This window comes from Pinus tabuliformis, chromosome Q (genome assembly GCF_031772625.1).
Source record: "Pinus tabuliformis cultivar Carrire ecotype Pingquan chromosome Q, CPIR1, whole genome shotgun sequence".
Classification (NCBI taxonomy): domain Eukaryota; kingdom Viridiplantae; phylum Streptophyta; class Pinopsida; order Pinales; family Pinaceae; genus Pinus; species Pinus tabuliformis.
The window spans coordinates 115976791-116048879 of record NC_142296.1 but is presented as its reverse complement, the minus strand read 5'-3'; the positions used below and the strand labels follow the sequence as shown (position 1 = coordinate 116048879).

Here is a 72089-nt window from a genome sequence, read left to right as displayed (position 1 = left end):
CAATATTATTGAAACTAAATGACACCAGACTGAATTGCTGACGACAACACTGAACACTGACAATGAACCTATGTAAATGATCTGACGAGATCCTCCTGGATCATGACTCCTCAAAGGGAATGGTTTTATAAGTGTGAAATATTTGATGGTGGGGATGTTTTTTTATGAATGACTCAATAACTAGAATCATGTGATAAGGAAAAGTTAAGTTGAATCTCATGGGTGGAAGGATTAAGACATGCCCTAGTGTTCTACACATCCCAGGATTAGTCAGAAATTTGATTTATATAAGAAATATGGGTCATCTAGGTGTAAAAATAGTGTTTGAAAAGGATACCTACAAGATGGTTGGAGGATCAATGTTATTGTTAAGGGGAGCTTGAATTATAACTTTGTATAAGTTGTTGGGAAGCATTGTTAATGATGCGTGCAATAGTTATGTTTTTCCTTATAGTAGAATAGAGGAGGGGAAAACTCCTACAACTTCTGGAGAAAATATTATGTTGTGGCATCAAATACTAGGTGTTATACAAAATCTACAACTGCAGACAGAAGTATCTTCCCTAGGCCTGGTGGACTGACCTAGAACAACATAAAGACAAAGGGACTAATGTTTTCCTTAAACTAAATAGATAATGAGAAGAATCCTACCTGGAATTTCTCGTATGCTTCACTCCTTTTGTTGTCACCTAATGCAAAGTATGTTTTCAGATGTCAAAAGAGTGCAAAAGAGAAGATAATTTTGTAGTCATTTTCCAAGCCTCAAAAGGAATCAAGTCTAAACCAGACCCTCCCCATTGGAAAGTTCTCTAAACAATATTTCCAACGATATGTGGAAGTCCAAAAATGGACTCCTGAATCAAAAGTTATTGCCTTTTGAAGTTCAAGGATTAAAGCCTCAAGGAAAGAAGGAATGTCAGACAACCAACATTAGAGATTGCATATCAGAGGCTTAGTAACATGGCATATCGGTGCATCACATATCAGAGCTTCGATATATCAGAGGATAAGCAACATCGGAGATCGGTGTTCACAATCAGAGCAATGCCGCATATTGGTGATTGAACATCAACGACGTCAAGCGAATCGATGATCACATATTGACAACCACACATCAAATATCCAAGGAATCATAGCATCAAGGGATCGATGCATCGCAATTGGAGATCAGAAATTTTGAACAGGTAATAATCCTTTTAAATTTGCAATACCGTAGAAAGTTTTGATATAGTGTAAAATTATCGAGGGACCCAAAAATAAGGATTTTCCCGCAAAACAAGGGCGGATGGGTCCTTTCCTCTCTCCTCCAATAAGACATTTGGAAATTTCTATTTGGTCCCGATAAGATACATGTGGCATCGCAGGATTGACTTTGATAATGATGTGTGGTGGCACAGGATTGGTTTTGATAAGGACACATGGCAACTGACGTTAGTTTGATGTGGCGATACAGAATGACACGTGGCAGTCTGTTTTGGAATTTTGAGAGGGCCTATGGGGGAAAATTTGGGTGGCACATGTCACCACTCAGGAAGTGCCACGTGGCAAGGATGACATCACAGTAGAGATCTCAAATCAAAGGTTGATGGATGCCGACACTTTAAAGAAGTGCACACTTAAAAAAATGCAGATAAGGGGGCTCTAATATAAGGGCTAACATGTAGCCACGAAAAGAGTCAAAGAACCAAGGGCGTGGGGCTGGGGCAAAGCAAAAAGGGCTATTGATGATAGGATAAATTGAAATATCATGACTCGAGAGTAAAAATCTAGATTGGAAACGACCCAATTGAGAGGCTTCGATATTTAGCCAACACACAGTCTCTAGAGGAAATTTAATGAAAGGGGTGCTAAGCTATTTACAAAGGAAAAAGGTCCCTGGATAAGAACAAAAGGCCTTAGCACCTTAAGGCCAAGCCTTTGGTCATGACCCTCGTCCTATGAAGGAAAATGCTGAAAGGGGATAAACAAAAGGGGGGGCAAGAAGCATTGAATCTCACTATTTTGTAACGTATTTTAGAGTAAAAGTCTCGATGAAGCCAAAGCTCCCAAATAACATTATGGTATTTTTACTGGGAATATCAAGCTTTGATAGTGTTATACAGGAAGTTTAGAGGGATGGATGAGTTGACAACTACGATTACTGAGCAACACAGAGGCCACCACTGTTAATCGTTCCCAATTCTAAAAAGTGGAAAGTTCATTCAGTTCAGGTGGAAAGCGACAGGGATACCGGTCGAGTAACGAAATAGGAACATTGTGGAAAATACGTGGCTCGGTCAAAGACCATCATAGGAAGTTGCATGGATATATTTAGCTATAATCATCATTCAATTTTTCCCATGGTTTGTTGTTATGTTGTTTTGTTCTTTTATTATGTTGTATTTTAAAGAAAGCAATCATTCTGTTGCAATGATTTGGGTGGCAGAGCCTTAACATGCCGAGACATCTAATTGATCAGACAACTAGAGCTTAAGATAAGATTTTTTGTAACCATTTTCAAAGCTTTCCCTCTCCTTATAAAAAGATGGAAGAAACAATTAATAAAGGTTCCCGAATTATGCAAGAAAGAGGCCTGAATTCAATGGTTCCACATTAGTTCTATTTTCCCATTCATGAGTGATTTGAGCGATAAATTTTGAATGTATATAGACTAGTGATTTGCACTCGATCTTTGACGATTAATGAAACTAGTCTGTTGATTCCTATGAGATAAATGAGAAGTATGTTTTCCTCTTTTTATTTCACTTCATGTATGTTTCTGTTCTACTGAAATTATGTAATGTAGCTACCGATTTCACTCTCTCATGGTTATATCTATGCTTCTGAGTAGTAATAGTCCTATGTTAATTAAATATTTAAATGTGTTATTTGATAGCTTATAGTACCTTTATCAGCACAAATTTACTTATGTTGATTAGTGACAAGTGTGTCCATGAGGTATAGAGTATGAAACCTTAATTCGTGCTCCACAATTCCTGCCATTCCACCTCCTCATTCTTTCATACTTGTGGTTGAGCTTGATGCTCAGGATTTTCTTTTTTATCTAGCCCTTTGCATCAAATTCCCTTCTTTCTTTCCTCTTCTTCATGTTACTACAATGCCAATATTAAGGTTGCCTATTGTTTTGTGTCGACCACCAGAATCAGACATTTCTCTTGAGATTTACTAGATCTACCCCCTATGTATTCAGATCCATGTATTTTCTCGAGCATACCTTGATAAATGACTATTGAACCAAGCCCCCTTTATTATCTTTTTCAAACTAAGTGACAATTGGAGTGTATCGAAAATCAATACTCATAATATTCAAAAGAACTCCTCTCTTAAGATGTCCTAGGCACTGGTCTTATTTCAACCTAGAGGTTGTCTCTAGGAGGCTTCTATATTTCTTGAAGCACTTGTGCTACAGGTGATAGAAAAAGATACAACACCTTCCTTAGCTTGTATGCTCCAATCCTAGCTCAAACCGGTATAATTAGAACCTGCACAATTAGACAACACAAGCCAATGATATGCGATATCTATGTAGCATCATTTAATCACTAATTCAATAGATCAACATGGTATTGAAATAAATGAAATCATAACATCATATATAGGAAAACAAAGAACTCTTTGCATTAATACAAATAGGGTGAGTTACAACCAAAAATAGCTGATCATCTTGTAGAAGAGATCCTCCAAGTTGACTTGTCCTTTCCTTACCACAAATTGCACCTCTAGTCACCCTAATGCATGGAATAATATCTCTCGCATCAGTAGCATAAGGATAGAATCACTCTCCAAAAGAGAACCCCTTTCTTATGGATGGTAGTAAATATATATGTGAAGGAGGTAGTTCATAAATCCTTATCCTTTTACCAATCTAAGCTTGAGATCCACTCTTGATGGGAGGATGAGCTCAAGGGATAAGGTATGAAAACTCCAAGATATGATAGGATAGGATTCGAGACTTTTATCTAAGGTAAATAGTTACAACACATCTTGGAAGCTTTTGGAAGAGGAATCTTCGATATTATTTTTTTTTTTTTATGAATTTATAGAATTAGTGCACCCCCAAAATTATGGAGGGTGCACTACATAGCACCCTGAGAGAAGGAGAGACTACATTGTAACGTAGTTGCTTAGTTATGCAGGGAGAATTGGGCATTAAAATCATTGAAATGAAGTAGTTTCAGGCATAAACTCAGGGATTAGAAAGATTCATAATTAGGGATTTGTGAAAGGATGATGAAAAGGGGTAAAAGGATGTTGATTGATCCAATTTGTAGGCCTATTGACCAGATGTGACAAAATGGCCTATAAAAGATTTTCCCCTAAGGTGCAAAGTCAGAAAAGACAACTGGTGACTGAAGGGCTTTACATTGTGACAAGTTAGGATCAAGAAAAAATGGTGAGAGCATCATCTATTACAATACATTTACATCATGACATCCTTTCTTAGGGGAGGCATACCCATACTCAACATATAAGCTAGAACTACATGTACAATGATGAAAAGACACGCCCACATATGACAAATGGTGGACTCATGAATGGATGTCTGCTTGTACGATCATAGCCATCATACATTGTGATCTTGTATTACTCCTGAAATCACAGCTTGGATGGATGAAACTAGATCTGGGGTCTTCTATCTCATTCACACGATAACCAATGTAAAAGTCTAACCATGTGAATCAATGAGCTGAGGTTGAACATGGTAGACATCATCTGATTACCGCCCAATGATGTAATTAATTAAAATATGCGATAGAAACCACCGATGATGTTAATGGATCTCAAGGTACTGTAGTACAATTCGTATGGTGTGAATAAATGATTTGATTTCGAACACCACATAGAATATTTCAGTCAAGGGGAAATGATGAAAACCTGTCGCCGAGAGAGAGGAAACTTGCCACTAATCTATGCAAGCACCAAGGCACCCAAGGAGTGTTTCTAAGTAAACTTCTTGGATAATGAGCAGATGTCGATAAGAATTTACCCATCGCAGGGGGGACTTGATGTATCCCCCATCAATGACATGAAACAGGTATTATGATTTGCGATTGAATGATCAAAATGATGTTGATACAAAATTCGATCAGGAAAGGTAGACATGAAATGAAGGCTTAAGAGTATTATATCAAATATTAACTGAATGACTTCTGTTGAACATAACGACGATACTAAATGGAGTTGGCAGCATTGACCCAAAACAAAAAATGCAGGCTTTGAAATAGTATGATTAACCAAAAGAAAATAAGATTTCCCAACCCAACAACCACAGAGATGAAGTGGAAGAGTATTGTGTTCAAGAGAGACTTGCTACCATTAACAAAATGGAGTACCCTATTTTCCCAATTTCCCCAACCATACTAGTCAGTACCTATTTATTTTTAACAAGATTGAGGAGGATAACATATGCTTGATTTGTAAGTTCATCCTTCAGATGAATCCCTTCGATAATATTTAACGAGCCCAGTGAAGGAGCAGTTAAGTCCCATCATGAACTATGATTCTATCATTGTTTGATGTTTTTACAAGTCTAGTGAAGGTGAAAACATGACATTCTTTTCATATTTAGAGAGTTTCAAAGAGAGGTGAAAAAAAACTTCAAATGTTCATTTTCATAAATAATCCCTTAACTCTGAAAAGGAAGAAAATAATACCCAAGACATCCTCTTAGCCATGTTCGACTAAGGTATTTCTTTTTCATAAGTAGTTTATCTCAATCCAAAAAAGGGTTAAATTTATACTGAGTAGAGATCTTTTTATTTACTTTAACAAGTTTGAAAAGGAAAGTGATTGACAATGTTTTCATATCTTGGGATTCTGAAAAGAGTTGAAAGAGGACTCCTCCTGGAGGAATGAGTGGTATAAAGGGTAGCAACTAGTTCTAGTAATAATGGAACTACTCAAAAAATGAAAAGGTCAAGAGGCTGGCTAATGAGACCACTCACTGCATCTGTTCCTCAGGAAAGGGTAAAACAACCAAGTGAAAACATATAATCGGCCAAGAAGATGGTGATTATGGAATGAGAAAACCAAGGCTCATCTGGCAAAAACAAGATGATAAAAATGGAAATCACAAGAATAGGTTAAGAATGGTTTCATTTTTACACAAGCTTGAAACATGGGAAACTATGCTTGAAAATACTTCAAGATAGTTTCATTTTTTCACAAGCTTGAAACATGAGAAAAACTATTCTTGAGAGTGGTTTCATTTTTACACGAGTTTGAAATATAGAAAAACTATGCTTGAAATAAGTTTTCATTCCCCCATAATAATGACTCAATTCGAGGTACATGACCCCAAGCTTCTTTTCATTCACCTAAGTAGACTACTGGTTTCTAGGTGGATGGAATGAAGGTTCATTTACGAGATCAAGTGAAAGACTTGACTTGGAATTTACGAGATGTAATCAAAGACTCGAATTGTAAGGGGATATGTTTCATTTTTTAATGACATTGACATAGAATAACAAATATGATCAAGACCTTGTTTCATTTTTTAATGAGCTTGACACAAGAAAAGGAACTTTGCTCAAGACCTTGTTTCATTTTTTAATGAGCTTGACACAGGAAAAGAAACTCTACTCCGGACCTTGTTTCATTTTTTAATGAGCTTGACACAAGAAAAGGAACTCTACTCTGGGATCATATCATGGCCTCCAAGAGACCATGGCTTCCAAGAGGTTGTCATCATATGGGAGAACAACGCTCTAGAAGGTATCAAAGGATCCAATGGAAATATCATACTCCAATTCTCCTAGTAAATGATGCACTACATCACCTACTAGATCATCAGTAGACATGAGCATGGAACAAGTTTCCACATAATTAATATGTGGCAGGGGAGATACCACTTTCATATAAGGACCATTTAGGGAAGTTGGTTGATTGGGAGTCATATTAGGACCAACAAATGAAATTTTATCGATAGTCACGATTCTTCCTTCATGCGGGAAACACATGACACAAAAGAGTGAAGAGACAAGAGCTCCCATGACATAAACATAGTCATGCCCAAGGAGTAAATTAAAATCCAAAGGGCCTTGGACTACCATCACATCAATATAGATAGTTTTTCCTCCCAAAGTAATAGGAAACTTAGGAAGGATCCCTAACGGTTGACTCATTCCTTTATTAAAAGCCAACGTATTCTGGGTAACAGACACAAGCTGCAGAGAACCTAAATCTTTCCAAGTAGTTGAGTACATAATACTAACATGTGTACCTTAATCTATGGTTTTTCTAGGTACAACCACATTATAAGCCTATACTGTGATCTGGAAGGGCATGGAAGGAGGAAGACAATATCCTGCCAGTCAACTCCAATCAAAGGAAGTGACCATACTACTTGGAAGGGGTGTTGAGTTAATAGGAGAACTTCCCCCTTGTTCTATGGGAACGGGAGGATTCCCCCCCTGTGTTGTGGGAATGGGAGGATTGTCCCCCTGTTCATTGGAACCTGAAGAAACGAGAAGAACCTGAGCAATATTAAGTTCAATCTCTACGGGAGAGGTACGATCAACTAAAGGTGTAATCAACTCAACCATTTTCTCAATTGATGGTTTTTCAGGAATGAAATTATGGATTCACATTCAAAAGAGTGGGATTGCCTGGAGATGGATTCTAATCAATCACTTCATCAACTAGTGGAGGATTCGGGGAAAGATTTTTATAACCAACTGGAAGAAGAGGCTGAGAAGCTGTAAGGTTTTCCAACACTTTTGAGGCTTCATCCATATAAGGATAAAGGTGAATAAGAGGATTCCCCTCACATAACCTACTGGGAAACTTGACTTTACCCTTTTTCCCATTTACCTTACTATCACTAGTGGATGGTTTATCACCAACATGATCTCCAAAGGCTGATGACAAAGCTCAATGTGAGCCTTTGGACGACACTTATACCTTGGGAATACCTGGACAATCTCTAAGAAGTTGATCACCCTTACAAAGTATGCAAGGGAATTTAACTTTGCAGTGTTGATTGGAAGGTCCCTCCATATTAGTTGCATTCACAGAAATGATTTCTTAGTTTCCCCCCTACTTATTTTGTTTCTTCTTCTTCTTCTTCCCTTTCTTCTTCTTATTAATTTCCTGGTTACTAGAATCAATCATTTCACCAAGCGAGGAGGAAGAAAGAGATGAAGAAACAACAGGTGAAGAAGGAAAAGGGTCAAATTTAGGATCAACTTGAGGTTGATATCATTCAGGTGGTGGATAACCTAGTTGAGAAGAAGTTTGGACATTCAGAACCATAGGGGTCAAAAAAACCAAACTGGAAAACTAATTGTAAATCCAAGAAGGGACAATGTTTCCATATAAGGAGCAACAATATTTCCAAAAGGAGGAAAAGGACTAGGATTCCGATCATAGGGGTTTCCTTGATTGGTAGACTCAGTAATTATTTCCATTAGTCTCAACCTAGGATCTACTAAGGATTTGTTCCATGGGGAGGATGTTATTTTGCGGCAATTAATTGATTTTATAAATTAACAACAAAAAATAAAACAAAGGGGTAACTAGGCAAACGAGTTTACCGAACAACCGTGAACTGCAATATACACCTTGGAAAATGAAGGACTTAAAGTACATGTAGGAAATATCCTTGAATGTTGTGTTTGGTGTATCACGGTATACAAGGTGACCGATACGGTTACCTATGGCGAGGATAGAAACCTATGGTGGACTTCCAAAATATACTCGATGGTACATGGAAGTGCAATCCGTAGTAGTGTTGTCTAATGCGTAACCATTCAATGAGAGTATTCCCATATAGTTATCATGCGTGGAGTTCCATTCGATATAATCGCATGTACATGGAGAAAGATCTGATACACTTACATACGTGGAACAGGATATCACCCCCAGATTGTAACGCTAACAAAAATGACAACTACTACATTTAAAGATGTCGGAACACATCTCTAGCCTAGACCTCTAAATGTTTGCGTTAATGTGAAATGTTCCTTAGGTTGATTCAAAATGCTTTAAAGTTTATATTTGATTAGGTTTTGATTTCAAGGCTCAAAACTTGATGTCACTTGAACACACCTATAATGCAACTAATATGACAAAAAGAACCTTTTTCATTTTCTTTTTAACAATGAAAGGCCTAACTAAGTAGGGGAATAAGAAATCAATCAACAATGCAAAAAACAAGTGATGCAACCATTGATCTCTATAACTTCACTTTTCCAATCAAAATCAAAGCCATATATGCAATGCACGATGCATAAGATTTTTATTTCCTTTTCTTTTAATGTTTCAAATGCAAAGAAACATATGGATGCAACTTGATTGCTGACAAAAAGAAACCACAAAAACTTTAACTGTAATGTAAAAGTGTATTTTCAAATTCAACAATCAATCTATGCATACAACCCGAATTTGACAAGAAGAAAGAAAGGACGAAACAAAATCTTATGAAAAAGTTGATGTCACCTAGAGGTGACTAACACTCATACACAACTTATCCCCCCTTGCAATTGAGGGGGAATTTTTTTTGCAAAAATGAAAGAAAAAACATGCAATTTCACACTAGGGTATTCCAATTTCACACACAATATTTGGACATGGTTTACCATGGTTAGTCATGTTTGACCATGGTTAACTATGGTTGGACATATTTGATCCTGTTTGACTATGATTAACAATATTTGGACATGGTTGACAATGGTTGGCAATGTTTGACAATGGTTAACTATGGTTGGACATAGTTGACCATGGTTAACCATAATTGTCAATTCATCATGGTTGACAATGGTTTCCAATGTTTAACCATGGTTTATTATGATTAACCATATTTGGCTATGGTTATAATGGTTCATTGTGGTTGACCATCTTTGTCCATGATTGATTATGTTCGATACTGTTCTACTATGGTGTTGTAGTGGCTACAACCACCCTCCAAAATTTTGGTCCGCATGCAAATTTCGGAGCCTACCTTGGATCCTGTGATCGATCATCCTTGGTCAATTGTTGGTAAGATGATGATTTCAAGCTACCCTCCTTGATCTTAATAGTTGTTTGTGTTATCATATTTATGCAACATGTGTCATCTTTGCGCATAAGAGTTGTTGTTTTTCATGCAAAGGGAATGGTGTTTTGCTTCAAGGGAAAGCATGTGCGTGTGAGTGGTTGTCATCACATAGACATGTTTCACACTTGCTTCACACACTCTTGTCACGAAGGTTGTTTCATCAAGAAAAGTATGTCTTACGTATTCTAGATGGTCTAAATTGTGTCACTAAGTGTCCTTGTGAGATCACAGTCAAGTCCGGTCACTGTTTACATCTGTGTCACTAATCTCACACTTAGCCATTTCCCAAGAAACCTAGCCTCATTCATCTTCCTGGAACTTTTCACTTTGCTTCTACAACCATCAAGCTTCCTCCCTTGACTGTTGAAACCCCGCAACCCGAAGATACCCCAGCCAACACTGCTCTCTAGAAATGCATAGAGCAGTCAGGCAGCCATCACTGCTCTCTAGAAATGTGCAGAGCAGCCCAGCTGCCCTCTATTCAGAAATTGCGCAGAGGTGTCCTCCTAGGACCCCCATCTTACAACAGTGTCCTGTGCTTCCAAACTGTGTAGGGTTGTCCAAGTGTCCTATCGTTCTTACATGAAGATACTACGCAAATGGGCCTCCCATGGCCTCATCCCTGCAGCAGTCACTTCCTGTTGAAACTACGTTGATCCGTTGCCCAGTGACTACAAGAAAATGTGACATGCTCAGATCACTCCCAAGGAGTTGAGGAGAAGGACCAAGAGACCGAGTAATGGAAAATATCAGGACCGCATGCAAACTTCGTCAGATGCATGATCATCTCGAGGGTTAGTATGGTAAGTAAATAACACCTTTCGAAGTACATCTATTAGTTGGGTTTGCATGGCTGCTTGTCATTGTCATATCATCCTATCCTTAGTAACATGCATGTACAAAAATGCAAAAAAGTCATTTAACGTCTTTCGTCTACATGTCTTGCTTTCTTTTGCTTGTTTTACCAACTATCGTCTTCGACATGTTGATTGCAATGTCATGATTGCAGTCATGTTTTGGATATGTTCACATATATCTTCGTGTGTACAAGTTGTATTCGCTATGTAAGCATTTGTCGCAATTACACAAGAAGTTGGATGCAATGTCACGCAAGTGTCATCGTGGTCGTTCAACGATCTATCACAAGTGTCGCGCTTGTCACCCGCACCCATTGGTCAGTCACACTGAGCATGTTGCCTTGTTGGTTCGAGGTGTCTTATCATTGAGTTGAGTTGAGTGTGTGTTCGCAAGGACATGCATGCGCAAGTTCACTTGCTCACGCACTTAGTCATTTTGCTAAAAATCTGTCAACCGGACCACCCTCCAATATCAGGCCTCCGCTGAGTTGCATTGTACAGTCTCAGCCCTCAGTGATCATGTACTACTGCAAATTGCATAGAGACTGAGGCTGCCTCCTAGTCAATATGCACTATGCAATCTTGGAATCAACCTGACTACCTGTCACCAAGAACAATGCAGAAGTTTCTCATCAATTCATCTCAATCTACGATGCCCACAAGAAAATCTATCAAGCCTACCATTGGTCAACCAAAGAGTTTGATCGGGCAGTGATCCTAGGCTTCACTCCTCCAAGAAATTGTGCAGAAGCTGCCAGTAATACCGCCTCTGCTGATTGAAAAAATTGCGTAGACATTAAGGACGGGAACCCAGTTCCTATCACTGCACTTTCCACGAAATTTGCATAGTTCTATCAGCAATTTCACTTGTCAGCTGGCTTGCTGCTTCTCCTGAAAACTTCACAGTTTTCTTGGGTTTTCCTCCAGTTGCCTAACAACCCTCTCAACCTAGAAATTACACAGAGATGTCCTACAAGCCAGCCTCCCAGTTTTGTGCAGTTTTGGCCAGCAAGCTCTCCCAACCTGTTGCCAACCTCTCTGGAGAATCTACAGAGTTTTCACTGCCAGTGGCCTCCTTGGAAAATTTGCATAGTTATGTCCTCCAACCGAGCAAGATCCAAAAAATGGTCACTACTTTCTGGACTACCCATCTCAGCCTCCTAGTGACCTCTGCACAATGTTCCTTGATAGTGCCCCAGAATCTGCATCCCGGCCTGAAATGTACTTTATGCAGTTTCAAAGCCTTGTCCTCTCTCCCGGCCACCCTCAGAATGAAAGATGATGCATCATGATAGACTAGGATATTTCTGGATTTGATGTCATCTCATCATGAGTGACTACAGATACTGGTAAATGGATGAGACATGGCATGATGATGAATGAGATGAACAAGGAGTGCATGCTAGAAGACTTGCTCGTGGTTGGACGAATATATGAAGCATACCAAGTAGCAAGCAAAGGAGACACATGTGCATGCATGCAACATCAAGCGAACACTAAGACCATCGAAGACTTCGCACACCTTCCTATGCGGAGGTGAAGATATGATACACCAAGAGCACACTCATTACTCAGTATCACTGCAGGTTGACATGGACACCACCATCAACATGAGCATACCAGCAGTGTTGTGTCAAGTCATGTCATGAGTCATCTTGGCCACATCACTATTGTGGGCCATATTGTTGTAATCAATGTAATGTAATGTGGAATTCCAAGAGACCCACATGTAAAGTTGAAGAGTCATGTAAGTCAAATAGTCATGAGGGAAGTCAAATAGTCATGAGGGAAGTCAAATAGTCACAAGGGTCAATTTCACCCTTGGCTATATATACCCCTCATTTGTACATGCAAAAGACTTTTCACCTTGGCTCCTCCCACAAAGCCTTGAGAGTCTGTAATATTTTCTTTGAGGAGCGAGAATTGGCTCCAACACCCCGCTATCGGGGTTAGTGATGTAATGGTATACGGGTGTGTCTTGGAATTTTCGCTTAATTCATAGCCTGTTAACAAGCCATCACATTTTCACACATGTATTGTATTCATTTGTAAAACTATTCTTTGGACGCTTGTAATGCATGTTGCTTTAACATGTATTAAGAAAATTGAACTATTTCGGTTGTCTTAGTACATATGCTATTGGAAATTTGTTGTATTAATTGTTAACGATGTCTTGCCCGTGTGGACTTTTCCACCGGACACTCGACAAATTCATTCTCGTAAACTTGTTATAACAACCGTCGCACTTGTGTGGACTATACCATTGGGTGTTGTACGTGCTATCTTCTCACCTTATGTTTGTGAATGTCGCATTCGTGTGGACTACTCCACCGGCAGCTGCTCATGTCTTGTTGTGTTGTGTGTCTCTAGCAGAGTTGGGACTATTCCCTTTCAACCTGAGACTCACTCTCACCCTCTCCCTATGCAGTGAAAGAACTTTGACACAAGTGACACTAAGCACTAACCAGGCACACAAACCTCACTGTTTGAAGACAAAGTAAACCGCTCTCACATGCTAACAAGCAAGAGCTAAGGAAAATCTTTAAGATAATGGAAACCGGGCCATCATATCAGATGGGACTCCTACACCAAACGGTGTGAGGTGTAATTGGGACTTCATACCCGGGATATCCCTTGAATGTTGGTGGGTCCAACACCGTCAACATTTATGGCTCTGGAAGGAGGGCCAAATGACAAACTGAGTCCTCACATCCTATTTTGAATCTTTGCACATCTATCATGGATATCTTTGTAGTTAACCTTTGTGATGTTTGTCCAATTATCATTCCTTTTAAGTCAAGAAGGAGTTTCTTAATGACTTATCCAAAAACACGTATGATGGTGAAGGCGAACTAGCCTGGTCTGAGAAATTACATGACTTCCTTGCATTCTTGGGGAACGAGGAATATTTTGATGATGTAGAGGACAACACACTACTTTCATACACACTTCACGAATCCCCAGAACGATGGTGCCGCAACCTTCCTCACACTTGTGTGCACTCATTTAAGAAGTTCAATGATCTAGTCAAATCTGTTTTCCATCATTTTGATCCTAAAGATCTTGAAAAAAAATGTTAAAACAATGGAAGGCCCCACATGAATTATCTATGGATTTTTGAAAGCACTTCCTTCTTCTCATGTTTGAAGCTCCAAAAATTCAGGTGAAATTCCAATATCTCATGGAAAGATTTGAATATTGGCTTCACAAATCACTCTGTCCCAAAGAGAAGAAAAAGCTTAAACCCCACTCGGCATACTTCGGTGATGGAGCTGCACAATCACAAGTGAACACAGTTACTGTCTTAAGTTACTATCTGCCTTCCCCTCATCAAACAGCTCCACCCCCATAGATTGATGCGAGAGAGTGTGCACACACAATTGTTCAACCAGTACATGCTCCCACCCTCACTACTCTTAATTTCTATGCAGATTTGGTTTGGAAGTCCATGGGTTTTCATATGCACTTGTTACCTCAACCTCCATCCCCACGTTCAGTTGATCCTTCGAATTTCACTATCTTGTGCTCTTTTGTTCTGGACTCTACACTTGTTGTGAACGGGGTTCAATCTATTGGAAAAGTTGATGCTACATAGCTAACCTACGCTTGTCATTAATGAAAAGTATGACCAAGCATCTAGGCATGAACCTGTAGTGAAGGATGACCTCATTTTGTCTACGCCTCCTTCGTTTTTTCTTGACATCTTTGATGATTATGGTATCTCTGATTTTCCTTCTGTAAATCCATCCACAAATAAATCTACTACCGATCATTCGTAGAACACACTTGATGTCAGTCCATCATTTGATAGCAGAGAGGACAAATATTTCATTGAGAATCCACATGAACTTTCATCCACTTTTTCCGAAAACACAGAGGGTGAACATTCTTGCTTCTCATCTACCCCTCTGTATGATTCATGAAATCATGAGGATGCCGAAAAACATCCTGAATTTTCTAATCATGGTTTTCGTGATCTTTGTACTTCTTCATTTGCTCACGATGTTGATTCCCTCACTGTTAATATTTCTAAGTCGTTGGTCTCTGATGTTATATCTATTGACGAAGTGGAAACACCGCAAGTTGTTGAGGCACTTCAACCCAAGTTAATGGTTATGTCAGGCTCTCGTTGTCCTGAGGTTAGTTCCACTTCCGATCAGAAAATTTGTGAAACACCCAAGGTTCCTCATCACTCATCTTTATGCACTGAAGATCAATCCAACACACAGATTTCACTTCCTCCACCGGAATCACATGATCCCATCACTTATGCACTCGACGAATCATGCATAGCAAGCACACTGGCAACGTGTATGTTGTCTCTTTTTCTCATGTTTGCTTGTTTGTCACAGTCGAGAGAGTGCATATGCTTATCATCTGTACGTAGTGTGTCACAACACCATGGTAAGTCCACATATTGTTTGTCTTGTGCTTTCACTCTTTTCTTTTATGTTGATGCATTTAAACTCGGAGTGTGTTGGTCTTCATTTTTATATAATCTTTCATGTTTGCTGATTCGCTTGGCTGTGTTTTTCGCGAACCATGCCTTCACCAACCTGGGCTAGCCAATGCGCCAGTGGCTACATTGGAAATATCACTTCACATGACTAGGCCCATGCATTGTTTAGCGTAGGAGTAGGAGTAGTTTTTGCTTCTTTGCTTTGCTTTTCTTTTTGGTTTGTATGTTTGTTTGCTTGCTTACTTGGTTTAGTTTTCTTGCTTGTTGGCTTTTCTTACTTTTTTTATTTCACTTTACTTATGCTTTTTTATTTTTGCTTTCTTTGCTTGCTTGTACCCGTAGGTTAGCCTCTCATGTAATCAATTTTGGCTCTTGATACAAGCTAGGAAAATCTAAGAGGACTTGTACAACTATCAACATCTGGTTATCTATTGTCCTCTTTCCTTATGAAGAACTTGTTGTCTTCAGTTGATGATGCCTTGATGGAAAATATGTTTTTTTCAGAGTGATTCTTGGTGAAAACACAAATCTTTCACTATTAACTAGTACCGCCTACTCTAATCAGTTCTTTTGGATTAACCCTTGTAAGCCCATTCAAGTAGAATAAGCTAAGGGGGAAAAACCTTAATAAGTATGTCAGTGTTATATATAACATACTTCTCTGAAGTAACAACCTCTCCTTCTCTCAATAAGTTGGGATCCCTCTTCTGCCTCTGAAATAAATAAGTGCCTATGCACAGTTCTATGAAAAAAAAATGAAAATTGAATGAGGCAAAAGAAGAGAAAGGCTTCTTGCGCAGAGAGGTGATACAAGTAACTCAACCGGGGAATTGACTAGGCTTGCTGGAAGTGGAGCGATGCTTGTGTTCCTACGTGACTCCGTCGGGGTACTGTCTAGGCCTATTGGCGTCGAAGCAACACCAGAGATGAAACTTAAACTCTGATAGTCATATTACTTGTGCACCAATATACCCCTCATCCCCTATCGAAACAACTGAGTTGAATTTTCTTGGAATGTGTGTTGACCGATCAAAATCATGGTAGGTGATACATCTTTCAATCAAACAAGTGTGGAAACAACGATGGCCAAAGAAACGAACAATACTCCTGGAAGGATTAGACTCGCTTTTAACGAAACAAGGTCCATTCAAAGAGCTTGATTTACACTAGTGTGTTGCCAAGTGTTGTAGCGGCTACAACCATCTCCAAAATTTTGGCTCACATGCAAATTTTGGAGCCTACCTTGGATCCTGCGATCAATCATCCTTGATCACTTGTTGGTAAGATGATGATTTCAAGCTCCCCTCCTTGATCTAAAGAGTTGTCTGTGTTCTCATATTTATGCATCATGTGTCATCTTTGGGCATAGGGTTTGTTGTTTGTCATGCAAAGGGAATGGTGTTTTTCTTCAAGGGAAAGCATGTGCACATGAGTGGTTGTCATCACATAGACATGTTTCACACTCACTTCATGCACTCTTATCAGGAAGGTTGTTGCATCAAGAAAAGTATGTCTTATACATTCCGGATGGTCTACGTTGTGTCACTAAGTGTTCGTGTGTGATCACAGTCGAGTCTGATCATTGATCTCACACTTGGCCATTTCCCAAGCATCCTAGCCTCATTCAACTTCCCAGAACTTTGCACTTTGCTTCTAAAACCATCATGCTTCCTCCCTTGCCTGCTAAAACCCTGCAACCCATAGAGACCCCAGCCAACACTACTCTCTAGAAATGCGTAGAGCAGTCAGGCAGCCAACACTTCTCTCCAAAAATGCATAGAACAATCCAACTACCCTCCATTCAGAAATTGCACAAATGGTCTCCTCCCGGGACCCCCATCCTATAGCAATGTCATGTGCCTCCAAACTACACAGATGGACCTCCCATGGCCTCATTCTAGTAGCAATCACTTCCCGCTGAAACCACATTGATCCATCGCCCAATGACTATAGCAAAAGGTGACATGCTCAGATCACTCCCAAGGAGTTAAGGAGAAAGACCAAGAGACCGAGTAATGGAAAATATCAAGACCGCATGGAAACTCCACAAGATGCATGATCATCTCGAGGGTAAGTATGGTAAGTAAAGAACACCTTTCGAAGTACACCTCTTAGTTGGGTTTGCAGGACTGCTTGTCATTGTCATATCATCCTATCCTCAATAACATGCATGTACACAAATGCAAAAAAGTCATTTCACGTGTTTTACTAGCTGTCATCTTTGGAATGTTGATTGCAATGTCATGTTTGCAGTCATGTTCTAGCTATGTTCACGTTCGTCTTCGTGTGTACAAGTTGTATTCGCTATGTAAGAATTTGTCGCACTCACACATGAAGTTGTATGCAATGTCGTGCAAGTGTCATCGCAGTCATTCAACGATCTATCACAAGTGTCGTGCTTGTTGCTCACACCCGTTGGTCAGTCACACTTAGCATGTTGTCTTGTTAGTTTGAGGTGTCTTGTCATCGCGTCGTGTTGAGTGTGTGTTCGCAAGGTCATGAATGCACAAGTTCACTTGCTCACACACTTAGTCATTTTGCTGAAACTCTTTCAACTAGACCACCCTCCAATAGCTAGGCCTCTACTGGGCTGCACTGCATAGTCTCAACCCTAAGTGATCATGTACTGCTGCCCAGAATTGCACATAGATTGAGGTTGCCTCCCAGGAAGTCTGCACTATGCAATCCTGGAATCGACCCAACTTCCTGTCATCCAGAACAACACAGAAGTTACTTAGCAAGTCATCTCAATCTGCAATGCCCGCAAGTAAAACTATCAAGCGTCCCACTAGCCAACTAGAGAGTTTGACCGGGCAGTGACCCCAGGCTTCACTTCTCTAAGAAACTGGGCAAAAGCTGCCAGCACGGACGCCTCCGCTGACTGAAGAAATTTACGCAGACATGAAGGATAGGAACCCAATTCCTGTCACTGTACTATCCTCGAAATTTGTGTAGTTCTTTTAGCCATTTCACCTATTAGTCGGCCTATTGCTCCTCCTGAAAACTTTACATTTTTTCTTGGGTTGTCCTCTAGCTTCCCGACACCCCGCTCAACCCAGAAACTACGCAGATATTTCCTGCAGGACAACCTCCTAGTTCTGTGTAGTTTTGGTCAGCAAGCTCCCGTAGCTTGCTGCCAACCTCCCTGGAGAATCTGTGCAGTTTTCACTTCCAGTGTCCTCCCTGTTTCCTGCACTGCCTCCCTAGAAAATTTGGGCAGTTCTATCCTTTAGCCGAAATAGATCCCACAGATGGTCACTGCTATCTGGACTGCCCATCTCAACCTCCCAGTGACCTCTACACAATTTTCCTTGATAGTGCCCTGGAGCCCGCATCCCGACCTGAAATGTGCTCTGCGCAGTTTCAAAGCCTTGTCCTCTCTCCTGGTCACCTGCACCTGAAACAAAATATGATGCATCATGATAGACTAGGAGATTTTTGGATTTGATGTTGTCTCGTCATGAGTGACTGCAGATACAGGTACATGGATGAGACATGGTGCGACGACGAATGGGATGAACAAGGAGTGCATGCTAGAAGACTTGATCGTGGTTGGATGAACAGACAAAGCATACCAAGTAGCAAGCTAAAGGGGACACACGCACATGCATGCGGCATCAAGCGAACACCAAGACCATTGTAGACTTCACACACCTTCCCATGCGGAGGTGAATCTATGATACACCAAGAGCACACTCATCACTCAGTAGCACTGCAGCTAGACATGGACACCACTATTAGCATGAACATACCAGCAATGTCGTGTTGATTCATGTCATGAGTCATCTCGGCCACATCACTATTGTGGGCCATATTGTTGTAATCAATGTCATGTAATGTGGAATTCCAAGAGACCCACATGTAAAGTTGAAGGGTCATGTAAGTCAAATAGTCATGAGGGAAGTCAAACAATCACAATGGTGAGTTTCACCCTTGGCTATATATGACCCTAATTTGTACATGCAAAATACTTTTCACCTTGGTCCTCCCAATAGCCTTGAGAGTTTGTAATATTTTCTTTGAGGAGCGAGTAGTGGCTCAAATTCCTTGCTATCAAGGTTAGTGATGTAATGGTGTACGGATGTGTCTTGGAACTTTCGCTTAATTCAGAAGCATGTTAACAGGCCATCACGTTTTCACACATGTATCGTATTCGTTTGTAAGACTATTCTTTGGATGCTTATAATGCATGTTGCTTTAACCTGTATTAAGACGGTTGAACTATTTCGGTTGTTTTAGTACATATGCTATTGGAAATGTGTTATATCAGTTATTAACACTGTCTCGCCCATGTGGACTATTTCGTCAGACACTAAATAGATTCATTCTCGTAAACTTGTTATAACGATGGTGGCACTCGTGTGGACTATTCCGCTGGGTGTTGTATGTTCTATCTTCTCACCTTGTGTTTGTGACTACAACATCCATGTGGACTACTCCGTCGGAAGTTGCGCATGTCCTGTTGTGTTGTGTTTCTCTAGCAGAGTTGGGACTATTCCCTTTCAACCTGAGACTCACTCTCACCCTTTCCCTCTGCAGTGAAATAACTTTAACACAAGTGGAACTAAGCACTCACCAGGCACAAGAACCTCGTTGTTTGAATACAAAGTAAACCACTCTCACATGCTGACAAGCAAGAGCTAAGGAAAATATTTAAGATAATGGAAACCGGGCCATCATACTAGATGGGACTCCTACACCAAACAGTGTGAGGTCTAGTTGGGACTTCATATCGGGGAGATCCCCTGAATGTTGGCGGATCCATCACCGTCGACATATGGTTAACCATGTTTGATGATGGTTTGACTATGACCATTTATGTTTTACCATTATTAACCACAATTGACCATGTTTGACTAATTTGACTATGATTAATCGTGTTTCACTAAGATTAATTATGGTTAATTATGGTTGAGCATCTATCACGATGGTTGATTATGCTTGACTATGATTGAATCCCTACATTCTTCAATGAATATGTTGCATCATAGCCTCCATCAATGGTTGCCCTTTTTAAACTATAGTTAATGATGGTTGACCATGTTCTACTATGATTAATAATGTTTGATCAGGGGTAATTATGGTAAATTGTGTATGATTATGTTCATTATAGACAAACATGGACAACCTTGGTTAAGTATGGTCATAAATGGTTGACTATGGTTCACAATGGTAAATATGGTTTGACCATGGATAACTATGGCTACTAGGATTTCGAACCCTTGATTTGTTGTGCCTATATTTTTTCCCCTTGGAACCGCGCCTTTCATCCATCCAGAACTCTATACTTTACTAAGAAATGGAACAACCAAAAAATGCAAAGTATGCTCTAATGGCCATATGGAAGGTGACTTTTGGGGCTAAATACTTGAGTGAGTGAATGAATAAATCTAAATTTCACATTGGATTTATGTAGGGTGTGGACTGCTAGCTAGACGCGACTTGGAAAGGTGATCTCTTAAAGCTAATGAAACCACATGACAAAGTGAAAACCCCCATCCTTAAGATGAGTCTCATGTGTGAACTACCAGCCTCAATTTCCAATGTATGGATGGTGGATGCATAGACTACCCAAGTGAACTCAAATTACAAAGGAAGTCTCTCAAACCTAATGGAAACATAAAGGAAAAAATGTATTTAGTCACTTGACATAATGCTTATTGCACCTAAAACACATATGACCGTGACATATCACATTAATTTAAACAATTCTTTCTCATGACATACTGCATCATGTCAAAAGTTTATGTCTATGCAACACACTCCATCATGTACTCACCTAAGATCTATTTATTCTCAAAATTTGAAAAATCTAATGATATCTTAGCTAAGTCCATTTATCAGAGATTCATAAGGATTTGACTCCAACATATATGTCTCACATTCTTAATATGTTTTAAAAAATATTATAGTATGTATATATATATATATATATATATATATATATATATATATATATATATATATATATATAGGGAAAGTGTAACATAAAACTTACTTAAAATAAGTGTTTTTTAACCAATGGTAAATTTTACTAAAGAATATGCAAGTCTTTGTTTCCGATAAAGATAAAATAACTTAATAAATAAAGTCCAAAAATGAAATGGCAAGTAAATTAATTAATTAATTAATTATATATATATATATATATATATATATATATATACTTTTCATCCAAGCTAAAAAAAAATTCATGGAAAGTGAAAATATGTAAATTTTAAAAGATGTTATATAAATAGAGCTCAAAGTAGTTCACATTTTAAAAATAAATAAGCTTACAAAATAATTATGAGTTAGGATTATTATTTTTTTTAATTTAAATTAAAAAATATTAATATAGATTTATCTTAATTCTAGATTTATCAAGTGGCTTTAAGAGCAATAAAAAATCTCAAAATACAAATTTATTTTTAGAGAAAAATTTGAAGAAATGTTTGTATTTTTAGAAATTTGATCCACTTGACATTTGGTAAATCTGAAATTAAAGTGGATCTATATTGGTTATTTATAATATTATTTATATTACATGTTTTTGAACATGTTTTATAAAAAAAGAAAAAATTGAATATTTTAATATGATATGCTTAACACACACATAAACTAAATTTAAAGATAAATTTCTAAATTATAGAATTTAGGCTTCTGTGATCCATATCAAGTTTACAAAATATTTTTCGGCGAAAATCACATGAAATATCATTTGCCGACGCGTTTCGAACCAACCAGTGTGGTTCATCGTCAAATGATATTTCATATGATTTTCGCCAAATGATATTTCATGTGATTTTTGCCGAAAAATCTTTTGTAAATTTCTAAATTATTATGATTATGAATATGAATTATTATTATTTTAATTTATAAGGTAAAATAATTTTATTTACATATATATATATATATATATATATATATATATATATATATATATATATAACTTAGAAAAAAAGTTTAGTATAAGTATTGAGTTTTTATATAATTGTTAATGAAATTTAAACATGAAGTTTTGATATATGATGAATTTATTTTAGTGTAAAATGTATGTTATATTTTTTTGAGAAAATAATGTTTATAATTTTACTATAACTAGTCTAGATTTATCTTAACTCTCGATCCTCTGGATCTACTATGGATCTACTATGCGATGAGAGGGATCAAATCTCTTTTCACTTCAAAATAGATTTCTCCTCAAGAGATTTGAGCCCTATCTTCCCTTGGTAGATCTATAGTTAAGATGGATAGATCTAAGCACGTTATATATATATATATATATATATATATATATATATATATATATATATATATATATATATATATATATATATATAATTGGCAAAACAATAGGTATATTAAACCATGGTTTTGAATTAATTATTTTATCACAATTTCATTTAATTATTTGATCAAATGAAAATGTTTATAGAACATTACAACATCTCATACATATTGAGCTCTAGCGTTTCTCGCCCAAAAATAAAATTACAATATAAAAAATTGAATTTAACCAACCTATTACTTTTATTACCTTTTAAGTGATATATATATATATATATATATATATATAAAGTGCCTTTCCCCACGCTAATATATTTTTAAGTTATTATATTTTTACAATTTTATAATTTACTAATTTTAAATATAATATTTATAATAAGGTTTTTATTATGTAATTCGTTAACAAAGAGGGTTGTAAACGAGAGACATTACGATGCTGCGGGGGAAATCACAGAATGAGGGTTTGGACCAACAGGGGATTGCTGGTAACCATGGAAGGACGAGGAGGGGCGAGTTCTACTCCCTCCTATGGCCATGTAGTGGTGAACAGGAACAAGGAAGCGGGTTCAAATCGCTTCAAAAAGCCAATGGAGGCAGGGATGGAGAGGATCAACACAGAAAAGCCAGAAAACAACAGTTCTCATGAGCAGGAAAAGAACCATGAGGAGGTTAGATGAGAGAAGAGAACAGAAGACAACAGTCAGAAAGATGAGAACAGGAGTGTGACAAAACTCTGCAAACCCAGGTCAGTCATTAAACCCCGGGTTGTTTTAAATAATCTGGCGCTACAAGAGCACAAGGATCACATGGCGACATACACAGTTATATGTAAATTCATGGGGATATGGTCAATGGAGAAGGCATTGCAGGTGTGGATAAGAAACCAATGGAAACCTAAGGGGGAAATAACCCTCCACCTTGGGTCCAAGGGTTTATTCACAGTGGTATTCATAAACCTAGAGGACAAAGACTGAGTCGAAGGAGGACCATACTTATATGCTGCGGTTGGCCTCTACATGCGACCATGGGTGATGAATTTTGTCCCGGAACAAGAAACATTCACATCAGTACCGGTATGGATACAAATCTACTCCCTACCTTTAGATTACTGGCTGCCTAAATCCTTAAAGGCCATAGGCAATAAATTAGGTCATTTTTTAAAAATATCAGAGGCGACTCTACGAGGAAAATACACCTCGTTTGCGCGCATATGTGTAGAAATGGACCTATCATGAGCACTTCCAGATGAAATCATTCTAGAAGTTTATGATGAAGAATGGGTGCAGGTGGTGGACTATGAACATGTCCCATTCAGATGCCGCAAATGTCATGAGCACGAGCACCTCATTAGAGATTTTCGTTTAAACAAACTGGAGGACAATATGAAAACCAACAAAGGCAAAGACCCCAAAGGTTTTACCAAGACGGGAGGCAAAGGGAAAGGAGGAAAAAAGTACTAAAGGAAAACTAGCGAGGATAAACACCCAATTCATCACAGTTTCAAGATTTTAGAAGAAGAAGATGGGAACAATGCGATGAACCAAGCATTGGAGGATAATCCTGCAGAGAAGGAAAAAGATGCTAGCATGGAGGATGTACCTGAGAACAGAAAACTAAAGGAAGATATGCTAAACATCATGGAACTTGGCAAGGACCATGAGATGACCCCAAGTGAAGTTGGAACAGAGGACCATAAACTACAGGAGATTCTTGAGAGGGAGAATCTCGATCTAGAAAAGTTCTTGGAGCAGGGAACCACCAAAGGGGTTGATTCTCTACCACAAGAGGAGTTTTACAGAGTACAATAGCTCTTCCTCTGGAGATCTCAAACAAAGGGTTCTGGAATCAAAAGAAACCATGACAGCCAGGAAAATACAGGGGTTAAAACGACGGAGGCACCATTAGGACACTCTTCCAAGAACCCAGGTAGGAAAAGAGGAAGGAAAAGACAAAATGAGTTGCTGACAGAGTGTGGGACACTCATGATTAACTCAGGTAAGATGAAAGATATTACTAGTTACTCATTTACAAATCTTTCATAATGAAGCTTACAACCTAGAACATTAGGGGTCTAGGAAGCAAAAGAAAACAAAGAAATCTTAGCAATAGAATAAAAGAAGAAAAACTAGACATGTTGCTTATCCAAGAGACAAAATATTCAATAGATAAAATTAGAGAGATACATAGCTAATGGCTCATTAAGTATGAGTATCTAGAAGTGAAAGCAGACAACACGGCAGATGGGATTCTCACTCTCCGAATTCCCCAAAAACTTGGAATCCTAGATGCTGAGGCATCCAGGAGCTACCTTTCAATGATGATCCAACCTTTGGGTGATAAGGAAATATATATGATCACAAATATCTATGGTCCTCAAAAACTAGAAGATAAACTCAGGCTTCTCACCTCACTGGAGGAGTTGAGAGGGAGAGATCATGTTATGCCCTGGATTCTGGGAGGGGATTTTAATATGATCATATCTCTTACAAAAAAAAAAGCGGGACCAGAATACTAGGTAGAGACTCCATTGCCTTCTAGAACTTCCTAATCGACATGAGGCTAGTGGACACAGAGACAATAAATGGTGCTTTCACATGGAACAATAAGAGAGGGGGGGGGGGTGGGGGTGGGCGGCTTCTCAAGTTGCCTCTAAACTAGATAGATTTATAATCTCAGAGGACCTCTTTCTCACTGGCCCTGATTTGACTGCATCAATCCTTCCTTTTGGAGGCTCAAATCACTAGCCTATCCAACTTGAAGCTTCTTTTATAAGTACTCCAAGGAACAGACCTTTCAGGTTTGAAAACATCTGGCTCACTCACCCTGACTTCATTAGTAATATTGGTAAATGGTGGATGGAATATTTTCCCGTTCAAGGAACTAATATGTTTCTCCTACAACAGAGACTGAAACACATGAAACTCAGGCTTAAAGAATGGAACAAAAAGGAGTTTGGAAATATTTTCAAAGATAAAAGAGAGGTTGAACAAAAACTTCAAGGAATCAATCAGATCCTTATCACAGATGGATTTATTGAGGAAAGAAAAATGCAAGTTGACACTTTTCAACAGGAATGGGATGACAGATGCCAGCAAGAGGAGATCTTCTGGAGGCAAAAATCGAGAGTGAAATGGCTTAAAGAAGGGGACCGAAACAAGTTTTTTCACAAGTCAACTATGGATAACAGAGCACATAACAGGATTTCAAAACTTAGAGACAGTCAAGGGAAAGAGCTCAACACCCACAGAGAAATGAAATGTGCTCTGGTACAACATTTCCAAAGCATAGCAGAGGAGCCTCTCAGAGATGGATCACAATTTATCAAGAAATTCACAAAGTATATTCCAAATCTTTTAAATAGGGAAGACAATTACAATATTAACAGGCTAGTGACTGAAGAGGAAGTTACTAAAGTTATTGAAGAAATGCAAAATGGGAAAGCTCCAGGATCGGATGGGTTCAATGTTGACTTCTTCAAAGCATGTTGGGAAATAGTCAAACAATATATCCTTGAAGTTGTGGAGGACTCGAGACAATCCAAAACCGTTTTGAGGGCGGTTAATACTTCTTTCATAGCTTTGATTCCAAAGGAGGAAAAAGCTATGACAACATACAGATTTAGACCCATAGCTTTATGCAATGTGGTGTACAAAATTATTTCCAAAGTAATTGCAAACAGACTCAAGCCCCTACTTCCAACGCTTGTGTCTGAGGAGCAAATTGGTTATGTGGAAGGAAGGCAGATTCTAAACAACATAATTCAAGCTCACGAGGTGGTTCATTCTCTTAAGAGAAATAAGCAAGCGAGGATGATCATACAGCTTGACCTAGCAAAAGCTTATGACAAGCTCAACTGGTCGTACATAAGGGAAGTACTAATAGCATACGGCTTCGACCACAACTGGATAAGATGGATAATGGCCCTGGTTACTATAGCTAATTTTTCAATCCTGCTTAATGGCTCTCCATCCAGAACCTTTAGGCCTTCGAGAGGCCTCTGACAAGGAGATCCGCTCTCCCCCTTCCTCTTTATTCTCATGATGGAAGGATTAGGCAGAGCCATTAAATCTGCCAACATAGAAGGAAGAATCCAGGGTCTCAAACTCACCCCGAATGGGGATGCCTGGACTCATCAACAATTTTTGGATGACACTATGCTGCAAGGTACACCCACGGTCAAGGAAGCTAAAGCATTCAAACAAATCCTGAACGACTTTGCTATGGCCGCTGGTACAGAGGTAAACCTCACCAATTCAAAAATTTTCTTTTTTAATACTGACATTGCTATTTAGAAAAACCTCTCTAGAATTCTCGGCTTTCAAAGAGATCAGTTACCATCCAAATATCTGGGAATACCTCTCACTGATAAACCTCTGAGCAAGGAAATTTGGGAGCCAATGACTAATATAATGCAGGATGGAATCAGGAAATGGACAAGCAGATCTTTGAATTTAGCTAGAAAACTAGTGCTTACAAAGGTTGTCCTGCAAACTATTCCCACCTTCATGTTTTCAGCTCTTCTTGCTCCTAAAGGAGTTTTGAAACTCATTAGAAACATTCAAAGAGATTTTCTTTGGGGCAAAGGGGAAGAGAAAAATAAATGGGCTTTGGTAGCTTGGGATAAGCTATGTAAACCTAAGAACCATGGGGGTCTAGGACTTCATGACCCTAAAACCCTTAGCAATGTCTTGGGGGAAAAACTTTGGTGGCAATGGCTAAAGGAGTCGGAAACCCCATGGGCCAAGCTCTGGAAACAGAAGTATGGAAACAATTGGCAAGAAAGGGATCATATTTGGATGTCTAGGCACATCAAAGGTTCCCACATTTGGAACAGTGCTTGGAAGAATAGAGCCATAGTTCAGAAGCACAGTTTCTCGGAGATCAAAGATGGAAACCTAGCATGGTTTTGGGAGGATAACTGGTAGCAGGAACCTAACCTGTGTAGAGAAGAATTAGCCAATCTTAAGGATGACACTGACAATAAAGGTTTACTCAGGGTAAGTGATTTCTGGGATCAAACAAGATACAAGGATAAATGGAGAACATGGAAGAACCTGGGATACAGTGAAGAAACCCCTTTGAAGGCCCAAGCAGAAGCTCTTGCAGTCATCTTGGAACAAAGAAAGATATTAACATCAACATTGTCTAACCAACTAAGATGGGGAAGAAACAATGAAGGCAACTTCAACCTCAAAGAAGCCAAAAGAATTGCCATTGGGCTTGACTTTCCAAACCCTGATAAGATATGGAAGGACCTATGGCAGAATGCATACTAGATGAAAATTAAACTGTTCATGTGGTTGGTGCATCATAAAAAGATTCTTACTTGGGAGAATCTTCGGAAAAGAGGTCTAGTTGGTCCATCTAGATGCCAGTTGTGTGGTCTACAAGAAGAAACGATGGATCACCTACTCAACCTCTGCTCATTCACCTCTACCTTGTGGAATTAGGTAGCCTCAATCTTCAGGCAAATTGACAAGGAACATCCAGCATTACTAGCACTTTAAAGAATTGGCGGAAAGATTTATCAGAAAATGAAATAGTCAACAAAGCATGGACTCTAATTCTAGGTTTTTTGATCTGGGATGTCTGGAAAGAACGCAATAACAGAATTTTCAAGAACAGAATTGGCTCGACATAGAGCATCATAGATCAGATTATAAGACAACTCAAAGAAATTGTAAGTACCTGTCTTAAGCAACCCCCCTAAAACCCTCCTCTAAACAAGGATGCACATATATTGGTACAATTGGGTCTCCAGTTGTTGATCCCCTAGGGCATAAGAAAGAACACAAGCTATACAACAACAGGTAAAGATTTCTGGCAACCTCCTCCACATGGTTTTATGAAATTCAATATAGATGGAGACTCTAAAGGAAACCCTAGAGTGCCTGGTTATGGTAGTGTCATAAGAGATGAGCAAGGATACATACAAATCATCTTTCACTGTCATTTGGGGAATGCCATTAACATTATGGCAGAACTCATGGCCTTAGAGCAATGCTTAGAAATATTGATTGAGTCAGATTTACACAATGTTATTGTAGAAGCAGACTCTGAAATGATAATTAACTTGGTCAAGAAGATATGCAATGGGACAACACCAGAAAAAGTGGCAAAACACTGGCGTTATTGCAGGTCTATCAATGCATTCAATCCCACCTAAGAGCCTTGAGAACACTCCAATTTGTTCACGTTCACAGAACAGCTAACACGTTAGTGGATCGTCTGGCGAATGAAGGAGTACTATGTTCAAACAACAACAGAAGATATGCCTGGATGAGGATGCCTTTAGGGCAATTGCGTGAGGACTGCCACAAGCAGGCTATCGAAGACAAGGAGCACTTTCAAAGAATGAGAAATGAACAGAGAGAAGACCAATGGAAACAACAGGTAGTGGACCAATCATAGGGTAGAAGCAAGTGATAAATTGTGGGCAGGTTGGTAGGCGACTTACCATAGATTGCCCTGAAATCCTTCATCCTATGCATTTCGGGCGGAAAAATGCACAAAGGTTAATCTTCCAAATGGAACTAAATTATTATAAAGTGGTGGCCTATCTAATTTTCGGGTCTGTAAGAAATGGTAAAGAGTGGCCAAGTTGACGAGATCTCGTAAGAAATCCCTCATCCCATGGATTTTGGGCAGAAAGCTGCATGAGAAATAATTCTCCAAACGGTCCTGAAAAATTATTGTATGGTGGGTTATAAACTCCTCGAGTCCATAAGACAGGTTAAAACGTGGGCTTGTTGGCGTGATCACTTTGGAACTCCCCCATCCTATGGATTTTGGGCGGAGAAATTGATCGATGGTTAATTCGTCATTCGGACCCGAAATAGTTTAGTGCAACGGCTTATATTCTCTTCGGGTCCGCAAGATAGGTTAAAGTGTGGGCAAGGTTTAGGCCCAAAATCAAATCAGGGACGTTAGATCTTCGAGGGCGGGATCACACAGTCTTTGGGTTTGATAGTTAAACAAAAGTTAGGGATGGTGCTTGGGTCATTTGTGGCATAGTTTTGGGCCTTCAGATCAGTGGTCCCGACATCAAGGGTTGATGAGGAGGTTTTTTAATTCGTTGGTCATACAGAGTGAACTAGTTGGGTTTATTTTGGATTCTTTGCACTCTTTGTAAGGCGAATTGTCTTGTCCTAGTTTCTTTGTAGTCTTGATTAGAATTCGGTTTGGGGTTTTGCCATCCTAGTTGTCTGTTGAAGTTTCACAGAGCTGGTGTTTGCCTTGCTCATCTCCATTAAAGAAGTGTACAATATGTTTTTGATTTAGATTAATGGAAGGTTCCACTCTTACTTGATAAAAAAAAGTAATTCGTTAATAAAGAAATTTAAAATCTTATTATTATTTTAATTTATTATATTAGTATAATATATTTTGTTTTTGTTAATAATATATTATTAAGTTATCATATTTTTAAAATTTTATTTCAAACTTTATAATTTACTAATTTTAAATATTATTTCTAATATTAAATTATAAAGATTTATTATGTAAATTTTTAACTAAAGATTTATTATGTAATTGGTAATTCTTTGCAGTATTTTTGGTGAGGTCTATAATATTTTTTTACTATATAGGGGTTGTAAGTGGGTAGAGGTGGGGAGCAAGATATTTTTTTTACCCAAAATGACAAATGGATTTTTGTTTTCCTTGGAGTTTGGAGCGCCCCTCCAAAAACCAAGCAGAAGTATATGGTCTCTTACAAGTCCTTTATTTGGATCGAGATAAAGGAATTACAAAGATAACAATTGTTAGTGATTCAAAAATTATTATAGGCCACCTTCAGAATGATACCAACCCTAGAGGTGTACACCTCAATTTAATTTTCCTTTGCATCAAATCTCTTCTTGGGCAGTTCAAAGAGTTTAATTTTTATTATACTCTCTGACACAATAATCACATAGGGATCACATGGAAAACAAGGAAATTAGTATGGAGGGGGGTCATTATTTATCAATGAGAAGAGAAGCTATCACCCTATCATAGAATAAGCCTCTCTCTAGAAAGGGGTGTTTCATAGGAAGATTAGCAAAAATCAATGATGAAGGAGGTCAGTTGTTTTGAGAGGTTGCCACCTGCACTGTCCACTTGCACTGTCCTACAATATCTAGTGAAAGTATGGGATTTTAAAATCAGGAAGGTGTATTGGGTTTGTATTGGTAAGGGGTTAAATAACGTAATTTTTAGAGTTATTTTCCAATATGTAGTAAAATTAAGGGTATTTTTTAGGATGTCACGAATGCATGTGCTATGTCAGAGGTTGATTGAGTGAAGCCCCCTGTGGCATAAGCTAGATGATTTAGAGCTATGGGAAGCCAACATTTGGGCACTTGAGGTGACATTTAATTATAATGAGATGGTGGGAATGAGCTCATTTAGGAGAGAATGGGAGAAATGGTTGGTCACATCCTCAGTGCCCCTCGTGGGAATTTACAAGTTTGATTATTCTCTGTCACTCCATTCTTGGCGTGATTACATTGATTAATGGCTATATTCTGGTTCTTGGTGATATGAAAATCAATATCAAATTTAATTTCCTCTGTTGGATGATGGAATTTATGCCTTGAGGTTGCAAGACTGGTCAACCTCGTCCTAGCTTAGGTAGCAAAGGCCTTGGGGTTTCTCCATCTTCTTTGTGTTCTTTCTATACCCCAATTATGGTTTTTTAATTTTGATTTGTTTATATGTAAGTACTTTTCTAAATTATGGGTCACTCCTCTCTGGTTATACATAGTTTCTACAGAAGCCACACTCTATGAATGTTTATTTAGGTCTCCTTTCCTCTATTAACAATGAAGGATATCTCCTATTAGATATCATTTTTTGGGATTCAGCTACGTTAAGTAATTCATTCATCTATGACAATTTCCATGAGAGGTAGTCGTAACTGACTAATTTCTCATGATTTTTGAATAGTCCACTTAACACTCATTGCATCGAGTGATTCTCACAGGGGTGAAGAAGTGGGATTGAAACTAGTGAAATAAATCACATCACATCAATCATCATCATGTGTTCTCCATCATATTTGAAGCACAAAATAACGCCCATCATGCACTTAGGTTTCTTGGCGAGCTCGTTTGCCTCCTCCCAAGGACAATTTGCTTAGGCCATGTTTTGCAGACTGACATCTCAAGTGAGTGCTATTAAAACTCCCTAAAGGTGAGATGCCATGTTCCCCAGCCAATGTGCTAGGTGGGGTAGTTGCATCCTGTCACCCCTCTAGCAACCCACACCGTTCTTCCAAAAACGTCACCTTGTTCGAGGCAAATGAAATTCTAACTTTAAATATAATTTTCAACTAAATTTAAAAATAAATAATTTGAATATTATTAATTTAAGCTTTAAATAATAATATCTTTTTCTTTATCTAAAAAATATTTACTCTCGTAACCTTATCACAACCTACCCATATTTCCCCCAAAAAAAAAAAAAATAACAAAACATCATCACACGCGATCCGTACATATTTTATATTTATTAAAAAAAATCAATCAATCCATGAATATTATAGTTTTCAAGAGTGTAAGATTCGAGAGTGTGGGAAAAAATAAAGCAAATGAGAATGCTGATTATTATAAAAATATTTATAATGGTTAAATTATTAATTTAATTTTTGTTAATATAATTTGAAAAATTTTAATTTCAATACCATTTTTTAATATTAATAATCGTTAGATTACTCAACCATTTTAATAAATTATTAAGATCCACTCGATTTTCATCCTACATTCATATAATATCCATAAATATCTAATCTTTAACGGTAAATACAAAAGTTAAATCAAGTCAAAGTTTAACCATTTTAATAAATTATTAAGATCTATAAATATTTAATCTTTAACGGTAAATACAAAAGTTAAATCAAATCAAAAATTAACTTGGTTAAAAAAGACTTTATTCGCATGTAAAAAAAAGTACAATAAATAAATACAGAATACATATCCTGTCACATCTTTACTTTAGGTGGCTCTACGAAACAAATAAATCTCGAAGGAAGTAATGTGGTCCAACTCAAGGTGAGGTTGACCATGCCTCCAACAGTAGATCACATGTATAATATATGTTCACTCACGGACTCCACCGAAGATAGATATGTGGAAGGCTACAGGAGTCCGACCACTTACTTTTTGGAGGCTCTACAGATGAGGTGGGACTCCATTAACGCTTCCTGCCCGAGGACAGGATTATCTTGAGCATTTTGGCTAAGGCTACAATCTATGGATGATTTGGGATTAATTTTCGACCTACGATGTTGGTCGGTGCATAAATTAATCCCAATGCATCCTGTAATTCAGTCGAAAGTAAAACAGAGAAAAACGGAGTACAATATGACTTTGACTTCAAGTAATAAATATGAGAATTGCAAGTATCTTCTGAAGAATTCTACTTCTGAAGTGTCTTCTGAAGAATTCTACACTTGGTCCTCTGTTGCAGAAGAATTTTCTTCCGATATGCCCTTCAAAGGGCCACTAGCTATCCTTTCTTTGGCCTCGCGAAGAGCTTGAATTAGGTCCCGCAGGGCAGTGGTGGGATGGTCAGCGTTCTTCATGAGATGTTCGGTTACATCCGCAGGTGTCATCTGAGCGGCCTCCATTAAATCTTGGATGTCGGGAAAGAGCTCGTGGTCTGCAATGGAGAGATAGGTGCTGGCGAGAATCTTGAATGCCCCAAAAGTGCAGAATGAGAGGAGAATGTGTTTGTCCATGCGACCAGAACGGAGAAGCGCGGGGTCGAGCCTGTCGATGTGGTTGGTGGTGAAGACGAACAATCTCTCGCTTCCGCAACACGACCACAAACCGTCTGTGAAGTTCAAAACCCCGGAAAGGGTCACTTTGCTCTCCTCGTTTTCCTTCTCATCCGGCTCCAACGCTTTTTTGTCCTTCTCCTCATCTGTCTCTGCCGCCTTCTTCTTCTTCTTCTTGCGGTCCGAGAGATCGAGAGAACAGTCGATATCTTCTATCACGATTATCGATTTGTTGGTGGTGGCGATGAGAAGCTTCCTCAGTTCCGTGTTGTTCTTCACTTGGGTTAGCTCCAGGTCGTAGATGTCGTAATCCAGAAAGTTAGCCATGGCTGCAATCATGCTCGACTTGCCCGTTCCAGGGGGCCCATAGAGCAAATAACCTCGTTTCCACGCCCTCCCAACTTGCCTGTAGTACGTCTCTCTCCTCGAGAATCTTTGGAGGTCTTCCAGAATATCCTGCTTCAGATCTGGTTCCAGAGCCAGAGTATCGAAAGTGGCTGGATGATCGAATACAACGGGTGTCCACGACCTCTTTCGATATTCATAGTCCGCGTAACTGGATTGATTGATGTAAATCTTTCTGTAGCGGCTTCTAATCTCCAGCGCTTTGGCTTCGTCCATGATATGGGGAAGATAGTGATCGAATATCTTTTGCTTGTGTTTCTTGTGAAACGTCAATTCGTAAGAGCGTTTCTCATCGGAAGAGTTCCAGCGGAACATCAGCTGCTGTTTGCGCTCACTGCTGTGGAACACCCACCACAGTTTGATGCCCTCATATTCATCTTCGATCTGCTCGTTTCTATCCATGCTGAACGTAAACTCCTTCTTATTCTGAGGCTTCTTCAGTTTTAATCTCTTTGCAGCAGAAGACGACCTTACGCTCAGGTAAGTCTGCACTGCCTCATAAACTTCGCTCACCTTTATGCCATCGTTTTCCTCTATCACAACTGAGATGTAAGAAGACAGTATCCCTATGACCTTGCGCATCCATTTTGAAAACATATCGTAGAATTCTGGAGGCAGGTATTGCTTGGCTATGGTACATATGAATATCACAGAAGCCATGATCGACCCCAAATTCGACCAGATCTCCATTTTCCGGAAACCAGGAAACCCCCAAAAGAGATATTAAACGCCAACCAACTCGAGCCTCTTAATCAGATGAACTCCGCCTGGCTATTTTGAATAGCCTTCGAGTGGAATATAAAAGAGCTAAGAGCTCAGAAAGTGCATTGAAATTTCTTCCTTGGGCCATGGATTCATTTTCATTGGTTAGGGGAATATAAAAGAGCTAAGAGCTCAGAAACTGCATTGAAATTTCTTCTTGGACATGGATTCATTTTCATTGGTTAGTGGAATATAAAAGAGCTCAGAAACTGCTTTGAAATTTCTTCTTCACCATGGATTCATTTTCATTGGTTAATTACTACCATGTGGTTTTGTCATGCTTGGTCCCACTATTTTTATATTTTATAAAATAAAATATTCACACAATTGGTTGAAAATGATCAGCAGTTCTGTCATGCTTGTGTTGAAAATGATCACCACTTCTGTCATGCGTGGTTCCACTAAGATTTATGGACCATTTTATAACCAAAGCCAAATTATAAATAAATTTCAAATTATTAAGTTTGATTACAGCGCCAGACTGGACTCTGACTTTAAGAAATGGACGGCTCTCACGAGTGGACGTATTTATTTAAAGAGGGGCCTAATCAAATTCGACCACCCCGTCGTCCAGTTCACAAGCATGCTATTGTCCTACAAGGTCAGTATATAAGAAAACTCAGAATTGAGATTGGGTTCCAATTTCCAGCCCACGCCCTTTTTGGTTCAGTGAAAAGAGATAGTATCACAATTTTAAATATGATAATATAATTTTAAGTGAAATTGTAATTATATTATTTAAAATATATTTTTAATGAATAAATCATTTTATTTTTTAAATTTAAATGTATACTTTTTAAATTATTATTAATTTAAATAAAAATAATAAATTTTACCGACATACACAGATTTTTATTGTTCCAGCAGAATAAGAAAGAACCGAGAATTTAAAGGGAAATTTCCTTTGGACATCGATTTAATTGTCGCGTGTTCGAATTAGTCGTTGGACAACGAGACATTTGTCATTTTGCTCCCATTTTGTTTGGATATTTCATTAAAATCATTTCGTTAAATTATTGAGATATTTCATTAAATTCATCGTTTGTCCTGAATTTATCCGTTTACTCATTTCCAATTTTACGGGCACTTGAAGTATGCTTGTTTTTGAATTTCATGCGTGAATGAAGAAAGGGAGGTGAACTTACGCCCGAAAAGAAAATCTCTCCCACATGAAATTCTATCGACAGTGGTCGTCGTTTGAATACATATTTTAGAATGGGCCCACATTTAATAGCCATAGGTAGGGATAGAATTTGATGGTAAATTAATCATTATGGGGTGATTTGTATGTTAAATATAGTCAAAAATATTTTTCCATTAATATTTTTATTAATTTTTTTAATAAAATATTAGGGTTGTTTTAGAATTGGCCCATATTTAATAGCTATAGGTAGGGATAGAATTTGATGGTAAATTAATTATTATGGGGTGATTTGTATGTTAAATATAGTCAAAAATACTTTTCCATTAATATTTTTGTTAAATTTTTTTAATAAAATATTAGAGTTGTAGAAATAGTGAAATTTAATAAGATATTAGAGTAGCAGAGAAATAGTGAAATTTAATCAGATATTAGAGTAGCAGAGAAATAGTGAATTTTGAAATTCTTATTTTTGTTATAGTCTACTTACCACTCATTCTCTAAAGTGCTAACAACTTATAATTAGCAATTGCCCCTAAAAGAGTAATAAGACAATCATAAAGTGCAATTTGTCTCGTTTAGTTAAAATGTATTGGAACACCCACAAGTTTAATGGAATTGTTGGCATGCATTTTGTGTAGTGCAATGATGCTTACTAAAGGTTTTTATAGATTAGAACTTGATTGCATGATACATAGGGAACTCCAATGAGACTTTAAGTTTGACAAACTAATATAGTAATGTGAACAATGTAGTAGAGTAATTTGAGGTTGCAATATCTAATGATAATTTAAACAAATATAACATTGTAACAATGTAATCTAGGTCGAACAAATGCATCAGTGTATAGTGCCTGTATATAGTTTACGATGTGTAGCCATGGTTGATAATGGTTTAGTATAACTAATGATGTTTTCCCATGGTTGAACATGATTGGCCATTTTCACTATGATTAACAACCAAGATGGTTGAGTACAACTAATTATGTTTACCCATGGTTGACCATGTTTGACTATGATTAATAATGTTTAAACGTTAGAGAAAATTTGAAGTAAAAAATGAACCTCAAAATAAATATGTACAAACAAAATTCACTTTATGAGAACCAACCACATTTTAGGGGATACATTGTTGAGACGACACTACTTGAGTTAAAGGTACTTACTTGTCACATTCTCAACGACAGATAAAAACTCATAGTTAATCATGGTAGTGTTATAAATAATTTTAAAGTGATAAAGTAAAATACTCATAATAAAAGCCATTTTACATTTTTTGAATAAAGTAGTATTATTGTCATTTTCATATTTTTTTGAAAGAAACAACACATCCTTACACAATCTTCATGTTTTCTTGAAAGAAACAATACACATCATTTTCAAATGTTGAGTGGACAAGAACATTGAGCTATGTATAACAAGAATATGGAACACTTTAGGTCATTTTTCTCTTATTATAATTTTAAATGAAACTATGAAAAACAAATGATGTATCATAGATTGAGTTAATTGTTTTTACAAGATTTAAATACATGAAAGAGAGATTGTAAATGACTACAAAGGGTTTCAAATGGTTTTTTTTGGAGGAAGTTGACTATTGACAGGAGGAGGTCGATCATTAGTGGCAATAAGGGGCTTTCATGGGCTTTTTTCATGTAGTTGAAACCAGTAGTAGGGGCATCTTGATTCCAGATTCATATTCGCTTTTGAATTTGGTCATATTCATATCTAGCTTCACTTTGCTCAAACTAGGAGGAGAAACAACTGCAAACGAGCACCTCGAGTTGTTCAGGACACAGATTTGAGCCTTACGAATTGAGTAGCATCACTCGTTCATTATACCATTGAACTCTCTTCCCAAATATTCTCAGGTAAGTACAGAAATGTTTCCCAACTATTGCTCCAGATATCTAAGTAGCACATTCCAAAGAAATTAGTACATCCTTAAAGTATCTTTTGTCTACCTTAAAAATATCCAATTTAGTGGTGTGTTATACATCCTAAAGATGAACAAGCAGATGATCAATCCTCACAGAGGATACCTACTTTTTATTGTAGTTTTCTTAAATCTTTGATTTCCATTCATTCACAAAGTTAATCCTTTTATGGTGCTATAAGCATAGTTGATCCACAAGGAGAGGCACTAGGTTTGATGGTGTGTTGGTTAAGGATGTCTTTCACTTGCTACTTAATTTTCTAACTTTACAATAGTAATTTTCTATATAGATCAATGTTTAGCCATAAGACTTAGGCATGAGGTCAATCAAATGTTGAATTGTTCTTATTGGGGGAAACCCTTTGGCTCAAGGAAAACACTTTTATACTACACTGGCAAATTATTGAACTGTTTCTTTTTCTATAATGTCACTTTCATTAGATAAATTTTGAGGTAAAAAATGGGTCTCAAAACAAAAATGTACAACAAAAATCAACCTTATAAGAACCAATAGGATTCAATATGATGATGTCAACCATGGGGATGATTCACCATTTTTGGAGTAAAAAGACGGGAAAAAAAAAACTACTTATTTTTCAACTTATCTCCTTATGATTTTACTCAAATTTCAAGCAGGAACACTCATTATATGCAGAATTTAATTTTGCATTCAAGGACTACCAATGTTGCATAGTTTTGATGGACCCTACTACACGAAAAATGTGATATACATGAAAAACGTGATTGCAATCACATTTTTCATGTATTTCACATTTTTCGTGCAGTAGGGTCTATCAAAAGTATGCAACATGGGTACTCCTTGGATTTAGAATTAAGTTTTTCATCCAATGAGTTCTCTCGCTCGAAATTTGAGTAAAATCATGGGGAGATAAGTTGAAAATATGAGTTTAAAAAGTAGTTTTTTTCCTTTTTCCTCCAAAACTTAATGAGGTAATCTAATCTTATTTTATTATTTCCACTATTATTTATAATATCCTTTAGGATGCCCATTTTAGACCTCAAAAATTTCTCTAATGATGTGTCTTCAATTCATGCATTGATTATATCTTAAGTTTGATAATCATTAAGACAAACTTTTTGCTAGCTTTGCTTATGCAACTGATTTCAAGGAGATTTTTTTCTAACTTCATCAGGTAAGCTTGCAATCATTTTTAGCCTATACTGCACGCCTTAAGAAAATTTCCTCTCTATTCCACATGTAAGTGCCCCCAACAATTTTCCCATAACATCAAGGGGCACATTGATTGACCATTGATTAGTTGTATTGAGAATGTTTGTGGTTTCATGTATATTTGTGTGTGTAAAATTGTAAGTGCTTCGACCAAGTCAGGCCCTACTTCTTTGAAAAAATCAAGTTAGATGTTGACTTGAACAAGTCATTGTCAAGTAGACACCTCAGCTTGCGAGTGTAGCCTAGGTAAAAAATCAGATTTTTTTTTTTTTTTTTTTTTTAAATCTAACCTATAGAAACCTTAAAACTACCATCCTAAATACCTTCATTACCTTCTTACCTCATTTCAATTCTCAAAACGTACAATTGAATTGTTGGGATTTTGGAGATAAAAATTTGCATCAGTATGGTGTTGGACCTGATTTGGCACTAATAGAAAAAAATCTGAGGGGAATTCATATATGATTATCTTTATTGGTCTAGAGAAGGGGTATCTTAACACACAATTTCTTCAATTCTCCCATAAGTTCAACCTCTTTTGGTGTGTGTTAGCTAGGGTGGATCAACCTCTCAGTAAAATGAGTTGGATTGACTTGAGGAACACTCTCTTCCTTATCTTCTTCAAGCTCTTCAGGTGGAGAAGGTGGGTGGTTATCTTCAAGAATAAGTAGGATAGGATGTCTCTCCACTATAGACCTATTGTGCTTGCATGTTGTTTGGGTTCATATTGGGTTGAGCAACCATTTGAGGTTGCTTAGGTGTAGGATGAGTGAGTTGTGGTTAAGGTTGGGGTAGAGGCATTAAAGCGGGAGGTTGGTTGAGTTGAGGCCCCCACCCTTGTGATGGGTTTCCCCATTGAGAAGATTGGGGTGGATATGGCTAAAAAGGATGGTTGATAGGTTGAGGAGGATATGGAGGAGCATAAGGCCAAGAAGGAGGTGTGGACTAGGATGGATGAGTGGAAGAGTACCAAGGTTGCAAAGGTGCATTCTGATTTGGATTGTAATAAGAGTAGTGTGCACCTTGCATGCCTTGTTGATATGGTTGAGGTCCTTGAGGTCTTCTTTGATTAATGAAGCAAAGTTGCTCTGACCCACCTTTTTCCCCTTGGTATACAACTTTTAGTCCTGGAAAAGAAGGGAATTTTTCTGTTGCATGATTTTCTTCATAGACTAGGTAGACTTCTATGACATTCAATGGGAATTCATTCCTATGATGTCTTTTGGTGCATCTAGGGCAGAAAATAGCTAGTGACCATTATACTTCCTCCTGATTTCTTTTGATTTGCATGATATCCATTTGCAATGAAAAGGTATGCAACATTGCACTCTTGAAATCCTCCAACATGTTCCCTATCTCATTCTTGATGAATGTTGTGGAGGGAGAGGAACTAACCAAACCTTTACTAGCCCTACCCTATTTCATGGAAGCCCTAGAGTGATTCTTTAATACAAGTTATTGTTTCTAGATATGTTTCAAGCTCTCTTATAGATTCGTTGGTAAGTTGTATGTTAATGCAAATGCCTGTTACTATCCCACAAATTAATTTGTCTTGACATTGTTTATGTATAAGCATGTGAGGATCATTGCGATTATATCTTTAAATGTGCAACATATGAATCGTAACCTTCAGTTCTCCCTTTAAACCTCATTTCCTCTTATAACCCAAATAACATAGAAATCCTTATGGCCTCGAGCTCTTTGTGTTCAACATTGAATTCTTGAGGTCTTAAGCTCTATGTGATGAGTTTCTCTCCTCTAGTATTCTCTTTTGCCCACTCTGTAAAATATTATTAAGCTGTAAGACCTGGAAGCTCTTGGCTTCCACTCTTTTGATGATTATTTTCGGGATTTGAATTTGTGAAAAGGTATTTGAAATCCATCTCTCATTCCTTTGGATTAAGGAACCAACCTATTTCCTATATACATATAAACCTATAGAACCATAGGCGATGTCTCCAACATATCCAAATCTTTTGAGACACCATTTTAGATGTGCCCAGGCACTGGTCTTGAAGCAATCCAAGGCTTTCTCTGGGGGATACAACACCTTTAACTAGATTAGTTAGTCACATACTTGATATTATGAACATCACACCATGCAAGGAATCAACCTCATCAAAATGACACAATAATCAATCACATCTTTGAACACCGATATACCCTGAAACCCAGTAGGGACAAAACCAAAGAACATTTAATTTTATTATTAAATGTTCATGAGGGTATTCACCCCTCATCAATGGCTATAAAGGAGTCCATCCTTTGACCATTTTCATAAAATATTACAAAGAATATCATCTCAAAAACAACATAACTTGTTATAAGCTATTACAATCATCAAGATATCATTTATCCACAAACCCTTGAGCATTGTGTCTTTAGGGCCTGGTTCCTGTCGTCAATGGATTATCCTACAACTAGGATTCCTTCAATCTGCATAGAGCACTAACTTATTGTCTGCCATAATGGTAACTTAATCTATATTTATATGTCGCAACCTTTTTATGCAACTTCTACTGTTAGCAACCTTTGATATCATTATTAAATCAAGTATTAATCAAACCAATCTATAAATCTATACTAGTGGTGCTTCCCCATCTATTCGTGTACATTCATGAAATGCAAACAAAATATCACGACATGTTTCCATTAACAACACCACATATGAATTAGTTATAAGCGTATAACTATTAATGCATTTCTATAAACAAATACCACATTAACTAATATTTCCTTCGCATAAGCACACATTCTTGAAAGACAAAGCACTACAACTGTCCAAACATTCATTTAAAGGAAACTAACGCATAAGTTATGATCTTCGTGCATGCGAATTACATCAACTTTATCAAAATAACTATCCCTTCAAGTATTACTTTTGGTGCATGAAAATACGTAAATAAAGCTAACACAATGAATGTTGTTCCTATGCATGCAAATGCATATACTTTCCAAAAGAATGCTTAACACAATAGAGCATGCAAACACATGTTTCCTTTTCGAGGAAATATAGCATAATAGGGCATGCAAAAATATGTTTTCTTTTCCATAAACTAATGCAATAAAGCATACAAATACATGTCTTCTTTTCCAAAGACTATACCAACATTATATATATATATATATATATATATATATATATATATATATATATATATATAGATAGATAGATAGATAGAGAGAGAGAGAGAGAGAGAGAGAGAGAGAGAGAGAGATTCCAAGGAAACCAACACATTACTATGGTTTTTGTGCATGTAATTCATATTCTTTCCTAAAGAATCTTTTCCAATATAGGCTAACACAACATGCTAACATTTCCCACATACAAATGCATATTCTTTCCAACACAAGATAATACAAATCTTGTATTCCTATACATGATCTTATTCCAAAAGAAACTAAAATAATAGTTATGATAGCATAAAAGTAATCACATATTGTTTTTTCTAAAGAAATATAGCTCAATAGTTCTTCTATCCATGTGAAGAACATATCTCTATAACTCAATGACTATTCTTTGTGCATGCAAGAGCTTATCATAATAACCCTTCTTAAATGTACGCAACACATATTCCCTTCTCTAGAATTCTACCATCATTAGTTATTATTTTCATGTAAACAAATACATAGTTATTTTTCAAAAAGAAGTTAATATAACTTTGTTTTTCTATCTTTCTACATGCAAGTTTCTAATGCTTCCCTTTTGAAGAAATTACCATAGATAACCATCTTTTAGGCTTAAAACCCAAACAAAAATAACAAGGTTAACTTAACCTTTTATGCACCTAAATCAAGAGATTAACACAATTCATCTAGCCATGCAATCTTTGCAAGAGATTATTCTTTTCAAGAAAATTAACATGATAAATTTCTTTATATACACACAAAAACATATTTTCTATATCAAAATGACTACTCTTTTGTGCATGCAACTTGTATTTTTTTCTAACATAGTGACCCTTACTTCAATGCACATAATCCTTTTAAGAAACACGAATGCATTCTTGTTATTGTATGAAAAAGTTTCATATGCATCTTTTAAGAAAAAAATATTTATTTTTCATCAATTCATGCACAAAAATCCTATGCAAGTCTTTTTTCACTCAAATCCTTGCATTCTTTAAAAAAAAATGGGTAATATATGCATATAGATCATGAAACCCTTCCAAGAAAATTAATCTATCTTTTTCAAGAATCTGATAATGTATAAGGCATTTCACTTCGAAATCCAATACAATGATGCATGCAATTAATATTTTCTTTTCAAGAATTAACATAGAAATTTGTTTCAAGAATTCGAGTATAATGGATATTATCATTGAGCACATATTTCTATTAAGAGTATATAGCAATCATGCTAATATCTCCAAGAAAATTAATAATCTAATTTTCTCTCATAATTTTCTGGCAATCTTTTCTTTAATGATATAACTTATTTTCTTTCTCTTTTCACTAGAAAAGTTTACATACATTCTTTTCATGAAAAATATCATGATTTCTTTAATATTTTTGTGTGTAGGTTTCACTTGTGTTTTCTTTCCCAAAAAACAACATCCCTAATTTATCTTTTACCATGCAATTTTTCTTTCAGTAAAGTAATATGATTTCTTTATCTTTTACCGTGCAATTTTCTTTCAAAAAAGAAATGTGGTTTCTTTTTATTTTACCATGGAAAGTTAACATGCATTCTTTATGAAAAGTAGCATGACTTCTTAAATCTTTTTATTTGCATGATTCATGTGCATTCTCTTTTCAAGAGAAACAATGTCCCTGCAATATATTTTTTTAATAAAAAAAAACATGGTTTCTTTATTTTTGATATGTAAAGTTGTCATGCATGTTTTGTAAATTATTGCATAGAAACCATGCAGAACCTTCCAATGAAATAATTAATTCCTCTACACAAAAATCCCTGCAACATTCAAGAGTCTAGAGAAATAATTCAAATTAATAAAGTAACCTATAATTCCTTGCACAAAACACATGCAATTTCTTTCCAAAGAAAGTCATGGTTACTTGTCTTTTGTGCGCAATAACCATGAAGTCCCATGTGCATACCTCATGTTCAGGAATAAATTTCGTTGGAGACACAAAATTCCTCACCAAAGTTGTGATGATCAATGCCTTGAGACTTCACATGATGAAAACTCTAGTAGATGAGGATGAAAGTTGTTTTTCCAATTTAAGGATGAATTTAAAGAACCTTTAAAACTTTCTTTATCCCAATGAGTTATCATTTTCTTTATTTGGTTCAAATTAGTTGCCAACTAAATCATAATGGTTCTTGTCTTCAACCATTTCATCAAACATGGTAAAAATGATCTTTTCCATTGTGAATGTCAACATAAATGCAGTTTATAGGGATATTACATACTCCCCCCTTGAAGCAAACATCATCCTCGGTGTTTATCATTAAATTTTACTCATGCTATAATGATATAAACGACTAAAAGAGAAAAAAATTCCTTTAAAATGAAGGATCTTATTTCTTGGCAATGTCCATAAGCCAAAAAAAACTAATGTTTATCAATAGTCATAAGCATTTGCAACTGCAAAAATATGCAAGTTCTACTTTCCATCACATACTCATTATTCAAATTCATAAAATACAAAAAAATAAAATAAAAAATAAATAAAAAGATAAAAAATCTCTACATCAACTTACCATTACTTACCAATTACTCTTGAAAGTCATGGTCACTTTTATGCAAGTTTTCTAAGAATGTTTTGATAACCCATCCACACTCCATGGCAAGTAACCTATAATATATGACTAACAAATCCAAGATAATCATATTAGTCACAACACTTTAAATGAAATGAAATACTTTTAACTATCAATCAATTATGTAACATCAGGTGATATTTCAATCGCAGTACTTCTACGAGTACTTATAGAGAACCAATGCTCTACTCATCAAAATGATAAATCACTGCACCATGTGCACATTGTCTTAGCTCCCACTAAATAAATCCACACAATGGTTCTAAAATTACTTAGAGAAAACCTAACTCTCTAATAATCTAAATGATCAATAAATTCACCAACTTCCTACTATCCTAGCCCCTGCTAAGACACTGAAAAGATTAGTAATACAATAAAAGAACTTATACCTCCAGTAATTCCTTTCAAAGCACTAGGCTCGATTTCTGTCAAGATTTACATAAAATATTTACACAATCATATAGAAAATTCATTTTAATACAACACATAACTGATTAGTTAACTTGTTCCTTTATGAGAACAACAGTGGGAAAAAGAATGCTCCTCCCAACCAATCGGAACTAGTTTCCACAACCAGATCAAGCCATTTTAACATCTAGACATTTATATGACTGAGACCATACTGGGTCCATTATGGAATTCCATTGGCCAATTAGCTCAGGAATTCCAGTGACTACACAGGGTCCAATATAAGATTCCTCTTAGCAATGTCCTGCCTATTCCACCGACAACGTCTCGTCTATGAGGAATTTTGGCCCTCCTCCAACAGGCCCCAAAAATCAACAGATTTGCCTCAAGATTTTTCCCCTCTCACCATTTTGGCCAACTGTTCTCCCATACTGAGATCATTTATCTCTAAGGAGAAGAAATCTAGCCAGGAAAGCGCCATCAACCCCTCTGGGCAAGCAACCACCATCAACCTAAGGCCTCTTGGCCTTTCACAACTATCTAACATGTGAGATTACCTCTTAACACTCTTTCCCACAGTAATTTACATAATGAACCATATGCAAATTATCAATAAAGTTTTTTTTTTCTTTTTTGTACATCATACATTCATAGTTGACCCTCAGCATGTGTACACAATATCTAGATTGACAGGAAACATAACTGACATACAGGTGGTATACATTATGATTTTTCAAATAACATAATCATGCATATCATAACATTATAATTTCTCATTTATGGTTGCAATTTGCATTGCAACATTTTACCTTCACAGGTTCTCATGTTTCCATTAAGCTACCCCTGCTTAATCCCATCAACAACGTTAGTCATAAATATGCATTGTTTAAACAAGTATTCACTTTCCCAATCATTTTAGTTTCATGCATACAATACTATCATGCATAAATGTATATAAAAATATTCATTAATGTGTAAATGTCAATAATAATTAGGGTAACAATCCAAACATTTCCAATTTCCCACAGTGTACTTTTACCAATAGACCAACACATGAAGTAACTACCATAATCACTTTTTTACAACTTGTAACAAGATTTAATAAAATCCAATTCATGCATATAAGTTTTAATAGTTAGTCATGCAACACTAAATAATCAATGCTACCAACCATCTTAATGCAACGATGCCAAGACTCAATCAACAACTAGCTATTATAGTCAAGTCTCACTACTTGACTCATTGTTTATTTTTAACATCTAAAGAGGTTCTTCGAAAGTCCTTTTTAAACAATCTATTGTCCTCTTCAAGGAAATTCCCCATATTTTTCATTCATGCATTAAAAGTAGTGCATTGTAACTTTAGTCATGTTCATTAAATGTATCATTAATATTTTCATATTTGCAAAGGTTAGTAGTCAATTTTCAATTTCACTAGTGAGTACTCAGGATTGTTCATAGGTGAAATAGAGGTTTTGTTGTCTTTTATGATCATCAATATTCAAATGGCATGAGCATATTTTTGCAACAATATTTATTACTTACTACTCTTCAATGAGGTTATAAACATGCATCATGCATCTAAGGTCAAAAGGAGTCTACTGCATGTATCAATATGTAATCTTTTAGAATAATACCTCAGTGGTCGCCCACTAGTATCATACCTTGAATTCTTTTCCGCTTACCAATTCCCAAAAGGCGTTAGTGCTACAACCTTCAACTTTGATACCACTTGTAACATCCTCGGTAACCTCGCATGAAAATGTATGGAGTTGGATTTTTTTTACACAATTTACCCACAAGTAACTATCCAAATTACTATTCTAGATTCTTCATTAACCATTAGATATATAATCTTCATCATTACATAGAGTAACTTTAGTAGTGGAATAGTAAATTACATAACCATTAACAACCACTATTGTAGCATATTAACATAAAATTTCTGATGTAACCTAACAAGGAATGATGTGATTAGTTAGTCACATACTTGATATTATGAACATCACATCATGCAAGGAATCAACGTCATCAAAATGACATAATAATCAATCATGTTAAGTCCCTATACTACTAGTGTAACCCCTTATTATGATTAGTGAAACCCCCTTAATGTATTATTATGCCCATATAGTCCCCATGTTGTTATTATTATGCCCCATAGAAGCCCACTATTGTTATTGTTGTGCCCCTACAATATTATTGTTATGTAGGCTCTGATTGTATTAGGACCCCTTAGACTCCTATATATAGAAAGGAGGTCTTGTCATTTGTATCATCAAAGAATTGTTTATTTGTTTAATGTAAAGGAGGTTTCCCCCTCAAAGAGGCTGATTTTGAAGTCATTAATCTATATTTTATATCTTTTTGTGAGCTGGTTCCATAACGTTTGGTATCAGAGCTTTGGATTCTAGGGTTTAGCTGCTCCAAACATGCCATCGTGGAATTTTTGCTATACTTTTTTGTCTACGAAGTTTCAAAAGCTAAAACAAAAACCCATTTGAGAAGAAAACGTTCTGAACCTCGGGTCCTGATTTCAAATATTTGCTCGCTATATTTGCGGAGATATGATTTGAGGAAGTTAGGGTTTATGCAAGATCCAAATTCCATATCAAATATGTTATTATGGAATTTTTGCTATAATTGGATTTCTATGAAGGTTTAGACACTAAAGTTAAAATCCATTTGAGACAAAATATTAATGAAGCTCAGGCCTGAATTTCAAATCTTGTGTCACTATATTTTCGGCGATATGGTCCAAGGAATTTAGGGCTTTTGTAGACTCCCAAATTACATCCCCAATAGGTGACCTTGGGAAAATCATCATAAATTTCTCTCTGAGCATCAAATTAAAATTTTGTAAAATGTTACAGAAAGAGGACAACCTGTAGCTTTTTTTTTTATCGATTTTTGGTCCTAAGATCAAAACAATGACACATGGAACTTCATACAAGTTCGTTCTATTGAACCAGTCTATAATCAGGTCATCGTGGGAGATTTGAAATAACTGTCCCTTGGAGAATCCAATATTGATAAGACTTACGGGGTTGGAAAGAGGACTCCAAGGGCTACTGCAACATACAATTTTAAATTTTGGAGATCTGAAATTACAGAGATACAACAGATTCAATATCGAGCTCCTACAAAGTGAAAAAAAGTGTGTAGTTCTTTTAAAAATTTTCATAAGTTTGGTTTTAAAAATTAGTTTGAAGGAATTCAAAGGGCATAGTGAAGCATAATTATCATTAATTGATGTCTCAAAGAAATAAAATGGAAACACCTAGTAAGCAACCTAAAATCTCTACAATGACTCATGAAGAAGAGGAAGAAATGCAACGTGATATATCAAAATTACGAGACCAAGTGCAACAAAATTCACTCTCACAAAAAGTAACAGAAGCTAAGATGGATGGTTTAAAGAAAGGCGTGGAAGCTAAGGTGGATGGAGTGGAAGCTAAGATGGATGGTTTAAAGAAAGGCCTAGAAGCGAAGATGGATGGTATATAAGAAAAACTTAAAGGTAACATGGAAGATATGAAGACAAATTTGACAAAGTTGCTACAAGAAATACTTACTAATGGTGAAATGATAGTAAAGGAAACTCATGATGAGAACAAAATAAATGTTAATCATGATTTCATAGACTCTAACATTTGATTGAATATGCACCATGTTCCAAAGATCGATATGAGGAAGTTTGATGGCAAGGATCCCGTAACATGGATACTATGAATGGAGCAATATTTCAATCTCCATACTGTGCAAATCACACAAAAGGTACGCATTGAAACTTTATATTTGGAACCAAATCAGTTTGTATGGTATCGATGGCTTTTCTCTCGTAAAAGAATTGTCCCTTGGGAAATTTTTATGGAATAAATGATACCACATTATGATCCTATAAAAAGAAACTTTTTTTATCCAATTGATAAATCTCAAACAAAAGGGTTCAATGATGGAGAACATTGAGGACTTCCAAAAATTGAATATAAAGGTAAAAGAGATTCCAGAGGAACATAGGATTGATGTGTTCATAGGGAATTTAAAGGATAACATCCAACATGAGGTTTGCCTATGGGAACCTGATTCATTGGAGCAGGTATGTAGGTTGGAAAGAAAAATGGAAATCAAAATTATGGCAACAAGGAAGCCTACCAATCGCAACTATAAATATGGACGTATTGTTTCCCTATCATTCCACAACCTACAAGGTTGACACCACAACAATTGGAAGAAAAAAGAGAAAAAGTGCTTTTTTACAATTGTCATAGTAAATACACCAAAGGTCATAACTGTGTTGAGAATAAATTATTTTACATAGATTGTGAAGAGGAGGAAGAAAAGGAATAAGAAATGTCAAAAGAATAGGATATACACTAGAAACTAACCCTAGAGAAAGAAGAAATGAATCCAACCATATATTGTAATGCATTGGCCGGAATTACTACTCCTCAAACTATCAAAATAGAAGGACATATCAAGAAGAAAGAGGTAATAATGTTGATTGATTCGGGAAGTACGCATAACTTTATTCATTGTAAAATATCCAAGGAATTGAATTGCTTCCTATATCCAGCACCAGAGTGTCAAGTGATAGTTTCAAGTGGAGGAACCATAAATTGCTCTAGAAAGTGGCATAATATCAAGCTATCCATGGGAGAATATGTATTGAATAGCCCAATTCTTTCCCCATTCCTATGGGTGGTGCTGATGTTGTACTAAGAGTCCAATGGCTACAATCCTTGGGTATAACAGTTTTTACTTTTCAAGAACTTTTCAGGAATTTTTTTTTGGAAGGAAAGGAAGTTGAATTAAGGGGTATCACAGGGAAATCGAGAAAGATAATCAGCTCTAGCAGAATGGCAAAGCTTCTAAGGAAATAACAACGAGGCGTAATTACACAATTATGTTCGCTAGAGGTTCCCACATCGAAATCATTTATTTCTCCAGATCTCCAAAAAGTCTTGGACAATCATTCCAAGGTATTTGAGACTCCCAAAGACCTCCCACTTATTCGCGATCATGATCATGCTATTCATTTGATTCCAGGAAGTGTTCCTCCAAACATCAAGCCTTATAGATATCCCTATGCCCAAAACAGTGAAATTGAACGTATGGTTGCAGAAGTGCTAGAGATTGGTATAATTCAACCTAGTCAAAGTTATTTATCTACTCCAGTGGTATTGGTGCACAAGAAGGATGGATCATGGCACATGTGTCCAGATTATAGGGAGCTCAACAAGCTCACTATTAGAGGTAAATTTCCCATTCCTGTCATTGTTGAATTATTGGATGAATTGCATGGATCAATTTACTTCACCAAGTTGGATCTTCATTTAGGATATCATCAAATAAGAATGAAGATTGAAGACATTCCGAAAAAATTATCTAGAACGCATGAGGGTCATTATGAATTTTTGGTCATGCCTTTTGGCCTTACTAATGCACCTTCTACATTTCAAGGTTTGATGAATTCCATTTTCAAACCCTTCCTTAGAAAATTTGCGTTAGCATTTTTTGATGATATACTAATTTACAACAAGTCTTGGAAGAATCATGTTCAACATGCTGAGAGGGTGCTCAAACTATTGGAAGAGAAGCAATTATATGCAAAAATCTCCAAATGTTTCTTTGGAGTACAAGAGGTGGAATATTTTGGTACTTAGTGAGCTCATAACTCAACTTAGCATCCTCAATCTGATGGGAAAGCAAATATAGTGAAAAAATGTTTGGAGGGATATCTTCGTTGCTTTGTATCTAATAAACAGACACAATGGGTCAAGTGGTTTCCTCTAGCTGAATGGTGGTATAACACTTCCTTCCATACTGCATTAAAAATGACCCATTTATGGAACTTTATGGATATCATCCACTGTCCATCACATCATCTTTAAAAGAAAATTCTAAGGTTCAAGCAGTGGAAGATCACATCGAGCATCGACAACAAGTTCTCAAACTCTTAAAGGATAACCTAACTTTGGCAGAAAATAAAATGAAACAACATGTATATCAACATCATAACGAAAGAAGTTTTCATGTAGGTGACTCGGTATTTCTATGACTACAATCATACAAACAAATGTCCCTCAAGCTAGATAAAAAGGATAATAAATTATCACCAAAGTATTATGGTCCGTACAAGGTGTTACAAAAGATTAGTACTATGTCATACAAATTGGAGCTTCCTACATCTTCTCGAGCGCACCCAGTTTTCCATGTTTCATGCTTAAAGAAGGTCATAGGTGACAAGCTCCCAGTTCAAGCAATATTGCCAGAATTTGAAGAGGAAGGAAAAATCATATTGGAACCGGAAGCAGCCACAAAAACAAGAAATCCACATATACGAAATCGATCAATTTTAGAGTATCTCATCAAGTGGAAGAACTTACCTGTTGAATATTCCACATGGGAGGATGAGAATTTTGTATGGAAGCATCTAGAACTACTCAAGCGTTGAGGACAACACTTTTTGAAGGAGAGGGGCATGTTAGGTCCATATACTACTAGTGTAACCCCTTATTGTTATTAATGCAACCCCCTTATTGTATTATTATGCCCATATAGTCCCCATGTTGTTATTATTATGCCCCATAGAAGCCCACTATTGTTATTATTGTGCCCCTACAATATTATTGTTATGTAGGCTCTGATTGTATTGGGACCCCTTAGACTCCTATATATAAAAAGGAGGTCTTGTCATTTGTATCATCCAAAAATTGTTTATTTGTGTAATGTAAAGGAGGTTGACCCCTCGAAGAGGCTAATTTTGAAGTCATTAATCTGTCTTTTCTATCTTTTTGTGAGCTGGTTTCATAACAAATCACATCATTGAACACTGATATACCTTGGAAACCTTGTAGGGTGAAAACCAACAAACGTTTAATTTTATTATTAAACACTCATGAGGGTATTCACCCATCACTCAATGGCTATAAGGGAGTCCATCCCTTGACCATTGTCATAAAATATTACAAAGAATATCATCTCAAAAACAACATAACTTGTTATAAGCTATTACAATCATCATGACATCATTTACCCACAAACCCTTGAGCATTGTGTCTTTAGGGCTTGGTTCTTTCCATCAGTGGATTATCCTGCATCCAAAATTCCTTTAACTTACATAGACCACTAACTTATTTCCTACCATAACAATAACTTAATCTATCTTTGTATGTTGTAGCCTTTTTCTACAACTGGTACTGTCAACAACCTTTGATATCATGATTGAATCAAGTATTAATCAAACGAATTAATAAAGCTATACTAGTGGTGCTTCACCATATATTCATGTACATTCATGAAATGCAAACAAAATATCACAACATGTTTCCTTTAACAACACTGCATATGCATTAGTTATGAGCGTATAATCATCAATTCATTTCTATAAAAAAAAAATACCACATTAAATAATATTCCCCTTGCATAAGCACACATTCTTGAAAGACAAATCGCTAGAATTGTCCAGACATTCCTTTAAAGGAAACTAACGCATCAGTTATGATCTTCATGCAATGCATTTATATAAACAAATACCACGTTAACTAATATTCCCCTCGAATAATCACACATTATTGAAAGGCAAATGACTACAATTGTCTAGAAATTCCTTTAAAGGAAGTTAACGCATCAGTTATAATGTTTGTTCATGTGAATTACATAAACTTTATCAAAAGAACTAGCCCTTCAAGTATTACTTTTGGCGCATAAAAATACGTAAAGAACGCTAACGCAATGAATGTTGTTCTTATGCATGGAAATGAATATACTTTCCAAAAGAATGCTTAACACAACAGAGCATGCAAACACATGTTTCCTTTTCAAGGTAATCTAGTATAATAGGGCATGCATAAATATGTTTTCTTTTCCATCAAACTAATGTAATAAAGCATACAAATACATGTCTTCTTTTCCAAATATTATACCAACATTACCCATATATATATTCCAAGGAAACCAACACATTAGTATGGTTTTTGTACATTATAACATTGTAACAATGCAATTTTTCTTAATTTCATTTAAATCCTCATAATATGTTTTATATATGTGTGTGTGTATTTTTTTCTTCTTTTTTTTTTTCTTATTATTTTTTTTTTTCTTTTATATGTGTGTGTGTGTGTTTTTCTTCTTTTTTGTACTTATTATTTTATTTTTTAATGTTATATATATATATATATATATATATATATATATATATATATATATATATATATATATAGATAGATAACTTAGAAAAAGATTTTACTATAAGTATTGAGTTTTTATATAGTTTTTAAGTAAATTTAAACATGAAGTTTTGATATATAATGAATTTCTTTTAGTGTAAAATGTATATTATAATCTTTAGAGAAAATAATGTTTATAATTTTACTATAATCAGTCTAGATCCATTTTAACTCTAGATCTATCAAGTGATGAGAGGGACCAAATCTCTTTTCACTCTAAAAAAGATGAGAGGGATCAAATCTCTTTTCACTCTAAAAGAGATTTTCCCTTATAGGCGCTTGGTAGATCCAAAGTTAAGATGGATGGATCTAGGATGATTATATATATACACATCACTGGAAAAACCATAGGTAAATTAAACCATGGTCAAAATGTGGAATTGATTATTTTATCACAAATTTATTTAATTATTACCTAGTTTATTTTATTTTTCTTTCTAATTTTATGTAATTTGACCAAGTCAAAATGTTTATAGGACATTAAAATATCTCTTATGAAGACCCAAAATAAAATTACAATATAAAAAATTGAATTGAATTATATATATATGTATATATATATATATATATATATATATATATATATATATATATATATATATATATATATATATTTAATAATATACTATTAAGTTATCATATATTTAAAATTATAATTTACTAATTTTAAATATTATTTCTAATATTAAATGATAAGGATTTATTATGGTATTTTTTAACAAACAAATTTAGCATCTTATTACTATTTTAATTAGGCCGATAGGCCTTCCTATGCATCAACAATCGTCAACACTTTTACTAACCACTTGACATCTGTGCGCCGAGCTTCGGGGAGAGTTTGTGGAGTTTATGGCTGTTTGTTTTCGTTTACCGACTGGGCTGCATGCATGCTCGCTGTTATTATTAGAGCTTGATTTTTTCTAATTTAATCAAACGAGCATGTGCAGGAGGCAGCGACTAAACATAGGTACATTAGAGATCAAGTGTGTTCCATCGCTGTAAGGAACATTGCGCTCAAAAAACTATTTGTGCATGGTCTAGGCCCAGAGACAAGAGACAAACGACCAGTCCCTCGCCGCCGTATTCTCTCCTTTCGGTGAATTGGATGAAAGTAGCGTTTTCATAACCCAAGCTATGTTCAAAGTTCAGATATAAATTCCGGTTGGAACACTGTTGGTGTCCCTTTTCCCCTTTCTGCCATGGTTGATAATATCGTCTGTTCTTTGCAGGTTCGCAGTTCTTCCGAATCAAAAGAAACAACAATTCCATTGATGACGGAGTTCCCCAAGCATTGGATGACAAGTTACGTCCAAGACAAGAAGTCATGAGCGGCCTATACAAGAAATCGATTCTCGGAGTCAGCAGCACGCAATCATGGCCAGCCGCGATGGGCGAGAAGAACACTAGCAAAACATATTTCTCCTTCAATTCAACCAGCCAAGCACCACATTCGTTGTCAAGGAAGGGCAAAGTTCCCCCCGATATTTATGTGAGGGAAGCAGCACAGGTAATCTTAATTTCCGTGATAATAATATTAAATCTATGTTGACGGCAGGTCCAGAGACTGAACACATAGGTGTTGTTTCCCAAGAAGGAACTCTAAATTCTCCACCTTGTTTAAGGCCGAACGAAAACTCCACTACACATTTCTATGCAAGAAGCCTGGGATCAAATCCCCCATCTTCTTTGTGGCCAAACGAAAACGCCACAACAACTTTCTCCACAAGAAGCCGCGGATCAAATCGCCCACCTTCTTTGAGGCCAAACAAAAAATGCCACTACAACTTTCGATGCAAGAATCCTCGGACCAAACCTTCCGCCTTCTTTTGCATTCTTCCAACTTCGCATCTTGGAAAATAATCTCTAATCGTCTCCGGCAATTAGGTTCCAATAATCTGACGGGAATTTCCCGACATCCTTTCCAGTCCAATTTCATAGAGACTATGTCGTCCGGAAGTGGTGCCAATTTTTCAGGACCGATGTTCAGGCAATCGAAGAAGGAATCTCCTCAGCAGCAGAGAAATACACAACGTCCATACAACTTAGACAGCGCTGGCACTGTTATATCGCCCTATCAGAACCCGCTGAATGGAACCCCAGCTCCTCCTCTTCCTAGAGCCCTGTCATCTTCAGAGGTCCCTCAGTTTACCGTCGGCAGATTATTTAGGGAACCAGAAAACCATACCAAGCATATTCTGACGGTTCACCAACAGCCTTTGGCATATTCCGATGCTGCTCCACCTGTTACTGTGGTCATGGAAGGCCGTTCAATTTTCCAGACGATTTTCCTTGAAGAACACTCATGTTATGAAAGCTTTGCACAGGCTCTCAGAGGAATGTTTGTAGGAAGCATTGAGGGAGCTGATCTAATTAATACTAAAAATTACTGCAATCTCTCAAACATGATTCCAGGCTATTTGATTGCATATGAAGATAATGAAGGCGACTTGCTTCTGACGGGAGACCTTTCCTGGAAGTAGGTTTGCACTTGTTTTCATTTTCTTTATTTCAGATAAAAGGATATTTTTCTTTTCTGTTCGCTATCATTCAATCTAAGTTTCCATGGCTGATTTGCTTTTTTTATGTTCGTTTTCCGAATTTTATTGAACCAGAGATTTTGTTGGAGTAGCAAAGAGAATCTGAATTTTAGCGGCTAAAGATCGTGGAGGCCAAAGCAGAGTACGCAGGAGAGAATCATAATTTTTCACATGGATTCATCTCTTGTGTTCTTTTGCAAAATTCTTGTAACACGCTCATTTTGAATGTATTACTCAATTTGTGGCCTTTTCCTCCTCTTCTTTGAATGCATTTAGCAGCACAGAACATGAGCTAAGCAGTCCGGTGGATTGCTAATTCTATTCCTGGTCACGGAAGCAAATTAGTTGAGGGAACGACGGCCGTAACCGCAGCCACTCAGGTGTTAAAATATGTAAAATCTGTTTGGCTATATTGCAATACTTCCAGACTGAAATCCCTTGGGAAATGGGTTGGGTAACGGTATTTTGATCGGAATAACATCCGTATGATTATGTTTGGTTATCTATAAAGGTTTCTTAATTTTGGCTAATTAACTTATTCTAAAATGAAATAAGACATTCAATGTGTTCCGTGTAATATAGATATAAACAAAACATCTAAAGAAAAGTAATTGCACAATGATCCAGTCTAAGAAAACAGGGTTTTCCACAAATCAATTAAGCCTTTCAACCTTTTTAGCGTATTTTCCTATATCAAACATTTGTGCAGGGTTTCAACCAATTAACATTTCATTGAGTATATATCTACAAATCAAGGATTTTGGGATCAAATCCCACAAAGCAATTCTATACCTACTCTTTAAATTCCTTCAAGCTTTTGAAAGTAAAACCAATGAATTATCAATATAATTTTACAATAATAAAAAACAATTAGAAGGCCTTTAGCCAGCTCAAATTGCTCATCCATTAGGCTTGAACAAACATCTCTTCTAGAGAAATTCAACAATTCTAATTTAATAATCCTATCGGCCTCTCTTTGTAACAATGTTGGTAGTAGGGATTTTAAATTATCTCATTTCCAATTGATTTTGTTTCATGAATTTTGATTATTTTTTTCTAAAAGTTTGAAAATCTAAAATCACTTTAAATTGATTAAAATTTTAATACTAAAATTTCATAAACATAATTTTCATCAAATAAATGAAATTATTTATTTTAAGGTGAAATTTTATTAATTGAAAAACAATAGTATATAGTCTAAATTACAATTTTGTGGTCCATCTCTCACACGGGAGACCTGACCATAGCCAAAAAAATATTCTCCTCAAAGAGGGTATAGATAATTGAAAGCTCATTGATATAAAATTGACCTAGTTGTAACTAAAACATTGGCTTATTTGACTATGTACATAAGATACATCATAACAAAATACAACTAACATAAACAAGAGAAACATCAAGCCATAGATTTTGAGTTTGATCTTACTACCATAGTGGCGCTCAAATTGTTCCATCCTCTGGTCCAGGGAGCATAGATGTGTGTGTAGGTGGTCTAGTAAATGTATGATATCTAGCTGAGACTCCCTGTGATACTCATTCATTCTCCCAAGAAAAAAAATCATCTACTAGTATAAGTCCATGATCTACATGTATTGGTTAGCTCTACCTCTCATGTATCCTGTATCAAGAATCCATTTTGTCTAGTCTAGCATTACCTTAGAATAAAAAAGGGAGTCTCTATGGGATGAGGCCACTGCTTCCACCTCAACAATTTCCACTTGTACCTACTCTAGAATAAGCTCATGATAACATGAGGAAAAACCTATTATGCGTCGATGCATCCTGGAATTACCACGCATGACTCACTCCTAGTAATAAATGGCCCCTCATCTAAACTAGTCATGCGGATGTTGCATGATTGTCCCACATGCAACTGATGTAGTATTGGACACCACCTTGCCCCTATAAGAATAGGAAACTCCTTACACATACTATCTTCTCTCCATTCAACCAACCTCAAACCACTTTTGGTCACCACAACCAATCCCAACCTGTAGGCACAAGGGGGTGGCCACTTAGAGAAAAAAGTCAACCTGTATAGGGATGGAAATGAGGTGTCCATTGGTCAATCCCCACCTCCTCCATGACAATATATCAATCCCCCACCACCTCATTTTGCTAACATGCTTCCTACACGCATCCACCTCCTCACCGATGCACCAGACATGGGAAAACTAGAACAAAGATGGAAATGGATTTGTCCCTTCTAGGTGGAGACTCAAGACCCTCTCGGGCCTAATAGAAGGCGCAACATTGAGCGCGCCACTCCCAATTTGCCTCCAAAATATCTAGCTCAACACAAAAATGATTCTACTTTGCAGTGGAAACAACTACCACCTAAATTTTCCAAATTAAGAAACAAAGGATACTACCATTCCAAAGACGCAACTACAAAATAACAACTCTAAAGCAAAAATTTATGAGAAAAGCCAAAATTTGTTGTGTGCGTATATAAAGTTGGAGCGACGCTGAATTTCGTGCTAGATCAAACTTTAGAGACTTGTCTAACGACCAATTCTATAATGGAAAGTTACCAAGATTTCCAATTATCGCTGCCACTTGCTTCACTCCCTAGAGGGACAAGCCAACCTCAGAGGTATTTGTCTTTGGTAATGTGTTTGATCCCGACTCACTTCGACTCTCTTTGTTCTGCGTGGTTTTCCAATTCCCCCCTTCATAAAAAATATAATCTTGTAGCTTTTATGCTACACTCACTTGAGTACGAGACATCCTCATTGCACCATATTTTAGAAGCCATGAATTTGATTTTTCTTCTCACGGCCAACCTCTTGATGATGGAAACTAGGCATCTATTATCTTAGAAATCACTCCAAGTACATTCCATGTGTTCTCCCTCATATTTGAAGCACACAAAATAATGTCCATCATGCACTTAGGTTTCTTGGCAAGCTTGTTTACCTCCTCCCAAGGGCAATTCACTTCTGCCATGTTTTGTGGATTGACATCTCGAGCGTGTGCTATTAAGACTCCTTAGAGGTGGGATGCCATGCTCCCTAGCCAATGCGCTAGATGGGGTAGTTGCATCTTGCCACCCCTCCAACAACCCCCCATCCTTCTTCCAAACACGTCACCTTATTCAAGACAAATGAAATTCTAACTTTTAAATATAATTTTCAACTAAATTTAAAAATAAATTGAATGTAAAAATAGATAACTTGAATATTATTTATTAACACTTTAGATAATAATATCATTTCTTTTAAGGTTTATTATCCTTCTCTTTTAAAGTAAAATTAGTATAGACTCTATCTAGGAATTATTTACTCTTAAAACCTTATCACAACATACAAACATTTCCCTTGTAAAAAGTAAAAAAAAAAATTGAATAAAAAAAATAATAAAACATTATCCCATACACTTGGTACATATTTTATATTTATTAAAAAATTCAATCCATATATATTATAATTTTCAAGAGTATAAGATGCCAGAGAAAAAGATGAGTGGAGAAAAAATGAACAAAACTATGTTGATTATTATAAAAATGTTTATAATAATTAAATTATTAATTTAATTTTTGTTAATATAATTTGAAAATTTTAATTTCAAACTAATTTTAAATTGTTAAAATTAAAATTATCTTTTTAAATTAATCAACCTTTTTAATAAATTATTAATATCCACTCAATGTTTCATCATACATTCATATAATATCTATAAATATTTAATCTTTAACTTAAATCAAATCAGAATTTAACTTTGTTAAAAAAAAACTTGATTCCCATGTAAGAAAAAAGGTACAAGAAATAAATGCAGAATACATATCCTATCACATCTTTACATGGCTCTACGAAAGTAATAAATCTCCTAACTTGCTCAGGTTGATCATGGAAGACAACCAGGAAGAGTAGATCACGTGTATAACATATGTTCACTCATGGACTCGACCAAAGATATTTGGAAGGCTACAGGAATTCGACCAGTTATCTTTTGGAGGTTGGATAAATGAGGTGGGACTCCATTAACGCTTCTTGCACAAGTATTATCTTGAGCATTTTGGCCGGTGATCGAAAATTAATCCCAAATCATCCATAACTTGTAATTCAGTCGAAAGTAGAAGCAGAGAAAAACGGAGTACAATATAAATTTAACAGTGACTTTAACAGTATCTGACAGCATCATGCCATGAAGCATAGAAAAGTTTTACATCCTGTAAAACATCATTTAACCCCTCAAATTGACCCCAAAAGATTTCTAACTCAATTCTCTAAATTAGGTCTCACTGTTAAAGTCACTTCTTTAAGTTGATTTTTGTGATTTTTAGATCTTGAAAGTAGGGAGATGGATGAAAAAATATAATGATGTAAGAAAAATCATAAAATATCTAGGTGTTAAAATTTTTATATTGAGCATGGAAACTAAAATAGAGCGAAAAATTGATTGCCACTGCTGCCCTGAGAAAACTTGCAGAGCTGGAGTGACATTCATGGCAGCTAGGGTTCAGGACTAATCTGCAACGTCAGGCCGCAGGGTTTGCAGTAAACCCTGCCAACTCTTACAGCTACAAGACAAACTACTAACGGACAAAGGAGGTGAGCGAATCATGGGTAAACCTCAGGGGGAGGGCACAGAGCCTCCCCCAAATGACAACGAACAGGTTCCAATGCAGGAGGAAGCCTGCAAACAAACAGTCCACGAGGAAATAGAAGAAGGACAGGACTCTCAAGGAGATAAAGAAATAGTTAACGAGGTCCCCAAAGCGACCTCCACCACATGCAAGCCAGTTGCAGCCATGAGACCAAAGATCGAGCTACCCAGTTGTAGGATCAACACACAAATCCAATATATGAAGGATCATGCCCTGATAGGGAATTTTATTGGCTTTTGGCCCACAGAAAAAGCACTGCAGGGATGGATCGCAGCCAAATGGAAGCTGAAAGGTCATATTACCCTGTAGTTAGGCCCCAAGGGAATCTTCACAGTGGGTTTCAACTGTCTGGGGCATAGAAATAGAATCATTGATGGAGGACCATATTTCTTTAACGCCCCTGGCCTATACCTTAGAGATTGGGTCGAGATATTTAACCCAGATAAAGAGGATCTCAGTTGGGCTCCAGTCTGGATCTGCATCTACTCCCTCCCTTTGGAGTATTGGGATGAGGCATCATTACAAGATATTGGCAATGGTCTTGGCGAGTTCATCAAAGTTGCAGAGGAAACTAAGCTTAGAAGATACACCTCGTATGCACGTATATGTGTTTATATGCACCTCAACAATGCCCTGCTGGATGCGGTAAGTCTCTTTCATGACGATTTTGAATGGATCCAATCTATCGACTATGAACATGTTCCATTCCGCTGTAGGAAATGTCATGCTCTTGGTCATCTATTTCGAGATTGCCCATCTAACCTGAAAACCTCAGCCCCTCCTCCTTCTGGAAAATCAGATGCTGATGGATTCACCAAAGTCTCCCATCGCAGAAAGAATCTCAGAAAATCTGGATCTCATCCCAAGACCACTGCTGATATCCCCCCCAAACTGAGTACCAGGAACAGCTTCGAGTCCCTGGCTCAGCCAGATCTAAACAATCTTGAAACCCTGGCTCCCCCTAAGGAGCAGCCCAAGTCAAAAGCTCACTCAGCTTCCACCAGCACAGTGATTCCTCAGAAATTAAAGCAAACCGTTGACCTTAGTTCTCCATCTCCCAGCGATTTTCCTGCCTGGCTCACTCAAAATATGGAGGTAGATAATGAGCAGACTGCTCTGAAGGATACAAAAGGAAATACAGAAGAAAGGAATGAAACCTAGAATATGGAAGAGGAACCAGAAAGCATAGATATAGGAGACCTGGATATTCTAGGCTTAGAGCAAGCCTGTAAAACAAAAAGTTATGACAAAATTCCAGAAAGACAGTTGGACAATCTAGAAATAATTTTATCAATAGCACAGAGACAGCGAACCCTTGGAATACAGCCTGGAAGCCAATGGGATGGAAAGATCCTCAACAAAGACAACAAGAAAAGAGGAAGGAAAACAGATCTTCAACGAACCATTCGCATCGGGGAAATGCTAGTGGAATCCGGAAGATACTCCAAGCTCACAAAGTACTATACTACCCTCTCTAATATCTCATCATGAAGCTCATCTCATGGAACATTAGAGGGCTTAACAGCCTCGGGAAGTACAGATCGATAAAAAGCATGGTTCAGCAAGAAAAACCAAGCATTTTCTTCATACAAGAAACCAAGTGTAACTCAGCAACTCTGGAAAAAACCATGGCCAAAGCTTGGCCAGGTTGTACTGCAATTGCAGTAGATGCATTAGGGGCATCAAGAGGTCTTGCAATCATCTGGAATGCACAGAAAATCACGCTCTCCAACTTACAAGCGAACAAGCACTTCATTCAGGCTTCGTTCCATATAACAGGGACAAATATCCATGGGCATTTAACAAATGTTTACTTTCCCCAAGAAGCTACTCAAAAGATAGACATACTGAATACTCTATCAATAATCAACACTGAAAGGACCCACCCACTCTGGATCGGGAGGGGGGACTTCAACATGATTACCAAATTGGAGGAAAAAAGGGGAGGCAGAAGCAAACTAGACAAAGAAAGTTGTCATCTAAAGGACTTCATCCAGAACAACTGGCTCATTGATCTACCCTTCAATAATGGAGTTTTTACCTGGAACAATAAAAGAGCAGAGCCTCATCAAATAGCCTCATGATTAGATCAATTCCTTCTCTCTGATAATGCTATCCATTTAGGTGGAGACCTCTCAGCCTCAATTTTTCCCCTCACAGGTTCTGATCATTGGCCAATCGCTCTCCAATGGACCAGACCAGGCAACACTGCACATCGGCCCTTTCGCTTTGAAGCCTTCTGGCTGTCACATCCAGATTTCAACAACTTTGTCAACACGATCTGGAAAAGCTTCAAGCCTTTGGAGGGATAAAAAATGTTCCAATTCCACCAAAAGCTAAAAAGTCTCAAATTTCATATCAAACAATGGAACCAGTCTACCTTTGGGAATATAATCCAGGCACAAACAACACTAAATAAAGAAATGACAGAATTGCAACAGAAAATCATCATAGAAGGGTGAACAGAGTAGCTTTCGGAGCAAGAAACACACCTACAATCTCAAATCCTAGAAAGAGACAAGCAAGAAGAAGTTCTTTGGAGGCAAAAATCACGGGTCAGGTGGCTAAAGGATGGTGAAAAGAATACAAAGTTCTTTCACCGCTCTACGATCCAAAGGAGAATGACCAACACCATTACCCATATACAGAACAGCCAAGGAGAAAAAGTTGAGGACCATGCAGCCATAGAACAAGAACTTCTGACATACTTCAAACAGGTTCATCATGAGACTCAAACAGATAGGACGGAGGCCATTGATAAAATAATCCAATCCATTCCAAAGATCATCACTGAGGAACATAATCAGTTGCTCCTCCAGCCGATTACTTTACAGGAGGTGGAAAAAGCAGTCCAACAGCTAAAAGAAGGAAAGGTGCTAGGTCCTGACGGGTTTACCTCTAACTTCTTTCACAATTTCTGGGAGATGATCAAATTGGAGGTCTGGCAGGTCGTGGAAGAATCTAGAGCCAACAGATGGATGCTCCCATCCATGAATGCCACTTTCATTACCCTCATTCCTAAAGAAGCGCAGTCTAGAACCCCTGACAAATTCAGGCCTATAGCATTGTGCAATGTCATTTACAAAATAGTCTCCAAAGTCATTGCTTCAAGGCTTAAACCGTTGCTCCCTTTACTTATCTCCCCAGAGCAATCAGGGTATGTGGAGGGCAGGCAAATCACGGATGGCATTATCCTAACGCACGAAATCATCCACTCTTTGAAGCAGCATAAAAAAGCAGGTATGCTACTTAAGATAGATCTATCTAAAGCATTTGATAGTCTAAGCTGGAGTTATATTCAAAAAATGCTAAATGCCTTTGGTTTTTCCCCTCCGTGGGTCAGATGGGTTATGAGTCTCATTTCATCCACCTTCTTCTCCATCCTAATCAATGGAATTCCTTCCTCCCCCTTTCATCCTTCTAGAGGTATTCGTCAAGGAGATCCCTTATCTCCCTTTTTGTTTGTTATCATGGCGGAAGGTCTAGGTAGATGCATCAAAGATGCACTTCACTCACAGCAACTATGAGGCCTCTCCTTTCCCAACTCCCCTCCCTTCACCCATCAGCAATTTGTAGACGATAACATGCTTTATGTGCACCCCTCAGTCCAAGAAGCTCGCAAGTTAAAATCTCTGTTAAACCTTTTTTTAGCTGCCTCTGGAGCTTCTATAAACCAAGCCAAATCTCAAATTTTCTTCTTTCATACCCCTACAGTTACCCAAGCCTCCATTGCTCAGATTTTGGGTTTCCCGATAGCCGCTCTTCCTTCCAACTACCTAGGAGCTCCCCTTACTGATGTCGCCCTAAAACACTCCTCATGGAATTCGCTCCTTGAAATATTGGAGGTGCGTCTCTCTTCCTAGACTCACAGATCTCTCAACTTACCAAGTCGCCTCGTCTTAATCAAATCTGTTCTTCAATCTATGCCGCTGTATCTTTTCTCAATCTTAGCAGCACCTAAATGGGTTCTCAAAGAAATAAAAAAGCTCCAACGATCCTTTCTATGGGGTAACTCAGGTCAGAAACGCAAATGGGCTCTTGTTAAATGGGAAAAAGTTTGTCTTCCTAAGCACTTAGGAGGGACTGGGCTCCGTGATCCTCATCATAGCAATGCTGTTATGGGAGCACGTATCTGGTGGAACTGGCTCACTGCACCCCACACTCCTTGGGCCACTCTATGGACAACCAAATATGCCAATAACAGACCTGCTGAGGATCTTATCCGACTCACTGATATAGGACCGGGTTCATTAGTCTGGAATGCAGCAAAGCAACATAAAAATCTAATTCAGCAGCATAGCTTCTGGGAGGTCAGGGACGGTACTATTGCAAGATTCTGGGAGGACTCCTAGCAGCAACAACATAGATTAAAAGATTTGATTAATCCTCACCAAATTCCCAATTGGGAAGCTCACAGGTTTGATAAGATCAATCAATATTGGAAGCCCACCCTATTGCATGGCTTCAGGCATTGGGTCAATCCTGATCACATTATTCGGAATGGCCTGGAGTCAGATCAACTGATCCTTGGAATGGAACTCTCCAATCGGAAAATCAGATATTCAGAAAAGAAGGATGTACTTAGATGGGGATATGAAGACAGGGGAATGTTCACAACACATGAAGCCTACAACATAATCATAAAAGAATCTGCATTCAAAGATCCACTGTGGACAGCTATCTGGGCTCCCAACTTATGGCCAAAGGTGTCCACTTTCCTCTGGCTGCTTTGTCAGAACAAAATCCTCACCTGGGATAATCTACAGAAGAGAAACTTTCATGGACCTTCCATCTGCCCCAATTGCAATCAGGAAGAAGAAACCACTTTGCATCTCATGAACACATGCCCTCTAGCTCATAAGCTCTGGGAAAAAGTCAGTTTTAGATGTCAAAGGGATAGCAGAATCAAGGAAGACATCCCTACCACTATTCGCAATTGGGTAAGAAATCCTTATAAGAGCAAGATTCTTAACTCCTTATGGAAGCTTATCCCCGGCCTGCTTATGTGGACTATATGGAAGGAGAGAAACAAATGCATCTTCAAGAATCAGTCAACGCCTATGGACATCATCTGGAACAATGTCTGTCAAAACCTCAAGGAAACTCTTCTACTCCAATCTTGGCATGACGGCGACCTTCCCTCACTGCCACAGGAAAAGACTATTTGGGACAACTGGAATCTACATTGGAATCAAGAATTGAAAATTTCAGCCAAAACTATAGCAAAAAGTCCAATCTCAGACAAATGGATCCCTCCTCCTCAGAATGTGTTCCAACTGAATTTCGACGGAGCCTCAAAGGGCAATCCAGGTAAAGTCGGGTTTGGAGGAATTTTCAGAGATCATAAAGGGGCCATCCTTCTAACTTTTCTAGGCTCGAAAGGATGGGACTCTAATAACTCAGCAGAGCTTGAAGGGTTATGGAAAGGACTCCTTTTAGCTCAGTCACATGAGTTTTTACCTCTCATCATTGAAGGCGACTCTCAAATACTAATAAATATGGTGAACAAAATTATGCAGGGGACTCCCTCAAACAAAATTGGCAACAGTTGGAGACTAGCCGAAAGACTGGAACTTGTTGAAGATTGGCTCAGAGCCCACAGAGTAGTTAATTTCAAACATATTCGTCGGGAAGGAAATAAGGTGGCTGACCTTCTTGCCAACATAGGGGTGGAGAGTAACACTACTTTGAAAGCTAATGAATTATCTTCTATTGCAACTGATGCACAGATGAAGGAATTCAATGAAATAGTTGAGAAGGAGATGACTCAGGAAGGTGCTCCTAGTCGCAGTAATTGCAGGGATACTGGTAAGAACGCGATGGATGAATCCCTCTTCACCTCGCATGGCCTGTTCGGTGGCATTCAACATGGTGGTTTGAGTTTTGAAAGGCCTGCCATGCAGGCTGCGATGGCAATGGTGATCAGCGATTAAACGAGGACCATCGATTATGCACGTGGATCGACGGCCCAAACCACATCGGCGGATCGCAGAATGGGGAGACCAAAGTGCAAGGCCTTTACATATAGCAATATGCGATTGCGATCAGATCGCATCGACAGAAACCAAGGGGCGGAGCCTTTACACCTTCATATGTGCGATGCGATGATGCGAACCTGATGCGATGATGCAGGTTGCGATGGCTATGGTGATCGGCGATTAAACAAGGACCGTCGATCGCGCACGTGGATCGATGGCCCAAACCACATCGGCGGATCGCAGAATGGGGGGCCCAAAGGGCAAGGCCTTTACATACAGCAATATGCGATTGCGATCAGATCACATCGCAATATCGCATCGGCGGAAACCAAGGGGCGGAGCCTTTACACCTTCATATGTGCGATGCGATGATGCAGACCCGACGGTATTCTAAATATTATTTGATAATATTTGAGGTCCGCAGAAAATCCAGTTTCAATGCATTTTCAATGTATTTCGATATATAATGAAATAACGAAGGTGGGGGAGAGACTCATGGAGGTGGGGGAGAGCCACACGGCAGCGCTTCCAGGGACGTGGTGGATGACATGGCGGATGAGTGGGCTTGCCCAATCATCGAGGAGCCCATTCCATGACGAGGCTTCCAGGCAGCGGATGTGGCTGATGGAGTATAGGCAGGGGCTGCCTGATGATAGTTCAAGGCCGGTTGTGGCTGCCCAGGTGTTCATTATCTGGTCTTTTTGGTTTTTGCTAGTGTTGCATGGGTTCTGGGTTCCTATCTGGACTAATCGTCAAGGAACCATCTTACTGTTTCTTTTGTGGGGTCTGGACTTGAGAAGTGATACCATTTTTGAGGTTTCTGCTCTCACTGGACTAGTTTCCCCAATGTTGAAGCAGTCCAATTTTTGTTGGTACTCTACGATACCTTGTCCTCTTTGTATCTTTCTATACCTATTAATAGATCACTTTTACTTAGAAAAAAAAATAGAGCGAAAAATTTACATGTAAATTGTCCATTTCTTCTTCGACAGATATTTCATTTTCATGTGTTCATTACTACTTAGTTGGGAGGACCCTTGATGGAATGCCATTTTGTCGTTGAAGAACGACGAGAGTGGCCATATGTTGCCTGGAAGTTGGGCCCTGCTGAGCTGTACGGACAATTTCACAACACAGATACAGCGCTAAAGCCAAAGTCAAGTTATAAATAAATTCCAAATATGAAAACCTTTATCAATAATTAACTAAATTTGATTGCTTGCCATTATTATATGGACTTTTAAACAGACATGGATTGTTTAAACCAGAAGACCATTTCAAAGTGTAATTTGGACAAGGCGCACTTCGTCCTTGATGTTACTATCTGCATGCTGTTACGCAGAAACGCCAAGTGGAAATAGAGTTTCTTTAATTTGGAGGAGGCAGCCTTCGTCATCGCTGATGTATCATTGTAATGTACGCAGAAACGCCGTGTGGAAAGAAAACTCTGATAACGTGCTTTTTCTTTGGGCCCAAGAAAAGAGATAAATTTTCCCATATACGGAAATACAGTGACGGTGCTCTGGGGAATTTGACCCGGCTATTAAATTTCATTGCGCCGCAGTATGAATGTGTTCAATTTAGTTTTATTTAGATTTTGGACATAATACACCAAATCAATGTTTAATTATTCTTGTCTCTTCGATTACTTCACTTTTATCTATTTGATTACGAAATATTCCAAAATCAACCATCAAAAGAAAGATAACTGTATGACCAGAGTGAGAATTTTGCAGGGAAAATTCCTTGGGAGGTCATCCAATATTTACTTAGATTCAATTCTAGCCATCAAATATCCTTCTTGAACCACGAGTCACTTGTAATTTTTCTTCCTTCACGTTTTAATATTCCAACGATGTTTTTTTTGTTTTTGATGTTCATGTGTGAATGGAGAATAAACCATATTTTAATAGTATACATTTTAATATTCCAGCGATGTTTTGTTTGCTTTGGATGTTCATGTGTTAATGGAGAATAAACGGTGACGTATGCCCTATATTTTAGTTGCATTCAAAAAGAAAAATTCAGAGTGAGAAAACCTTTACCGCATGCAATATATAGATTATGTTCGTTTTATATGACATCCTAGAAAAGGAACCGGGTAAAGATTGCTGAACGGCTAATAATTTCTAATGAAAAATTGGATAATCACAAGTAAATGAACTTGAAAATGAAAAACCATTCCCATATGCTAAAGATAAAATTTGATAATGTAAATTATATTTATTTATAAATTATGATATTACATATATAAAGGAAGTGTTGTTTTAATTCAATCTTATTTTAATGGTATATTTTTGCATCTGGCTTAAAATGATGATTTTTTATATTTATATGTTCAATTTTGTTCTTGGCTATGATTTTATGGCTTGTTTTTGGGAAGGATTTGAAGTGGTTTAAAGCGTTTCAATGTCATGTAATGCATATGCTTTCATTATTTGTAATCATAGAATTGTCAAGGTGGAAGCATATTTTCATCTTTTAATTAAAGGTCATTCAACACAATAGATAAAATAATATGTAAAAAAGTCGGCAAGGTTGATCATTCATGATATAGGGATAATGTGGATATGATAGGAAGGAGGATATATATATATATAGCATGGAAGCATATGGAATTGGTGTTATGTTGCCTCTAATGATGTAGATTATACATAGGTAGCTCATGAAAATGCATCAATTGATTAAGAGATTTAGCACATGAATATCTATGGTGATTGATGTGTCACAATTTTATCATATTTTTCCACCATCTTTCTCTTATTTATAAACATGTTTTTCTCACCAATAGCCTTGTATCATTTCCTTTTAAGGTTCAAAAGTTGGATCTGAGATCAAGGTGTTTTCTCTATTGCATTCTTTAGTATCTCAATTCATTTTTTAATTAAATATTATGAAAGTGCATATTTGTATTTATATTTGAATAAAGGATTAGTTTACAAATTGTTACAAATCCATTTTCTATAGAACTATTTACTATAGATATATTTGATTTCTAGAAACGATTTTCTACAAATCTACTTGTACGCAATCTATGGGTTGCAACCAATCTATGGGCTACTGATGCAGGAGCATCTGGTCAACAGGGTGAAGACCGAGAGAGGGTGAACACAGTTTCTGAAGAAGATTGGGAATGAAAAACAGTTCACTGAACGGACAGCAAGTCTGTCAAGTTCCTATGTTTTTTTCGTTTTATTTCTTTCATGGTCAACTACCGTATTAACTTCTGTTATTTTAAATTTCTGTTCATTCTATTTAAAATGTTGTAATAGGTCCTAGTTAGACACGTTAAGAGTAGATTAGTGTCAATAGGTGATTAAAACAACGAACCCTTATGGTAGAAAGGCAGACAAAGTAAACTAATGAATAGTCAAGAAAATCATGTCTATAGTAACTGCAAAATAAACTGTAATAGAATAACTACCAGCAGTTATCAAACTGCCTGGAAATATTGTACAAAAAGACAAGCAAGATAACCCAGAGGGGTTCAGCAGCGGAGCATTTGCATGAGAATAATCAATATACATTTCTTTTCCTTCATCTTATTCAGTGCACGAACAAACAAACTGTTCAAATATATATGTCCTCAGTAACAAAAATCTACATGTACAGTGCTGTATAATCATTCCATTTCAGTTAAATATAATAACAGTGTTTTACAGTATCCAAGAACCTGCTAACTGGCCGAGACGAAAGTGAACACAAGGCGGAAAGAACCAGCAAACACAGAGGGACAAACTAGACCACTACAGCAACCGGGTAAGCCACCAGAACTAGCTGCAAACGAATTTATATATCACTTTAAATTACATTGTAATTTCTATATAAAAATTACATAGACTGTACATCGAGGGTTCACTGAACAGAGTTGCAAATGAGCCACAAAACCCTTCTACGTTACGGCTGAGGGTTTGGGTAAACCCAGAAAGTCCAGACTCAACAGATAAACCAACAGTTCACACAACAAGCGACTGCAAACGTGACCAGGACCAAGAACCATTACAAGAAAGTAAAACGAGAGCAGAGCTACCCGGGTGGAATCGACAGAAGCCCCTGCGAAGATACGGGAGCCGGCCACACCTGCAAACGAAACAGAAGGTGGAGGGTCAGGGTTTCTATCCAGTCAAAACCCTTGCGCAAGAAATTGAGACTATAATGCTGTAAATACAAAAACCCTGAGTATGGAGAAGGTGGAGAACCATACCTGACGGTGTGCCGGAGCAGAAGGCCAACGGAACCCGAAACAGAGACCCTGTCCACAGAGGGGCTGCGGAACGTTAGTTCCAGTGCAAACAGGGGAAGAGAAATGATAGCATGAAACTATAACTTACCTTGTCTACAGAGACCGCAGAGACCAAGCGACGAAGGTAAGAATGACGGTAGAGGCGCGAACCGGGCAACAAAAAGTGAGGTAGGGTTTGCCAAATTCGAGGAGGGCAGGTGTCACACGGAGGATCAATACCAGGTACAGTGGGTTGATTGTTAATTAAAACAAAAATCAATTTGCAATTACCATATATCCGAGCCAGTTTAATAGTGTAGGTCCACGTAAGCTGAGATAAGGCGGGACCACGTGGGCTGGCCCCATCAAGTGGTATCAGAGCAGTTTTTTGAAATAGAAGAGGATGGAAGCACCGAGACGAGGACGTGGAAGAGGTGCACGTAGGGGAGCAGATGAAGGATTGAGGGAACAGATCAGAGTTCTTACAGCTCGTTTGGAAGCAGTGGAAGCGGGTAGACGAAGAGACCCGGAACTTGGAGATACCAGTGAGGAGGAAGTGGTAACTGCTGCAGACGGGTCTGATGAAGAAGCTCCGGAATTGAGACTGCTGCGTTCAGTTTTATTGGCCAGCAGCAAACCCAAAACAGAAATTTCTAATTACGATGGCAGTCTGTCCGCAGATGTCCTATTGGACTGGATAAGCGAACTGGATAAATATTTTGAAAACGAAGAAGTCAGTGAGGATAAAAGAGTTAAGTTCGCTGCCACTAAGTTAAAGGGACACGCACTCTTGTGGTGGGACAGTGTCCAAGCGGACAGAAAACGAATGAATAAGACGCCGATACGACAATGGTCAAGGATGGTAGCGAAATTGAAGGGCAGATTTCTGCCAAAAGACTACCAGGTGGAACTATATCGGCGGGTGCAGAATTTAAGGCAGAAGGGAATGACTGTCAAAGAGTACACGGAAGAGTTTTACCGAGTAAATTTACGTGCTGGTTATACTGATGATAACCCAGAAAAGACAGCAAGGTACGTAAATGGATTGAGGATGGAGATATTAGATGAAATCAGTATTCTTTCTCCCCGGAATATTGAAGAAGCCTTTCAGAGCGCTGTAAAGGCTGAGGAAAAAATTAACAGAAAACAGAACAGCAGGAGAGGGAGAGGAAATGGCAGAGGACGGGGACAGTCCTACGGCAGAGGAAGGAATGCTGCGAACAGCGAAGAAGGCAGCAGTTCAAAAACTTCAGGGACAGCAGAAAAAGGAGATAGCACCAGAGGAGGTCGGTCATATCAGAGAGGACGAGGGAATGGCCGCGGAAGAGGGACTGGTGTCCAGTGCTACAGGTGCCATAAATGGGGGCACAGATCCTTTGAGTGTCCAGAAGTTGAACAGGCCGGTCAGAGGGGAACGCTGATGGCACAGCCTGAAGAAGCTGAAGCACAACCCCGGGAGGTGGAAGACATGGCAGAAACAGGAGAAGCTTTGATTTTGAATAAAGTACTGTTAAAGCCAACCAAGGAGGTGGCTAAACCAACGCAGCGGAAAGCACTGTTCC

The 72089-nt window shown here is 37.4% G+C and overlaps 1 protein-coding gene and 1 pseudogene across 1 annotated transcript; one reads left to right on the top strand and one right to left on the bottom strand.

Moving 5' to 3' along the window:
• Positions 1 to 32556: 32556 nt before the first annotated feature.
• On the bottom strand, positions 32557 to 34791 carry LOC149218510 (AAA-ATPase At3g28510 pseudogene; annotated as a pseudogene).
• A 20333-nt stretch (positions 34792 to 55124) lies between these two features.
• Positions 55125 to 55661, top strand: LOC149218509 (auxin-responsive protein IAA33-like). Its single transcript, XM_089386577.1, has one exon. It carries the CDS (start codon positions 55125 to 55127, stop codon positions 55659 to 55661), a length of 537 nt encoding a protein of 178 aa, XP_089242703.1.
• The last annotated feature ends 16428 nt before the right edge of the window (positions 55662 to 72089 follow it).

Coding starts and splice junctions, on each gene's coding strand:
- LOC149218509 (XM_089386577.1), top strand. CDS start 55,125: ATGTCGTCCGGAAGTGGTGCCAATTTTTCAGGACCGATGTTCAGGCAA.